The sequence below is a fragment of the Schistocerca nitens genome, chromosome 4, assembly GCF_023898315.1.
Source record: "Schistocerca nitens isolate TAMUIC-IGC-003100 chromosome 4, iqSchNite1.1, whole genome shotgun sequence".
Classification (NCBI taxonomy): domain Eukaryota; kingdom Metazoa; phylum Arthropoda; class Insecta; order Orthoptera; family Acrididae; genus Schistocerca; species Schistocerca nitens.
The window spans coordinates 512,239,521-512,311,609 of NC_064617.1; positions in this window are offsets into that span (position 1 = coordinate 512,239,521).

Consider the following 72,089-nt stretch of genomic DNA (forward strand, 5'->3'; position numbering starts at 1 on the left):
ATCTTTTCAGTAGAAGCAGTCCATCAGTGGCACCCAGCAATGTTGAGCAGGTGCCGACACCAACAAGTGACATCATTTCGGTAGAAGCAGTCCATCAGTGGCACCCAGCAATGTTGAGCAGGTGCAGACACCAACAGGTGACATCTTTTCAGTAGAAGCAGTCCATCAGTGGCACCCAGCAATGTTGAGCAGGTGCAGACACCAACAAGTAACACCATTTCAGTAGAAGCAGTCCATCAGTGGCACCCAGCAATGTTGAGCAGGTACAGACATCAACAAGTAACACCATTTCAGTATAAACAGTTCCATTAGTGGCACCAGCAATGTTGAGCAGGTGCAGACACCAACAAGTGACATCATTTCAGTAGAAGCAGACCATCAGTGGCACCCAGCAATGTTGAGCAGGTGCAGACAGCAGTCCATAAAATTCACTATCACTAATCACACTGTTCATCAGCAGAAATTAAACATGTCCTAGTGGCACCAATCATGTAGAAAAAGTGCAAATAACAGTTCATAATATTCCCTATCACTAATCACACAGTTCATCAGCAGAAATTAAACATGTCCAGGTGGCATCCACCATGTTGAAAAGTGCAGCACCATCACTAATCAGACAGTTCAGGCATGAACAATAGTTTGAATACACATACAATGCTTTTACACTAAACATACAAATCATAACAAACACACAAATGATATCAGATAATTGTCCTATTAACTATTACAATACACAAATACCAGTAAACCTATAATATTTATGGGTGTCAGTGCAAGCCACAACAACAAGTAAAATAATATTTAGGAGATAGGTTGGGATCACTTCTCTGGAATTATAAAAGGAAAACACACAAAACACACTCACTCATCTTTCATCCACATTTAGTGCTACTGTGTAGTTGAATAGTGTTAACTGTGTAAATGCAATTCTGTCAAAAATTTATGTTCATCATGTGTATCAAGTAGTAGTGGCAGCAATGTATAACAGTCAATAATAGTTAGTCAACGTCATAGTCATCATGTCAAGACCAATGTTTGCCAAGCCAGATCAAAATGTACGGTTGCTGAACAACTGTCAGTGACCCAAGATATGCAATTGCTTCCTCTCTCCAAAAAAAAAAGTATATACTGCTTAGTGATTTAACAAAGTGTGTGTGTAGACAATCTTCCTTCTACTTGAGTGTTCTAGTCTGCCATCTTCATCCTCCTTGTTCCATATAGACCAACAACAAAAATATGCTCCTCACTTACTTCACCTCTTATCCACCAAAACTCCAATAATCATCAGCATCACATAATCTCAATACTTCAATAATACCTCTTCAATACGTCGATCATCAATATCATTTACCTTACCTCTTGTCCACGAAAACTCCAATAATCAACAACTTCACATAATCTCAATACCTCAATCATACCTCTTCAATACGTCGATATATATAACCTCATTGCCAATATCATTTCACTTCCATAACAACTCTTTCCTCTAGTCAGTCTCCTCGAACAAGTGCAGACAAAATCCTAATGCAACTTCAATTCAGCATCCCATACAATACGAAGAGACAGTGTCCACACACAACCTCTGTGTAATCCATCTGACACAAATTTTCTACTCATTATAAATTATAAGATACATTTTGGTTCCTTGTCCATCATTAAATAAAAGAAATGCATACATGACCTCTAACAGACTTAGTTCGAATAACTCTCAGTAATTAATTACGATTACGGAGTGTGAATGATCATAATATTTCACAGTGTGTACACCACTTCAATAATTATGGCAAACAGAAGCAAACATGTGGAGTATTTCTCGTGTCAAGTGTCACTTCCTATTTCAATTGCTCACGAAGAATGCAGTGTAATAACTGTCAATGGTCTAAACCTAGTGTTGGTATGTCATGTCGTTAGCTTCCTTCCTATTAGCATAAATTTATACAGCTTCCATAAAACCTCCAGCTCATGTGACTTCTAAGCAGTTTCTTGTACCAATGTCGTTCGTAGAATTATAGCAGTTCATTTTCTTATCTTAAAAATATCAGGCACTGAGCGTAAGCAATACATGCAATATCGCGACAATATACCAGTAGCGAACAGAATGTCAACAAGTGGATGCAGCACAATCCCTATAACGAGGCTCTGCCAAGCGAACAATCTACAATTAATACAATAGTGTAACCTAATCTTCATGTTTGTACACTGTACATCAGCATTGCTATATTCTAAATTGAAGAGTAGTTATGACAGCAAAACAGAAATGTGTAAATATGCAATCCATACGCACAGCAGCAAACATATATCTTACGTAATAAACAAGTGATTAGCATCATACAGCATAAGCAAATAAATGTTCATACGTAATCTTTAAAAAGTAAACATGAAGGCGCAAGCAGATAAATCACAAAGTGTAACCTACATACATAACCACTGTCAGCACAATTAATCAGGTGACAATTATAACTTAAATAAATAAACACAACAGGCACATAATAAAAAAATATGACATCAGTGAAAAAGCATAGCAGCCAAGCGATGCATAATATACGCGAGTAATAACACTGTTCATTAATAAAACATTGTCAAAATCAGTAAATGTACACAAGCACGTCGCTTCACAAGTAAATTCATAGAACATGAAATTTAGCACAAAGTATGAGTCACGTAATCGCAAGCAGCAAATTACGTCTAAAGTACGTACCTAAGTGGAAATATGTTACCTGAAAAATAAACTCAATTAATCGTTACCTTTTTTGTTTATTACTTTCTTCTTCGAAATGACATTCTTCCTGAAATTTTCTCAATAGCAAGTCGTCTTAACGTCGGACACGCACAGAATTTACCTGAAGTTCTTAAATATTTTATAGAACCATATCCTGAAAAATACTGAACGTTAATAACATAATTTATAAAGTCACCATAGCTTATACAGAATTTAATCGGAGAAATTAGACTGTGGATTTGTTTACGGCTGTCAGTGCATTCACACTGAGTGCTCGATCAGCTGTTGGCGCGTGACGTAGGAAGTAATTGTTTGCGGTCAACGACTGCCTTGTGCGGCGCGCAGACTGACTGTTGCTTTGAGTATGTGCCGCCGCCGGAACACGGCGCGGTATCCTTGCATTCTCCGTGTGTTTACGTACAACTGTTGGTTTCTCAGAAGTATGTCATTCCACAAAAATTTTAACGTTAGATACGTGATGTATTCCCTTAGAGCGCCGAGATTTAAGAGTTTCTACTTCAATAGTGTTATCATGAATAATTTTGCGAACTCTATATGGACCGTTATAAAGCAGAAAAAATTTGCGACATAAGCCTTTTCCTTTATGAGACAACCGATGAGACTTAATTAACACCTTCTGACCAACTGACAGGATTTTTAAACGACCAGGACGTTTAGCTGATTTCTCTCTTCTAGCAGCCGCAGATGCAATATTTTGTAGAGCCAGGTTGACAACTTCAGAATGCCGCAGTTTCCGTGAAGGCGGAAATGGAACGATTTCAGAAATGCGATTTGTTGGTACTTTATTTTTTAATATCAATAGAGGCGGTAAAGAAGTTGAGTCATTAGGAAGTTCATTCAGAATGTTTTGAAAAATATGAAGATACTGATCCCAAGTTCTGTGATTCTGATGACAATAAAGACGGCACGATTTATTGATTTCCTTCATCCATCTTTCTGAAGCGTTAGATTGAGGGTGAAAAAGTGAAATGAAGATTGGTTTAATTTTACGACGCCGTAGAGTACGAAGCCAAATTTTAGAGCGAAACTGTGATCCATTATCTGATATAACCTTATCAACATGACTCACTTCTTTAAGAAAATGTTTGATGAAAGCATTAGATACTGAACGAGCTGTTGCTTTGCGTAACGGTGTAAAACACACATATTTTGCTGTCAATTCCACTGCTACAAAAATGTACGCAAAACCATTAGTAGATCGAACCACTGGACCGAACAAATCAACTGCAGCCATCTCCTTTAATTGCGCTGGAATGATAGGAAACAACGGTGCTCTGTGAGAAAATGTTGGCGGCTTAGCCTTTTGACATAATTTGCATTTGGCAAGAACAGATCGAATACGTTTTTCCATATTACTGAAGTAGCAATTTTCTCGTAATTTATGAAAGCATTTTCTGGGACCAAAGTGCGCATAACTAAAATGTGTGTACCAAATCAATTTATTGACCCACTCATCAGGAATACAAACTAACCAAACAGAGTTGTCGACCGATTTCCGTTTAAAAAGAATGTCATTGCGAACTAAATAATACTGTCTGATCGCTACGCTTTCCTTTCTCCTCCACTTCTCCTTAATGTCCTTCCAGATTGGATCCTTATTTTGCTCCTTAGCGATGTCCTGGAGCGAAGACGAAATAAAATTTTCAAACGCAACACCTTGAATGTACATCAAACAATAATGGTTTTCTTTGCAGTCCTCTTCAGCACTTTGTTTCAAACCCATAGGTGCACGTGATAAAGCATCAGCAACAATATTTGAAGATCCCTGTATGTAAACAATACTAAAATCAAATTCCTGTAGATACAGCGCCCATCGTGACAATCTGCCATGAGTTAATTTTGTCGACATAAGAAATTCCAAAGCTCGATGATCAGTGTAAACCTTAGTATGTCTACCAAACAAAAATGTGCGAAATTTTGTGAAAGCCCAAACAACAGCCAAAGCTTCAAGTTCCGTAATCGAATAATTCTTTTCTGATTTAGAGACAACACGACTTCCAAATGCAATAGTCTTCTGTACTACAACGCCGTTTTCTTCTATCTCTTGAAATAAGTGTGCACCTAGGCCCTTGTATGATGAATCCGTTGCAAACAAAAATCTTTAGATAAATCCGGGTGTGAAAGAAGTGGAGCAGCAACTAAAGCATCACGAAGTTGTTCAAATTCTGACTGAGCTTCCTCATCCCAACACCAGTTAGATTTCTTTCCAGATAGTTCACATAAACGAGGTGTGGCCAAATTGTCCAATCTAACAAAGCGTCGAAGAAAATTACAGACACCAAGTAAACTACGAACATCACGTTTTGTGGTAGGAACAGCATAATTACGAATAGCGTCTAATTTCTCTGGATCGGGAAGAATACCTTCTGTAGAAATAATGTGACCGACAAATTTCACCTGAGAACGACCAAATTCAGATTTTTCTAAGTTCACAGTAATGCCAACTCTTGCAAAAATACTTAATAATGAATCCAAAATTTTGTTGTGCTGACTCCAAGAATGTTTAGCAATAAGAATGTCGTCAACATATGAAGTAATATTGTCACGAAGATAAACAGGTAAAATTTCATTTAAGCTACGAATGAATGCTGCAGAAGATACAGTAAGTCCAAATGGTAATTTCCGAAATTGGTAACAGTTACCAAAGGCTAAAAAGGCAGTATATTTTCTACAATCAGGGTGGAGTTCTATTTGCCAAAAACTTGCGCGCATATCAATCGTGGATAAAACTTTAATTCCATGGAAATGTTGAAGAAGTTCATCTAAATTTTGTGGACGGTCAGTTTCAGGAATAATAATATTATTTATCTGTCTGGAGTCCAGAACCAAACGAATTGACCCATCCTTTTTAAGAACAACGTGTAATGGGCTGGTATAAGGGCTGACTGCTGGCTCAATAATGCCCTGATCTAACATGTATTGAAGTTCATTCTTAACCTTGTCTCTGTAAGCCAAAGGAATAGCGTACGTTTTCCCGCGAAATGGTGTGTGTTCTTTTACTTTAAATAAATATTGTAAGCCTTGTATAGTTCCTGTGTGATGACTAAACACTGTAGCATGTGAAGTCAAAATATGGTGCAGCTCTTCTCTTGCAACGTCATCTGGCACTTCAGCTTTTTTAACCTTTTCATTAATTAATTCTTCGCTACTAATTATATCCTCCATCGCGTCTCTGTATCTATTGTCATTGTCATGAATAAACACACTGTCGTCATAATGCTCAACGAAAACATCAGAAGTAAGAAACCTTAAACATTTTGTATCTGATTCAGATCTTGCTAAACACTCGAAAAATTTCAAACATTTCGGCATTCCGGCAACAGTCAAATTCACACTTCCTTCTTTAAAGTTCAAAATTGCCTTATGTGTGTTAAGAAACTCCATACCTAATATAATCTGTGTACTGAGTAATGGAACAATAATAAAATTAGCAGACAATTCGTATCCTTGACAAATGAAATTTAGGTTGGTCTGTTGTTTAACTTCCACACCTTTTCCAGAAATCGCTTCTCGAATTGTAGTTTTAGAAATAGGTAACACAGGACAGGCAATAGTTCTTTCACATATACGAAAAACTGATTCACTAATGACGTTCAATGGGCTCCCAGAATCTAGAACTGCAGTGAACTTATTCTTACCCACACATAGTTCAATAACAGGATGTAAAAATGCGTCTACATTATTTTCCTTTTCGCCTAGCAAAATGTCTCTCATATCTTCCAGGCGTACGCAGTGTAAAGTTGTAGTGTCATTACTTTCTGAACCGTCTATATTGCTGCCAGAAGCCGAAGCTGCAAGTCATGGTCGATTGTTTGCGTCACGTCTTTGATTATTCCCGTCATTTCGCGGATCAATTTCTACTATTTCCACTTGTCTCTCCGAATTTCTGTCACGCGGAGGGTGCCAATTAGGTCCTTCCTGTCTGTTAGATACAAATTCTTGGTTGTGTCTGTTATTAAAATTTCTGTTTTCCTGCCTGTCTGCATAACTACTTCTTGTATAATTTCGACTGTCACTTCTGAAATTACTGTTAGACCTACTACCCTGGTTATTTCTGTAGTAAGAATTTCTATTATTGTATGGATAATTTCTGTCTTGATGATACCGATTACTGTTTCCGTATGATTGATCATTCCGGTAAGAATTACCGTTATTATAATTGTCTGTGTAATTTCTGTTAGAACGTCTGTTATTGTCATAAGGCTGGTATCTATTGTCCTGTCTGTTACGTCTGTCATTCTCAAAATTACCCATATAACGCCCGTTCCAATCACTATCCCTTTTCTCTGAAAATCTATCGTAATTACTGTTACTGAAAAAGTTACAAGAAGTCCCGTCGTCGTTGTCATACTCAAGTTCTTGTAACAAAGTCTTAAAAGTCTCAATGTCGTCTTTACATCTTCCGGCTAAACCAATTTGTCTTATGGATTGTGGCAGCTTAGTTAAACAAATGCGAATTAATTCAGTCGGGCTATAAGGGTTGGAAAGGAACTGATTCTTTCGAATCATGTCTTCAAAATATTCCGCTGGCGTGCGGAACTCAGACTGTTTGAAATTACGCTGCATAATAAGACTGTGTTTGACTCTGTCTTGCTGTTTTCGGACCAATATGCCGATAGAAATGCATGATAAAAATCATTCAGATTATTACAATCTCTAATGAGTGCGCGCATCCGCGTCGCCGGTTCATTTTCTAAATATCCACACATAAATTCCAGTTTGTGACTTAGTGGTCAATTTGGTGGGAGTGCATACATAAATTGATCTAACCATGCACATGGATGTATGTCATTCTTAGAATTGCGGAAGATATTAAATTTCCGAACAGTCAAAAAGTGTTTATAGTCAAAGTTTTCGCCTCGTGGCGACAAAGACCTACCGCGTCTGTCCCAGTCCCAATGTTGATTATTCTCAAGTTCGCGCGCCTGGCGCTCCCTTGTTGCATCCCGTAAATGAAGCAAATTATTTTCTTCAAACCCCTCCGCTAACTGTGATTCCAAATTTCTTTTGCTGTCCTTTCCTACGATTTCGCCTTCAATTTGTTTGACTTGCTTTCGTAATGCCTCAACTTCCCTTTTAACGCGTTCATTAAATTTTCCCTGATTTTCAACATGCTTACTTATGTTCTGGTACTCTTCGGTTTCTGCAAATGGTAATGGAGCTGTATCATCTGAATCTCTATCCCCATTTAAACTAAGACTTGTCAATTTATCTGAAATCTCCTCAACTCTTTCCGATAAGTCACCTATTTTTTCTTTCTGTTTACTTACGTCTTCCGTAAGTGTCGCGACTCGGGTTTCAGTATTGACACATTTGGTAGTTAACTGTTCATATTGTTGTGTTAGACTATTTATTCTGTCATTTGGTACGGATTCCTCGATTCTCTCAAATATTTCTTCCTTATCATGTGCACGTTGTAAATTTAACTCTGAAAATTTTTGTACTATCACGCGATCTCTTTCCTCCTGTTCTCTATCCTGTTCCCTTTGTCTAATCTCTACTGCAATTAATCTATTATTGTGAGCATTCAAAATCGGTTGTACTTCTTCTCTGATTTCTTTCTTTAATTCATCTTTCATGTTTTTGAAACATGTCCCTATTCATGAGTCTAACCGTGTTTCCATTGTTCCCATCTGTGTTTTTAATTCAGATCCAAACCGTGTTTCCATTGTTCCCATATCAGTTTTTAATTCAGATCGTAAAGTTCCCATCTCTGTTTTAATTGTTCCTATTTGTGATCCCAGTGATTCCATTGTTCCCCTCTGTGTTTTTAATTCAGATCCAAACCGTGTTTCCATTTTTAATATAGCACTCATCAACTGCTCCATAGTAACTGATTCGAAACTCCTTTCGCCCCTAACATTTCCCGCAAAACCAGTTTCCTTCGTCATAGCTGTAAAGCTATCTGTGTTCGATACTATTTCAGACTCTTCTATCGTTAATCTCGTATTCTGTGAATTTCCTGATTGAGAAAAATTTTGAAATGGTTCCGGACTATTTTCCCGACTTATTAAATTGTTTTCCACTCCATTATTCATCATACTGTTGTCCTGTGTTGGCGAGTTCGCCATGTCAACAATTTCGTCATTCTCACTGTCCATCATTTTTGCCTTTTTCATCGACCGCGTAATCATTTACAAAACATACAAAACTCGTCACTATATGAAATTACACACAATGACACTTTATCTCCAACAATACCATTCACACGAAATGTTTCCCTCAAACACGATTAATCGAACAATTGAAATAATTGCACTAATTGTCAAACCCGTAGACAAGACAACAGAAATGAAATTTTGCAAAAAAAAAAAATACCATTAGAAGAATGACAATTACCAAATCTACACATGCAAAATAGACTACAATTGCTAAACTACAAATTACTACAACAATACTACTGTCTACTATTTTTACAATCAGAAGATTCCAAGGGACGATCCGAAGCAGCGGTCGCCACGTGCATGGGGGCTTAGTTAAAATAAAATGCAAATAATTTTAATTTTTTGATTCAGTAGCTGTCTGTTCGGTTACGAAGTCTCGTAACGGTTGGCCCTGACTAGTATTATTACGCTATCTGACTGCAAAGAACAACAACAAAGAATGAAATGGAAATTTTCATTAACACAATTAATTAATTAAGTCCCCAGCAACTATAAAACCTACGAAACCAAAGCACAAGTGTAACTGTTCTGTGTGTGGAAGTATGACTCAACGTACGCATCTGGCACGGTTCTTCTTCAACAACACAAGAAATTTTAAATATTATTTATACTGAATTAATTAAAGAAAATAGAAATACCATAATTACTCAAGAAAACCAGAATTACACTCTAATACAAGAACACAAGCCAAGTGCTTTGTTGACTGAACCTGTAATGACGCATTATTCAGGACATTGAAATAATGCGAAAGAAAAGAAAAGTAGTTTGTTACCTTAATTTATATTGATGAAAAGCACTCTAGACATTACAATCTCTCCACACCGACTCGCTACTATCACATCTCAACAAGAACTTTTCAGTATCACATCTCAGCAAGCACTGCCTACTAGCTCATCTCAACAAACACTCCTCACTACGACATCTCAGCACTGACTACTATGAGTTCTCCCCAAGCACTGCCCACTACGAGTTCTCAATAATCACTGCCAGTGGAGGCGGCGGAACAATGCTCTCTAGCGCGATCTCTGGCGCTGTGGCTCAGTGTAGCCACCTTTCAACATTAGAATCCAAGACGGTGCGTGTAGAGATATGGTCACAACCTACAATGTTCCCAGTCCAAAACAATCGTTCCAATTGCTTTGGAAGTACAGCCATCCACTCTCCACCACTCTTCCTGAGTGTACAGGCCTTACTAGCCATCAAGCGGACCAGTGACTTATGCTCTGTACATAAAAGTGAAAGGTTAATCATCATCATGAAGCATCATCAGAAATCTACGTCTTCCAGACAGAAAAACGCGACTGACGCTGTTATGTGTAACCACTAACCTATTCCTCTGTCTCACTATGCGCATTATTATTGTAATTCTGTTTTTCATGGTCCGTAATAGGCTGCAATATTCTTCATTAATTGTATGATCAGTTAATTTAAACGTTTGTATCATTTTCAAACAAGTGCGATTACCACCACATAATGTATCATACTAGGTGTGGAAGATAAATCAAATTACTATTCCACACATGAAGCCAAATTTTACATAGTCCATGTCAAATATCACATACAGATGAAACCATATCATTACGTATACATGAGAACATGAGAATTCGTGTAAGCTGTAATCACTCACTATGCAAACTAAGAGCTACATTATTATTCCTTACGTGTATGTTTGTTTTCATGGTTCTCTTTCATTTCTCCCTCAGTTCAACACATTTCTGATAGAGATGATGCAGTGCCTCATTCTTTTGAGCAACAGCAGTAGCATAAATCATATCAGCAAACAGGCACACTATCTGATGCAGTTCCCAACTTATTGGAGTGGAAATAACGTCAGCATGCAGAATTGTTTCCGGATTTTGAATTTCCTTTATACCCATCACTGACATCTCTCATCGAGCATCAGTTAATTTGTTTCAGAATGCTGTTGTTTAACACTAGATATCAACTGACCACTAATGGATCGAAGTGTGTTAATGACAGTTTCGTAGCATCTGACATACACTTCGAGGTTATTATAGCAACACAGTGTGTTCAGTGGCATACAGAGGCGCAGTTCAGTGTCATGGTTTGGAATCAACTGTGCAGCAAGCTCAAATACATCGAGAGTTGCATGACAATCAAGTACAATCTCCTCCCTAGAGACATTAATAAGTTTGGCAGCAATAGCGTTCCTTCGTCGACATGGAGTTAACACATCAAGATCCGACCCTGTATGTAAATTTAAAGCGTCCAAACGTTGCGCCATGAGTGGCTTGAATGGTGCAATAAAGATCATCATGGAGAGACCTGGTCTATGTTAAAGGTATGTTAACCCACTCTTTGATGACTCTGTGAGACTTGCTTGGGTAGCTCAGGTGGTAGAACACTTGCCCATAAAAGGAAATGGTCCCAGGTTCGAATGGCAATGTGGCACACGGTTTTAATCTGTCACGAAATGTCTTATCAGCACACACTCTGTTGCAGAGTGAAAATTCATTCAGAAAGCGTTTAGTTAAAGTTTTTGGTATAACATGATGATATTTAAGTCATTTGTGAATTTTTAGGTTGAGCTAACGCAATATAGGTGTGAAAAGGCCGTTGGCAAAATGATGGTGACGTCTTATGCTGGAAGTTTTCTGCCGCCATTGCTGATGAGCTTTAATCAAAATTTAAGCAGTGGTGACGTGCGATCCTGGGTCTGAGAATGTTTTGATTACTAAACTAAGACGCTATCCCTTTTGTTATTCTTTTTCTTTCCTTTCTCGGGACCTTTGGAAATTACTTGATTTAGCGACATCAAGTTCGTTAGAGACGAAGCACAAGCTCAGATTGTGTCAAAGACGGGTAAGGTAATCGACCATGCCATTTCGAAGGAACCATCCCGGCATTTGCCTCGAACTATTTACAGAAATCGTGGAAAACTTAAGTCCGGATGACCGGACGCGGTTTTCAACCAGCCTTTCCTACTCCGAGTCCGGCAGTGAAGAACGGATACAGTCAGCTTCAGACTGGGTAGAGACAAGACGGGCAGAGGTCGAATCCCGAGGCCTGGCCACGATGCTTCCCCCTCCGCCCTCCTCCCGCCTATCACTGTACTGGTCCCACACGTGGTACTGGCCTTCATTATTAATTTTTTATATATTTGTTTTTTGTTGTATCCTTATATCTTGCCACTCGAAAAAGAAACAAAATCAGCCTTATTACTACATGCTTTTTGCTAATTAAAAAAGAAAAAAGTTTGTTTCCAGTCGTAGCCTGCCATAATTTTTGTTTATCTTTTTATTAATCAACCAAAACCCCGAGACAGAGGCATAAAACTGAAATAAACTGAAAAGAGACAATCAGGAAAATAGCAAGAGGACCGGTTTACTCACACCACATTTTTTTTTTTAGTTTACCGCAAGCAAGCAAGGTAATAGGAATGAAACATTCGAACAGTAAAGGGATTCTACACTTCAACCAACTCCTTGACGATTAAACACCAGATACCGTATATTCGTAAAAAGCTCGCGATAGCATGGCATTCTTCGCAATGTCCAAGAGGCCTCAACCACATACTGGTAAAAGGCACAAGGATACGGGTCATGTAATGAACATAATACTCGAGAAGCCACATGACTGTATTGTTCTTCGTTCTGGAGAAAGAGGCTGAATCGGGAAGCAGGAGAATCTCACGGTAGATTGCAACTTCTGTCGTCCTGGCAAGAGAGGCCAATTGTCGCCGGAGTTCAATTTCTATGTCCACAGATGTCCAACCGATGACATAATACATCCGTTTCATGGCAACGACTGCATCGGCCCGTCTCACTAAGGTCAATGCGAAAAAGTCGAAAGTTGATGGGGAGCAGGTTATCAACGATTTGGCATAATGAGGTCGCCACTTCCATCGGAAAAATAGGTAGGCTGACAATGGAAAAAACATCTTTCCAATCTGTCTCTGGCGGTAGGGACTCTTCAGAGGAAGCGCGATTTGGAAACGTCCAGCGATATCATAACAGTTTTATACAGAGATGCGACTGGGAAAGAATATCAACCCCCAAATAACTGACATCAGTAAAAAATTCCCGAGTATATCTTAAATTATTATTTATCCTACCAATGTCTATTGGAGGGGCTAAACTCGCACGTCGGAAACAGGCAAAAAGGCAAGCTGTAAGCGACTGGGCGACGCGAAGACACGTTAAAAAGAGTGCGCCGCAGAAATAAAGCAGAAGCCTTGGCCCGAACGTCAACGAGGACCAAACTTCCCATCAGCCCGGATGTCGTCGTAACCTCGTTGCACACTCGAAAAACGAATTGCGCCAAATAAAGTTGTCAGATAATCGATATAACTTACGGGACATCTTCGCAAGAAGGGGAAAAATTTTGGAAACAAAGTAGGCTTTACTCAAGAGTAGAAATAAACTAACGTGATCACGACTGTTTAGCTTTTATAGCCCTAGGATGGCAGAAGGCGGTCCTCTGACTAATATACTCTAATACTGTCTTCTCCTCTCTGTGTTTTACAGACGATAAACGCGAACTCCCAGCCACAAGGACAGAGTTCAGATAACGTTTCAACGTAAGTATAGGCAGAGGAAGCGCTCTCAATTACTAACCGCTGCGTACTCAACGACGACTTCCAACCCGGAGGTGAAGTCCAGAATCGTATAGGTTCGCAACAGTACAGTGCCTAACTGTTCTAACTACGAGGGTGAGTCAAATGAAAACCTTCAATTTGTAATAACACATCAAAATTTCGCGCTGTTATCCGTTAAGTTGGTAAGCGTGCTACAAACAGCGTGCAGAATAGCCTGTAGGTGGCAGCATAGTGCAGATGCACACATACCGTCGCAGTATCAGTATAAAGATGGCCGCCCCACTTGTGACTTGCACCAGGGAAGAACAGCGTTCTGTTATTCGGTTTTCGAATAGTGAAAGTATGAAATCTATTGAAATTCATTGATAAATGAAGGTTCAGTACGGTGATGTATGTTTGTTACAGCAGCAAGTCTACGAATGGAGTAGGAAGTTCGCAAATGGTGTGACTTCAGGAGAAGATGCTCCTCGTCCAGGTCAGGCACAACGAGTTGTGACTCCACAGAACATTACAGCAGTTGAAGCCATAGTGAAGGAAAACAGCCGAGTGACACTGAATGACATTGCACATTTTTACGGATTAATCATGGGTCAGCACACCACATTGTGCATGATGTGCTCCAGTTTCACAAAGTATCTGCAAGATGGGTGCCACGGCAACTGACTCCTGAAATGAGATAACGACATGTTGATGCTAGTGAAGAACTTCTTCCGCGCTTTGAACGAGAAGGTGATGGCTTCCTTGTGTAAGTAGGCTGTTTAGGTTTTTATTCGTAACGCCACCTCTGTATGAAAATCACTGGCTGTGCTGTGCGCAGTCTGTGGATGGTTTGCATTGTTGTCTGCCATTGTAGTGTTGGGCAGATGGATGTTAGCAGCGCGTAGCGTTGCGCAGTTGGAGGTGAGCCGCCAGCAGTGGTGGATGTTGGGAGAGAAATGGCGGAGTTTGGAAATTTGTAAGACTGGATGTCATGAACTGCTATGTATATTATGATTTGGTGGATGTGGGGAGAGAAATGGCGAAGTTTTGAAATTTGTAAGACTGGATGTCATGAACTGCTATATATATTATGATTTGGTGGATGTGGGGAGAGAAATGGCGGAGTTTTGAAATTTGTAAGACTGGATGTCATGAACTGCTATATATATTATGACTTTTGAACACTATTAAGGTAAATACATTGTTTGTTCTCTATTAAAATCTTTCATTAGCTAACTATGCCTATCAGTAGTTAGTGCCTTCCGTAGTTTGAATCTTTTATTTAGCTGGCAGTAGTGGCGCTCGCTGTATTGCAGTAGTTCGAGTAACGAAGATTTTTGTGAGGTAAGTGATTTGTGAAAGGTATAGGTTAATGTTAGTCAGGGCCATTCTTTTGTAGGGATGTTTGAAAGTCAGACTGCGTTGCGCTAAAAATATTGTGTGGCAGTTTAAGCACAGTCATGTATAATTGTTCTAAGGGGACGTTTCACTTGGAAGAATCGTTACTGGGGACGAAACCTGGGTTCACTTCCACCAACCGGAAACGAAGAGAGTGAGCAACTCAGACCTTGCCCCAAGTGATTTCCATATGTTTGGACCACTCAAAGACGCAATGGGAGGAAAGAAGTTCCGTTCTGATGAAGAGGTACGCCAAGCGGTTCATGAGTGGTTGCACAGACTACCAAAAGAATTTTTTTCTAAAGGAATTTATGCACTTCGTAAGCGCTGGAGGACTTGCATTGAGCGTGGGGGAGATTATGTTGGAAAGTGATACAGCTTTGTACCACTTCTGCACAAAAATATTTAAGGTTTTCATTTGACTCACGCTCGTATACTCTCTCATGAGAGCAAAGACAGCAAGTCCGTCTGTACCAACAAAGCTGATATCGAGCGACCATGACACACGGGCGCTCACAATGGAAGACCTCGTCTCTCCACTGCTGGCTTCCTAGCAAGGCTCAGCTAACCCCCCGGGTAATTCCGAAAACTAATCATATTCCTGAAACCACGGAATATTCTTGCTCTCTACAGATTCATCCGAACGCCGAGCAACCATATTTCAGTCTTCTGTCGTCCAGCGCGGAAAGTTTGCGAGGAAAAACGTATACTCGTACAGTGGTATACTTCTGAGTAAAAATCCTTGGAAATAACCCAGCCTGAGTGGATTCCGAGGTGCCGCTTCTTCGTTCCTCTCACCTGCGTCCAAGGTTTTCATGGTTTCCGAAGTATAATCCTTCCTGTCCGGTTACAGAACCAGCCGGTCGCGACTCTATTGTGCCCCAGCGCTCAGGCGTCCCGTCCGTCTCGCTACTTCCTGTGTTGAAGCAGGACCAACACACCTACACACCTGTGTGGGCCTTCCAACCAGGGCTTGAGTTCCGCCTGCCGTTTCATTTCCACTGTCGTTCCAACCTCTACTAGTGTGATAATAAAGACGCTCTGTCACCTTTCATGCAATAAGCGGTAACAATTATTTACAAGGCGTACGTGACAATGTCAGTCTCCTTAAAATATTCATATATACGATGTACTAGCTATCAAATAATACCTAATGTGGTTGTTGATGATAGCAAAGTATGTTGATGAGTGCTTGTAAGGTGGAAATTATAGACACCTTACAAATACAGATCTCATCTCATATAGGCATATTTGACAATGTTGTTGTCTGTTCGAAGAGAACCAGCGCCAAAGTGAGTGTGTCGATTAACTTATGTAAGAAGTAAAAGAAGGCCTGTATGTGGCACTACCATTGACTGTAAAAATTAAGTCAAAGGGTAAATTTACATTGCGATCAACTACACGTCACAACATCGTGACCAACCTGAAAAAACATACATTTATGTTCCTCGTATAGAGGAGAAACTCCTGTACTGGCATTCGGTAAATTTTACATAGCATGAAATGTGCGTCGTTAGGTAACATCGTTAACGACATAGCAGAGATAGTCGTTTATCAGTAATCAAAACAGAACATATGTTTGCAAAAAATAACTGGAGTAGTTCAATGTAAATATGAAACCGATACAGATCTCAAATAAAATATAAGTCGTGAAAGAATAAATTTACAATCATCACAAACTAAAACATTGCATAAGTATCACCAAATGTAGTCACATTACAATAGTCAAACATACAATAAATGCAAAACAGAATAATTTAAGTAAGCCTGTATGAGTGGCAACACCTTGAAATAAAAGGGTAGCTAATGTTACAACTAAAAGGATTTTGATTTTTTTTTAATTTAATGGTAGTGTATTAGACTGTAATAACAGTCCAACTATTATCAGTATATAACTATCACAAATTAAAATGTTGCAAGAGTACGACCAACTATAGTCATATTACAGTAATCGAATGTACAATAGATGGCATACAATAGAGCCAGTTAGAGAAACCTAGATGAGGGACAACAATCTGAATTAAAATATAAGCTAAGATTAGAATTAAAAAGATTTAATTTTTTTTCATATTGAAAAGCATAATGGCACAGTATTGGACTATATAAAAGCCCATCTTGGAGTAGATGCGTGATGATACCAAAAAAAAAAAATTTTGCATATTGTGCTTGAGGCTGTAGAGTTAGGATCATTAATTGTCAAACACTGAAGGCTAGGCATGCGTAATGCTGAAACAGCGGTCATTCTGTAGCTGGATTAATGGATTCCGTTGAAAGGTCTCTGTTGGATTCCTTTCATGTTTAATTTCTCAAATTTGTTGTCTTTTATGGAATAAATTCCTCTTCTAAATTTACTGTGGCGTTTCTGACTATCTGGGAGGAGACTGAGTAGTGGAACGTGTTACTTTTACACGTAAACAAGAACGATCTGTCACACTACTACACTTTAAAGCACAGTTTATATGTAATTCTTATATGTAATTCATGTCACACAGTCTCATACGGAACCTACATCCGCTTTCTGTTATATACTGTATGATAAGATACTGTCATCCCCCTTCCCTTCTGTGTGAGAGGATGAATGATCAAATGTGTTTGTAGTTGCATGCTTGAGGGTAGCAAACAAGGCTGTCTGCTAGAGAACAGTAGGACCAACGTCGGAACAGGTAGCTACGGTTCCTAAAAGCAAAGAGGTTTCTATTCTTAGTATGGTCCGGTCCGTCCCTTGTCATGTTGGTATAGGAAGCTGCCCCTCTGGCCCCTTCCGCTGGTCTTTGTGAGCCACCCTCAGGGAAGCACGCTGAGTAGTGGCAGTGGCAGTCTAGCAGTAGGCAGTTGCAGTCTGGCGGTAGCGAGCGTCTGAAATGGTAAGATCTCCGGCTAAGCGCGTGTCTGCTAAGTCCGTAGGACAATGGATTTGTTAAGTTCAGCCTAACTGAGAATTTAATCACTTTTATTTCGGGTTAGCTTTAAAATATCTAATGCCATCTTAAATTGCAGCGGAGTGTAATTCTCGTGTCCAGTTCAGATTATTTTGCGGTAGTTGCTTTGTCATTACTTTATGAGTAAAGTGGAACCACGTGTTGGTCAGTAACTCTAACTAAGATCAATCTTAAATGCGAATGCTTGTGTGATTATAACGTCTCGTCTTGACAATATTTTGAATATAGCAACTTTTCTTTATGTTCAACCCACGTGGTGTGTACTTTGTGAGACCAGTACCACGTGCTTATATAACTGTTTGACCCGTCAGGTTAACAGTAAGACGTTAGTAACCAGTTCGAGGTTTTTCTTTTGTAATATACGCTTTGTGTAAACCAAGTTGACCACGTGAAGCATGTGGTGTAATCATCAAAGTAGCCCTCAGCTATTCTTCTTGGGAAGATTTCACAAAGAGTTAATATGAATTTAGTATACCAGTGCGTGGTAATTACATGACGGACAGGATTGTGCTACGAAAGTAATTTCTTTGACTGAAAATTTGAATCTGTTGGTTGTGGTTAACTTTCTCTTGCATGTGTTTCAATGTTCTTTGTGTGTTGTTTTATGAATGCAGTGTTGTATGCAGTCTCCCAATCTTGGCTCCATATTTTATGTGTTCAGTAAGATTCCAATCTCACATTTTCACAATCGTAAATAAGGCACCAGCTCAGTTATAACTCACGTATAATATGCTGAAATTTCAATGAACAATCTTAAAATAAATTTGCAAATATAAACTGATTTCTTTCTTTTTATTTAAATTCTCCTTTTTATATATAGATATATTACCGGTTGTTGTATGACTAAAAGATTATAATCAATGTTAGTCTGATTGGTAATGTGGTAAACCTAGACTAGTTACCCCCTGCTGAAACAGTTGCCCAGTAAACGCACGATTAACTTCCCCAGACAGTTCACGGCTTGTAACCCGGTTTCATTGGCTAGCAGTAACGCTTTCAGCATACCAAATTCATGTAGAAATATTACACCGTTTGTACATGTAGTTACACGTAATGTAATGCGAATTTGTATATAAGTGTGGAAGTACAGAATTATACGTAACAAAAATAAGCTCTTGGAATGGTACTGAACCCTAAACGTTCAACGTTCATAAGGTTAATCACAATCTAATGCACACTGATCAGCCACAACATTATGGCCACCTGCCTTATAGCCGGTACGTCCACCTTTGCAATGGATAACAGCGACGACGCGTCGTGACATGGAAGCAATGAATAGAAGCAATGAGGCCTTGTTAGATCGCTGGAGGGAGCTGGCTCCACATCTACACAAACAAGTCACGTAATTCCCGTAAATTCCGGGGAAGGGGGGGGGGGGGGGCGATGATGTCTGACACCACGTTCAATCACATCCCAGACGTGTTCGATCGGGTTCAGATCTAGCGAGTTGGGGGGGGGGGGGGGCAGCACATCAACTGGAACTCACCACTGTGTCCCTCAAACCACCACAACACAATGCTCGCCTTGTGACACTGCGCGTTGTCTTGCTGAAGACGGCCACCGCCGTCAGGAAACATGATCGTCATGAACAGGTGTACGTGGTCTGCAACCAGTGTACGATACTCCTTGGCCGTCATTATGTCTTGCACGAGCTCCACTGTACCCAAGGATGCCCACATAAATGTGTTCTACAGTGTACTATGCAACCGCCGCCAGCCATTCTTTGTCCTACAGCACAAGTGTCAAGTAGCTGTCCCCTGCAAGGCGACGGATTCCAGCACTGCCATCGGCATGATGAAGAAGGTATCGGGATTTATAACACTATGCAACGATCTGCCATTGCACCAACGTCCCGTGCCGATGGTCAAATGCCAATTTCGGTCGTGGTGGCCGATGTCGTGGTGCTAACATTGGCACATGCATGGGTAGTCGGCTGCGGAGGCCCATCGTTAGGAGTGTGCGGTGCACTGTGTGTTCAGACACACTTGTACTCTCCGCAGCGTTAAAATCTGATGTTAGTGGCGGCACAGTTCGCTGCCTGTTTTGTTTTACCAGTCTGCCCATTCTACGACGTCCGACACCTGTAATGAGAAATGGCCGCCCAATCCCACGGCGTCTGACGTAGTTTCACCTTGGTTTCGCCACGTGTTGAAGACACTCCCACAGTACTCATCGAACACCTGACAACTCGTGCAATTTCCGAAATTCTCGTGCCGAGCTTCCGGGCCATCAGAATCTGCTCTCGATCAAACTCAGACAGAACGCGCACCTTCCCCATTCTACACGCGGACAAAACTCGCTGATGCCATATGCACCGTGCGTGTGTATGACTAGCATTAACCCCTCGCCAGGTGACGCTGCTATCACTTTGACGAATTATATCAATAGTAGGTCGCTGGTCACAATGTTCTGAGTGATCAGTGTACGTGTAACTATATTCAAAAGAAGTCAAATTTATAGTGCCCATGAGACCTTTCCATATTTGAAAGTTGCGCCTAATCTGAATGGTCGCCTGCCTCAACCGTGGATATATATCTCCATCAGGTTATGGTATCTCTAAGTGGAACTTGCGAGGACACCGAAGATGCCAGATTTCATTCGTCATCGTCATACCGTCCCAGCATCTGGCCTGATGTAATGCATTGCCATTTGGTACTGTGCACAACACAATAACCTCTGATTCGCATAGGCTACTAATTAGGACAACCGTCACCTTATTGGCAGTGGCCGCGTCACATCCAACACAAAACCGCATGTTGCCCTAGGGCGGCTTTTTCTCCTAATGTCCGATCCACTGAAGACATTTGGTCACGGACAGCAAAGAGACTGGCACGCCACCACGCGTCAACCACCACGACTGACGGACGAACTTTTCCATACAGCTGAAAAAGTGTGGAGTAAGATAGGTGAAAGTATCATTACCTCGATTCAATAAGCAGCTGTATGAGAGCCTTTTTCGCAGCGAACTGTATTTAGCCTCAAACCACATACAAATTTCATCATGTACTTTCTTACTCTATCGAGTACTCACTATACGTAAAATTCCATTATTTGCCGTCCTTACAATTTTAATGCTCAGCAGTGGACACCATGCTCATAATTTTCTGCTAGCTGTTGATGACAAAAGTGACCTTTAACTACAATTCCAAGGTGGAAGAACCTCTTAGAACAGTCTGGGTTATGCATCGATACAAATAGACCATAAAAACAAATAACACTGATACCATCAAGACTGATGTTACAGATGTACCAAAGACAAAATATCTTAATGTGACTTGGTTCAAAAACTGCTGTCGACGGTTCCTTCCAGAAATTAGAGACCGCGGTAGCAATACACAGCTGAAACGACCTTTTGATAACTATATTCTGGCCAAACAAGTCGAAAATATACCATTCTGAAAATCTGCGCAGTTACGTTGAAAGTTGTTGAAGTTTGGACCGCTGCAAGAAAGCAGAGCAATTATTTGCTGTAATGGAAACCATAATTCTTCAGTCGTCATTCTAAGGCCCCCGCCCTCCCCCGTCACTAATTGGTCGCTGTGGAAATTTGATCGTGTTTCGCGTGTGCACTCAGAAATTTCGAATAAGGCTACCGTTTCCGAAGATGTATACAACAAGCTATTTGAAAAATAACTTATTCCTCTCCTCGTGGTTCTGAACAGGCAGCGCTTCTGTGGTCTCAAAAGTGATGACAGACTTGAGGCCCTGACAATCATTAGGCAACTGTGATATCATGTGCCCCAGCTTTCGTGTCATATTAGCGCCTTCAGAAGCATTGCCTGTGCCGTATTGTGTAACAACCCCTCCTTTTACAGGACCTGGGAGGAGTTTTCTGCGATGTCAGTTCAATGTACACATTTCCTTGCGCCAATACACCTAGTTACGAAGCGGTCTTGCGACCCTCGACGACGACCCCCCCCCCCCCCCCCCACCGCCACCGCCCACCACTTGTGATGTTGTTTTGCTCAGACGGTCACAGGAACCTTCCGCTTCGCCTGACAGAACCGTGGCGCAACAATACACCAAAACACTGTGGTGACAGAAGTAATGGCATAGCGATATGCTCGTATACAGATGGCGTACAGTAGGTATTAAAGGGCAGTGCATTGGCGGAGCTGCCATTTGTGCTCACGTTATTCATGTGATAAGGTTCGAGACCTGATTATTGCCTCGAAATGGGAAATAACGGATTTTGAACGTGGTATCGTAATTGGATCTAGATGCGTGGGACATTCCATTTCTGAAATAGTTAGATAATTCAATATTCCGAGATCCACAGCGTCAAGAGTGTGCCGAGAATACCAAATTTCAGGCATCACCTCCCAGTGCAGTGGCCGAAGGCATTCACTTAATGACAGAGCAGCGGCGTTTGCGTAGAGTTCTCAGTGCTAACAGACAGGCAACATACTGCGTGAAATAACCGCAGAAATCAATGTGGGACGTGCGACGAGCGTATCCATTAGGACAGCGCAGCGAAATATGGCGTTTATGCGCTATGGGAGCAGGCGACCGGCGCGAGTACCTATGCTAACAGCACGACATCGCCTGCAGCGCCTCTCCTAGGCTCGGGACCATATTGGTTCGACCCTAGACGACTGCAAAACCGTGGCCTCGTCAGATGAGTTCTGATTTCAGTTGGTAAGAGCCGATGATAGGGATGGAGAGAGGCGCAGACGCCATGAAGCCATGGGCTCAAGTTGTCAACAAAGCACTGTGAGAGCGGTGGTGACTCCATTATGTCGGCTGTGTTTACATAAGCTACTTGGCCACCATTTGCAGCCAAAAAACGATGGAACTTCTATGGATGACCATGTGTCACCGGGCCACATTTGTTCGCGATTGTTTTCAATAACATTATTGACAATTCGAGCCAATTCACCCGGCATGAATCCCATCGAATATTTACGAGACATAGTCGAGAGGTTAGATCCTACACCGGTAACACTTTAGCAATTATGGACGGCGACAGAGGAAATATTGCCCAGTATTTTTGTACCCACTTATTGAGTCCATTCCACGTCGAGTTGCTGAACTAAGCCGGCCAGATGGAGGTCCGACACGACGATGAAGGTTTCCATGACTTGTGTCAACTCAGTGTATAGAGAAAGTGTCTCCACCCTGGTCAAGCACAAGATTGGGCCAGATGTCAAAAGGGAGCCGTCCGTGCCTAACTGCGCTGTTCAGATGCGTGCAGTAGAAAGAGTTCGCGCAGCTGTGGTCCTCGGGCCCTGCCCCTTGGTCACGGCAGGTTGCGGGCGCCTGCAGACTGAGCCGGGCATTAGCTGGATGGATTGCGGGATCGCCGCCGGAGCCGCTCTGATTGCGGCAGACCGCAGCGCTGCCGCCCTCTGGCTAGCCCCACTGTGCAGCCCCCACTGCCCCATCCCTTTACCATCCCGTCTCACAGTGCTGGGCTGGGTGCGACGCGAATTTGTCGCCTGTTTTTACCGACGGCGTGTTACGCCGAGCCATAATTCTGCGCGCAAAAAGGCCCTCGTTAAGTGGACGGCCTTACGACATGTGCCACATAAACAGAAAAGCCTGGGCTAGAAAATTAATACTGCTTCTCTCGCTCTGGTTCGCCATACCGCGAAAGAGTATAATGCTCGCAATTTCACTAATAACGTGTCGTAAAGCAAGGCGAGATAATCTGTGAGCAAATAAATTCCTTGTCGTGTTACATGGCAACGTTACTCACTGCAGAAATACAGGGACTGATATTCGTGACGCAAAATTACAAGATAAACATTAGCACACATTCACTGAAATAAATGAGTGAGTTTCAAAGGGTTGCTACTGATGCGCATTAGCTTCATCAGCGCATTCTTGTACAACATTGTTATTAATATGTATACGTCAAAGACCATACGTACTTTTTACGTGAAAGGCGCACTATCAGCGTCAGAAAACTGCATTGCCAGCCATTAAAATTGAAACATCAGGAAGAAAAGCAGAGAGAGATATTTTACTTACTGCGCGTATACAGTAAATTGCACGATCTACATCTACATCCACACTCCGCAAGCCACATGACGGTGTGTGGCGGAGGGTACTTTTAGTACCTCTATCGGTTCTCCCTTCTATTCCAGTCTCGTATTGTTCGTGGAAAGAAAGATTGTCGGTATGCCCCTGTGTGGGCTCTAATCTCTCTTATTTTATCCTCATGGTCTCTTCCCGAGATATACGTAGGAGGGAGCAATATACTGCTTGACTCGTCGGTGAAGGTATGTTCTCGAAACTTCAACAAAAGCCCATACCGAGCTACTGAGCGTCTCTCCTGTAAAGTCTTCCACTAAAGTTTATCTATCATCTCCGTAACGCTTTCGCGATTACTAAATGATCCTGTAACGAACCGCGCTGCTCTCCGTTGGATCTTCTCTATCTCTTCTATCAACCCTATCTTGTACGGATCCCACACTGCTGAGTAACATTCAAGCAGTGGGCGAACAAGTGTTCTGTAACCTACTTCCTTTGTTTTCGGATTGCATAATTTCCTTAGGATTCTTCCAATGAATCTCAGTCTGGGATCTGCTTTACCAACGATCAACTTTATATGATCATTCCATTTTAAATCGCTCCTAATGCCTACTCCCAGATAATTTATGGAATTAACTGCTCCCAGTTGCTGACCTGCTATATTGTAGCTAAATGATAAGGGATCTTTCTTTCTGTGTATTCGCAGCACATTACACTCGTGTACATTGAGATTCAGTTGCCATTCCCTGCACCATGCGTCAATTCGTTGCAGATCCTCCTGCATTTCAGTACAATTTTCCATTGTTACAACCTCTCGATATACCACAGCATCATCCGCAAAAAGCTTCAGTGAACTTCCGATGTTGTCCACAAGGTCATTTGTGTACATTGTGAATAGCAACGGTCCTAGACACTCCCCTGCGGCACACCTGAAATCACTCTTACTTCGGAAGACTTATCTCCATTGAGAATGACATGCTGCGTTCTGTTATCTAGGAACTCTTCAATCCAATCACACAGTTGGTCTAATAGTCCATATTATCTTACTTTGTTCATTAAATGACTTGCGGAAGTCAAGAAACACGGCATCTACCTGGGAACCCGTGCCTATGGCCCTCTGAGTCTCGTGGACGAATAGCGCGAGCTGGGTTTCACACGATCGTCTTTTTCGAAACCCATGCTGATTCCTACAGAGTAGATTTCTAGTCTCCAGAAAAGTCATTATACTCGAACATAATACGTGTTCCAAAATTCTACAACTGATCGACGTTAGAGATATAGGTCTATAGTTCTGCACATCTGTTCGACGTCCCTTCTTAAAAACGGGGATGACCTGTGCCCTTTTCCAATCCTTTGGAATGCAACGCTCTTCTAGAGACCTACGGTACACCGCTGCAAGAAGGGGGGCAAGTTCCTTCGCGTACTCTGTGTAAAATCGAATTGGTATCCCATCAGGTCCAGCGGCCTTTCCTCTTTTGAGCGATTTTAATTGTTTCTCTATCCCTCTGTCGTCTATTTCGATATCTACCATTTTGTCATCTGTGCGACAATCTAGAGAGGGAACTACAGTGCAGTCTTCCTCTGTGAAACAGCTTTGGAAAAAGACATTTAGTATTTCGGCCTTTAGTCTGTCATCCTCTGTTTCAGTACCATTTTGGTCACAGAGTGTCTGGACATTTTGTTTTGATCCACCTATCGCTTTGACATAAGACCAAAATTTCTTAGGATTTTGTGCCAAGTCAGTACATTGAACTTTACTTTCGAATTCACTGAACGCCTCTCGCATAGCCCTCCTCACAGTACATTTCGCTTCGCGTAATTTTTGTTTATCTGCAAGACCTTGGCTATGTTTATGTTTGCTGTGAAGTTCCCTTTGCTTCCGCAGCAGTTTTCTAACTCGGTTGTTGTACCACGGTGGCTCTTTTCCATCTCTTACGATTTTGCTTGGCACATACTCATCTAATGCATATTGTACGATGGTTTTGAACTTTGTCCACTGATCCTCCACACTATCTGTACTTGAGACAAAACTTTTGTTTTGAGCCGTCAGGTACTCTGAAATCTCCTTTTTGTCACTCTTGCTAAACAGAAAAATCTTCCTACCTTTTTTTAATATTTCTATTTACGGCTAAAATCATCGATGCAGTAACCGCTTTATGATCGCTGATTTCCTGTTCTGCGTTAACTGTTTCAAATAGTTCGGGTCTGTTTGTCACCAGAAGGTCTAATATGTTATCGCCACGCGTCGGTTCTCTGTTTAACTGCTCAAGGTAGTTTTCAGATAACGCACTTAAAAAGATTTCACTGGATTCTTTGTCCCTGCCACCCGTTATAAACGTTTGAGTCTCCCAGTCTATATGTGGTAAATTAAAATCTCCTCCCAGAATTATAACATGGTCGGGAAATCTACTCAAAATATTTTCCAAATTTTCCTTAAGGTGCTCAGCCACAACAGCTGCTGAGCCAGGGGGCCTATAAAGACATCCAATTACCATGTTTGAGCCTGCTTTAACCGTGACCTTCACCCAAATTATTTCACATTTCGGATCTCCGTCAATTTCCTTCGATACTATTGTACTTTTTGTCGCTATAAACACGCCTCCCTCTTCACTGTCCAGCCTGTCTCTGTGGTATACATTCCAATCTGAGTTTAGGATTTCATTACTGTTTACATCTGGTTTCAGCCAACTTTCCGTCCCATTAATGTCACATTAATGTAACCACCGTCTACGTTTTACGCCATCGTGTAATAATCACTCATATACGACAGGTGGTAGCGCTAGCAGTGGACGTGTATATTCGTTAAGCGCATCGACAGTGTCGCGGTAAACAATGCAGTCGTTGTCGTAATGCGGAAACGGCGCAATTTATCTGACCTCTAAAAGCCCACGGTCATTGGACTTCGGGCCAAGGACGGAAGCATTTCCGAAACGATTAAGTCTTAACTGTTGCCGTGCCGCCGTATATACAGTGCATGGCACAATGGTGCTATCCAGAACCGACGCTGGGGCAGTTGTGGTGCACTAGGGATTATAAAGACGTGGGTGAACGATGGCTGCGGATATGTGTACGGGTGAATAGCTGTGCAAATATGGGGCAACCGACCGCCCAGATGATCTAAGGGGCTACCAACAATGTCTCCTCAGTGACAGTTCAGCGAACGTTCCTGCATATGGGTCTCCGCAGCCGGTGCCTGCTTCATGCATCCATACTGGCTGCTGCTCGTCGGCAACGAATTTGCACACTAGTGCCGCAACTGGACTTCCACTGAGTGGCGACAGGTGGCCTCTTGACCTGAATCACATTTTATGCTCCATCGGACATATGGCAAACACCCTGAAAAAATCAGCGGAAGGGTGCAGGCCCGAGGATGAAGCGTTATTGTCTGGGGAATGTTTTCGTGGTTTTTCCTGGATGATCTCGTCGTTCTGGAATGCACAGTGGATTAGCACTTAAATGGTTCCTCCACCCCCCCCCTCGCCCCACCCCCACCTCTTTGTCCTATCACGGAAACCAGGAATGGGGATACCCTTAGGAGCAGCGGTAGATAGGACACAAGGTTCAAATGGTGGCTCTGAGCACTATGGGACTTAACATCTGAGGTCATCAGTTGAAAGGTGGCTACACTGAGTCACAGCGCCAGAGATTGCGCCAAAGAGTTTTATTCCGCCGCCTCCACTGGCAGTGCTTGTTCAGAAGTTGCTGTGGGCAGTAGTAGTTCTGAGGTTGCCGTGGTCAGTGCTTGTTGAGAGGATGTCAATTGCAGTACTAGTTGTGTGCATGTCGTGTGCAGTTGTTCTGATGGGCTAGACAGCCGATGCTGTTCGAATGGGGATGTTGTAATGATCAGAGTGTATTTTTCGTCAATATATATGAAGGTAAAAAAAACATTTTTTTTATTTCAAATTTCCCAACTAACAATGTCTCTTGGTCACAGGTTCAGCCAACAAAGCATCTGGCTTGTGTTCATGCATTAGAGTGTAATTCTGGTTTCTATGTGCAATTATAGTATTTCTGTTTTTTTTTTAATTACTCCATTGTAAATGGCGTTTAAAGCATCTTGTCGTATTGAGGAAGAACCGTGCCAGATGTGTACATTGAATCACACTTCCACACACAAAACAGTTACACTTGTGCTTTGTTGTTTCGTAGCTATTATAGTTGCTGGGAATTAATCAATTGTGTTAACGCAAATTTCCTTTCATTCTTTATTGTTATTCTCTGCAGTCAGATTGCATACTAATACTACTCAGGGCCAACCGGTTACGAGACTTCGTAATCGGACAAACATCGACTAAAAATTAAAATTATTTGCATTTTATTTAATTAAGCCCCCATGCACAGTCTCCTAGAACGTAGCACTACTTAAACCTAACTAACCTAAGGACATCACACACATCCATGCCCGAGGCAGGATTCGAACCTGATACCGTAGCGGTCGCGCGGTTCAAGACTGAAGCGCCTAGAACCGCTCGGTCACACCGGCCGGCAGGACACAAGGGTCGTGGAGTGAAACGTAGTGTTGAGTGGTACTTAAGATAAGTAAATAAATTAGTGAAATCAAAGAGAAGTAGAAATTAGAAAATAAATGAATAACTTAGTTTAGTTTAGAAGAATTACACACTGGCAATCAGCGGGCAGAGCAGCAGAGCAGAAGAGACAATGACCGTGAAGTCAGCAAGTTCAGGAGAGCCATCGCCCTCCCCACATAAGCGGGCGCTGTCGATTCAGCCGTCAGGGCATCGCCCGACCGGCTCACGTGTTTCTCAGTCGTCACATGTGAGCAAAGGCCCTCGCCTACATTCCAAGAGCCAATGACCGACGTTAAGAAGATTCTTCTAGAAGCTTTTCAACGTGACAGAAGAGGCAATGACCGTGAAGTCGTTCACCTCCAGTAAACTGAAGTGAATAAATACACAAGACGCAGTGGGCCCGACAGACGAAGGAAGAAGAGAAGAGTAGAAGTTGTTTTCAGTCAGTTTCGGTGCTGAAGACCGTCATGCAAGAAGAGACTACATTATACACAGACGCACCAAGTCCGCCGCTGTAATGGAATAGCAAGCAGCAGCCTCGGCGCCAGAAGACAGAAGTTAAAAGGTATCTGAAGTCTGATTTTTACGTACCCGGGTGACTCGTGAGGACAGGAAGGAGACGGCCTCACATCAGCAGTCACCCTTGAGCTGGGATGAAGATCTGACAGCCGAAGACTGGCAAGCGGGAGTCCGTTGTTCGAGTCCGGGACACTGGCCTTCCCCCGCCGCGCCGCTCCGCTGGCCGACGCACAACACACGCGGCCGCTTAGAGAAGAGAAACACTGGGACGCCACATCCAAGGTATCACCATCCGATGCACGACTTCGCTCGCAATAATTAAACGGGCCACCGCACGAGACGCGTCTCCAGTCAACTGGGCGAGATGGCGACACGTGATACACACTGCCAGGCGTACTCAGACGCCGCCGCTGCCGCAGCAGAAGGCTTCGCAAACGATACAGCTGCCGCTCTCCGAGCCAGAACATCCAGTAGGAAACAGTTGTACAAAACTTTCAATAGAAGTTATCTTATGTAAAAATGCTGTTCCATTCTACCTCATACCCGAGCCAAGGAAGAACCCACCCTGCCCACATGTTGTTAAGAGAAAAAAATTAATTTATTTACGATTTTCACCCTGACAATGCTTTAGAAATAAATGCCCATTGCAGTAATGCTATTTCTGACAACTGACTAGCATCAAAAGAGAAAACTCAGTTACATTTAGTGACAGAGGTGTTACAGTAGTAGCACAGAAAATGAAATTTACTTTATTTACAAGATCGTACTTCGACACTTGAGCAATGCACACAGTTATTAAGAAAAACAACATACAATTGGAATTACCCACGTTATATAATAACACATTCTAGTTTTCAGTTTAATCGAATAAGATGCGACCGATCAGGTTCGTAAGTTTCAACCGGCCCGAGTCGCCTTTAAAACAACTGACACAAGGTAACAAGTATTCCAAATTCAAATGGCCTTTCGTTACTAAATAACTACAAGTTAATAATACCTCAATAATCGGCAAGGTTCTCAGCAGTCTCAACTAAGAGAATCGTTTATGATTTTCGGTTCCAACAGGCACATAAGCCATTGAAATCAGCCACGGCTGTAAGCATATACGTATGATTACATACAATTCAAAATAAAAATTTAAGCAGCGTCTTCCGTACTTGAATCAGCAGTAGCCACTAATATTGCAAAGTATATACAGTATAAAATAAGATAAATTTACTAGTGGTCTACAGATTGCACAAACAGAAAAGACGGTGTTTAACTAGGCGCTTAGCCTCCTTAGAATCCACAATTTGAATCGGCACTACCCGCTCAAATTTTCAAACTACACCAGCAGTTAAATATTGAGAAGACCAAGGTGCTAACCGTTTTAACAGCTTATTTAAATTCTCAACTCGCAATTTTCAGTTTATCAGTTTGAAACGGCATTGTTCGTTTTAACTTCAGGAGTACACCAAATTGTTTTTAAATCCCGCCCTTGGCGGCACATAACACCACATTTTTTAAAAACATATTCACGGCTTTAGCTGCTACTGAACTAAGCATGTTAACAATTTTCTTGAGCAATGACTGGTGCTTGGGAGTTTCAATTCAAAGGGCTAATGAAGATAATCGTCGAACAGAACATCCTCAAACAAAGACCTCGACTGACACAGCACATGAATGAACAATACTTGCATTAATCGGTCGCTTCAGCACTGACGACGTACCCCGTTACACGTAAGTCCAGCCAGTCACATGAAATGATATGGATACTGGCTGCTTGGTACGTAACCAGACATAAGGTTAGGACTTGTCAATGAATAAGCACTTAAATCCTGCAAAGTAACAGGTGGAAGGTTTTGAAAGTATTCAGTGACAACAGTTTAAACAAAGAGGTGCGTTTGGAAGCTTGACATACATCATTTACTGACACAAATTACTCTGACAACTCATATGGCAGCACTACCAGAACATGTCAAAGATGGCCGAAAGAATAATAACAGCAGAGAATATTCCAACTAGGCAGCTCTAACCACTCACATATCAATAGCCAACACAACCGCCGATTTCACATTTTCTTAAGCGTCATACAACATGACAGTAAACAATAGTTCGGTCCGATAGTCTTTACTTTAACCATGCGATAAATTACGAATAAACAGCCGCAAGCTCATAAGCAAAATTTTATTTACTAAAATAGTCAACAGCCTATGTAGATAAACTTGAAAAACATCAGAAATAACAACCACTGAGCTATCACTGCATCCAAACAACAGACAGTTGCCGGGCCTTCAGCCACTCCGCGTTTTAGACGTTTCTGCGGTCTCTCGGAGGTTCGAGTCCTTCTTCGGGCATGGGTGTGTGTGTGCTGTTAGTAGCATAAGTGAGTTTAAGTAGTGTGTAAGTCCATGGACTGGTGACTTCGACAGTTTAGTCCCATAGGAATTCATACTAATTTGAACATTAGACTTTTCTAAGCCCACGGTAACTTTAAGTACATAGAAAATGGCCACCCGGGACAAAACAGTACTAGCTGAGGTGTACAACGCCTGTTAATTTCATTCACAATGCCTTGCACCTGCTCGCTAAGTTACAGCTCAGGAGCACGCCCCAAGATTGCCACATTTATAGTCAAACCCGCGCAAGATTCCGCACAGCCTCAGCGTTCAAGCACACGACAACGCGAGTTTCATGAAAAGCAGCCAATAAATTCTCCAGGAACGATACTTGACAATGATGTTACCATGAATCTAGGAGCAGTAGTTCCCGCTCCGTACTCCCAGACCTCCGGGACGCCAGCCGCATGTTTTGTTTCGTCCTCGCTAAACAGCACCGCGCCAGGCGCCGCTGCCCCCGACGTTCAGACGTTGGTTCACTTGCGCCCTCCACGAGTCCACAACGCGCCTGCGCTGCGGCGTGTCACGTGTTGTGTACTGACTAGTCCTCCGACCGCTGTGCTTCCGTCCCACTCTATCGCGCGCCGCTCCACTCCTTAAACCCCGTCCTGGCGATCTCTCGCGCCCTCTAGTCGCGCAGAGCCAACGCTGCAACCCCCCCCCCCCCCCCCCCCAAGGCAAACCACTGGGAGGGCACAAACCCGAAGACCATGAGTCTTCCACTACCTTCCCACCTACCTTTAACTGGTTCTGGTGTGTACGTAGTCTCTTGTGTGTCTGCACATCTTTCCCTAGGAAGTTCACGGGGGATAAGATCTTTATCATCTGGCAAGAACCCACAAACCTGCTTCCTAGTGATACCTGCATCGCCGCTGACATGTTCACGGGCATTCTGGACAAACACCCTATCGCCTTTTTGCGGCGCCCTGCTCTTTCTCCTTTGATTGTAATACTGCACTTACCTTTGATGAGCGCGCGTAACGTTGCACCTCGCTGCTTCCCATATGGGTTCACATGCTCCGGCAGGAGATCGTTGCTATTCGCCCAAGTGAATCGCTAGCCAAAGAACTCAGCGGCACGCATCAAACGTATGTATGCAACTATTCTTGGGGACTGTGTCCACTCCTACATCTAGCGTGTTTTTCCTCGGCATGATGGCACCTACTAGCAGGACAATGTGTCACACAGTTCCAGTGTACGTGCAGGGTTGAAAGAGCACCAGCATGAGTTTAACATCCTCCTCTGGCCACGAAACACGCCGGATTTAAACGCAATCTAGAACATGTGGGACGACCTCGATCGGGCTGTACACGCCATGGTTCCTGAACCGGGAAACCTAGCGCAGCTGGCCACGCCACTGGAGTCGACATGGCCCCACATCCCTGTCGGTGTCTTCCAGAACCCTACTGACTCTCTCCCTGCACAGCTCGCAGCTGTCCACGCTAAAAACGTGTTTATTTAGATTTTTGACAGGTGGTCACATTAATGTGACTGGACAGTCTAGAAGTAGTACATACTTAAATTTGCAGGTGATTTAAGTGTGTACGGGTTGCGAAATTTATTGCGGAGACCTATCACCTTTGGTAACAACAACAGCTAGAACTCGACTAGCTTGGATGGCGGGTATGGGCACGCTACTGCAAGGTGCTCCAGTTCTAAGACAGAGTTCATCAACTGCAGCGCCTGGCGAGTGGTGGTGTTCCAATTTCTCGGCAACACACGACCAAATGTTTTTTGTGGTTGACAGATTTGGATAACGAGCAACAGTCAAACCGTCTCTCAGGGTAAACGTGGGCACTTGTGTTATATTGCTGAAACATAATATCCCAGACATCTTGAAGACAGGGCACAGCCACCGGCCTTAACATTTCAGAAATGTAGCAGCTGTTGTCCAAATGACAAGCTATGTTAACCGATGTGGCCGTGTTGTGTAGCCAGTGCTTGTCAACAGCACGGTAGATATTGAAAATGACGAAGTTCTTTCACCTCGCAGCTTCGATTAATGGATATGTGCACCGAAGTGGTGTACGCAGAGTACAGACTCATCTGAAAAATATGTCTGGTACCCCTCTTGCGTGCACCGCTATCGTTAGACGCACCACGGACGGTACGTTTCTCGCTGCTGACGCTTCAAGAGAAGCCACAACAACGGTCGCAGTGATGACAGCGAGGGATGCTCAGACGACGACGTACTATCAATGTGGCTACTTTCCTTCCTGGTTCAAGATGCATGACGTGGCTCCACGGCAGTGTGAACGGCTGCGCTCTCGGCTGGTAGGCTAATGGAGCCCCTGAGTTCCTGCATGGCGTTGATCTTCCTGAACCCATCGATTCGACACTTTCGTGGCAATCGTGGCATGCTGACCAGTACGAGCATTAACATCTGGGAACAGCAGTCTTCATAGGGAACTATGCTGCCACTGCCGAATATCAATGCAAGGTGGCAGGCGATTCTGCTGCTTACACCAAACAAACTACCACCTTCCCACAAACTTCTCAGCCAGGGGAACGTGCGTAAACGGTAAGTAAGAAACACTACATGAGCTACGGAGCACAGGAAAAGCATAATTGTGACCATCTCACATATGGAGCTCCCTTGTCAAAGCTGGTAGAATGTTAGTGGATCGTAGCAAGGATCCTGGTTTCGAGCCCTGGTCATGCTAGTTTTTGTACTGTACTAAGTGTGAAACTTTACGTGACACATGTTCGTGGCATGTAAAATGAGTTTTCGTCGTTTGTAGATGTACGATGGTGCTACCATCCAGAAGTCAATTCATATTCTATTCTTGTTATCGTTATTATTATTACTGTTAATACTTCCGCACGTGTGATGTAATTGTTTCTTTATTCAGCTGTTCCGGTTGTTCATCTTTATTCCGCAAAACTACAAATGTACTCTCTAGGTTTGTTTCTTTCAAATAAAGGAAGCGAAAGCGAACAGCTAACACAACTGATACGCCCGCTAAACCCGTTGGGCAGAACAGGTGATTATAATTGTGGAAAGGGCCAAATAAGGTTGGCGTCAGTTTCATCTTAAAACTATAATTTATTGTAATTTAATAACACATTTACAAACAAAGCGGCACATAGCCGAACTTTTACAACTACGAGTTTACAAAATGTAATTCTTTCACGGATGAAGACCCACAAACAAGAAATTTTAAAAATCAACAAGATAAAATGCAGTTAAAGTCGCAAATAAAATAATTAAAATATATTTTTATTACAGCTAGCCTGAAAGCCTCAAGGCAAAAGTGGATAGACAAATATAAACAAGATGCAATACAAACGGACGAAGGTCCACAATAAAATTTTGATGATTTTAAAATAAATTACCATAACCTTTCAAAGGTAGAAGGCCTCAATGTTTAAGCTTGAAAGGTAATTATAAGAATAAGAATCGAAGGCTGAAATACCACAGTTAATTTTCCAAAATTTAAAAAAAGAATATAACCATAAGCCTTAAGTTTTAAGTAACTGAAACCGGACTAAAAGAAAAGACAACACAACGGCAATAACCTTTCAACAAATATCCACTTGCCGGAATTCAAACTTACATAAAACACAGTAAACACCAAGAATATTATAAACAGACAATTAAACACCGGTGAGAAAGACAGTGAAGACAACAGCACTCAGAAGCCTCCAGGGGGTCGGTCTGCCCTCTTTCCACTGCACGGCGGCTAAATTTCAGAGGTACAAACACTCGGTGTTGCTCACAGGAAAACCTCCCCAACAGTGAACAACCGAAACGAACCAATCGACATGAATGGACGTGGCTTGGGTACTTGAAACCACTACTCAACTTCGACGTCCTGGGTTGGTGAACCACGAAGCTCGTAGCGATCGGACAGCTCCACACATGCTTCGACACTCTCCAGGGACCGCCAGCGGACCCAGCCGACTGCCCCGCGAGGATATAACTTCCCTGGTCGGCAGCAACCGACCGACTGCCTGCTGGTCCTTCCACGACAGCTGCTCCGTCGTGACAGCACTGCTGGAGCGTCTCGAACTCACTTCCAGACACACGACGGCGGAAAAAGTGGCTCGGACCCAATCATGCAGAGGAAACTCGCCCACTGGCTAAACGATATCCCTGCACCAGGAAAATACCGACCCAAGTTCTACACGATGGTAATTGAAGAGGCCCAAAAGCGCTCAGAGAACCAGTTACCCGTCGCCCAATGAGACGAACGACCTCTCAGAGGCAGTACGCCGACAACATTTAAAATAATTTATCAAAGGAAATAACGCCAACTGCACACACAACCTGACAAACACTTGCACAAAGACCTGAACGACACCTAACAGTAACGAAGACAAATCAGGAGTCGATGCGCACGGACACACACACACACACACACACACACACACACACACACACACACACACAGCCGAGTCATGAACGATTGGCGAGCCAAAACGTGTCGTCCGGTAGGACGACCGACCGACGATCCACCAACGCCGTGGCCCGGCTCAAGTGATGCGTGGCGATGGTCGGTCGAGCCATGTCGACGCAGACCTCACTGCTGGAACCCGACTGCACTAGTGCCGCATTGCAACTCCCCGACTAGCGGGTCCGGACTGAGCTCCAGACATGTTCCAACTGATTGGCAGCCCGAACTCGCGACCCGAACTCCCTTCCGACAGACAACGATTGGGAAGTAATAGCAGTCGAGCAAAGATACTACGAGAGGGAATATATCGATACGCGCTGCTAGCGCCGGTCACAGTCAAGCAAAGCAGCAACTCAGTGACAGTAGTAATTTAAATTAACGTAGTGAGGTGGAAGTACCTTAAAACCAGGGTATAAAATACATGATGGCGAGAACACGAGCCATGCACAGTTCAAGAACATTGCTATAAACTCCGAACAGTACTTTTACAAGTCAGAAACATGTTATTCCATATAACAGCTTCGCACATGCTACAGTACAAAAACTGCCAATACCAGGGCTCGAACCTGGGACACTCGGTACTACAAACTAACGCTCTACCAACTTCCCCGCAGGAGCTCTACACAACAGACGCCTACATTTATGCTTTTCCTGTGCATTGTAGGTCATGTGTTAACTATTACTTACAGTTTACGCATGTTCTGCTGGACGATAGCACGTAGCACAAATTATATCGGAGTTTTGGTCCATACTCTATCAATACACAACATTTGATACCGATTTGACTGACTTTGGGAGGTTTTGGTTTCAGTGGCAATCGAACGCGCACTATTCATCGGAAGCCGGCTGAGTAATAAATCCAACCTGAACTCTTTTCAAGTCTTTTAAAGCTGACCAGGTCGACTGTTGGTGAGGTGAGTGTGAAATGGAAACGCGTAGAAAAGAACACAGCTATACTAGAATCAGGCGGACTTCAAGTGCTGTTGGAAAGGGACCGTGAACCCAGGGGGAAGGCTCACTCGTGAGTTCCAGGGTGCTACCAGCAGTCCAGCCAACGGAATGACTCTGCCTAGGGAGTTAAAATGAATGGGATGCGATGGTCGAGCAGTTTTTCGTAAGCCACACATTTCTATAGTCAATACTAAGCGACGCTTTTTGTGCTTCAGAAATTCTGAAAGTGCAAAGGTACGAATACATTTTACAGCCTCGTGTATAGTGTAAAATACTGGAACAGTTCAGAGACGGGACTGTATCGACACGACAATGTACCCTGTCACAAAGCAGCTCCTGTGACGTAATGGTTTGTGACCAGTAGCACTCGTGAAAGCACCGGCCTGCCCTGAGTCCCGATCTGAACCCGATGGAACACTTTTGGGATGAGTCAGAGTTCCGACTTCACTCAAGACCCTAATATTTAACATAACTACTTTCTCTGTTTTCGGATCTTGAGTAAGAATGGATTGCCATTCCTCCACAGATATTGGCACCTCGTTGAAAGTGTGTCCAGTAAAGTACAAGACGTCAATTGGCCAAAGGTGAATACGCCCCGTATTAATAGATGTACGGACTCTTAATTAGTTGTATCGTATCTAATTTGTGTTGTTGCACCAAATTGTTAATCATTAGCATATCCAAGTGTGTATTACACTTCATATCAATTTGAAGTTTGTTGTATGGCGTCGTATGATATTGCAGTCTATTTGTGCTAAGAGTCATTAGTCAATCGCCGACTGTGTCTGTTCCTGCACCCTTTCTTAATTTTTTCATCCGTTGTTGCAGTTCAAAAACATTGCTCATGATGACAAAATTTAAGAAACGTACAGCCTGTTTAAATTATACCTCCCATTTCTTAACTGTTGAAAATTATGAAACCTACTTAAGATGACTTTACATCGGTGAAGAACAGGACTGTATACTCAACGGCATACTATTTCACCCATTTTCGCTAAACTTACGCCCCTCAAATACTTTAAGGAAGCATAATAAACAAAACCATTATTCATAAGAAGCTAACACTCAGTTTCATTATTGTTCAATACAATATATCAACGTATGCAAAAAAAATTATTGACATGAACGTATCTGCCATAGGCAAAGAACATTCACCCTAACCTCGTAGAGAGAAAAGCTTGCCACGTCACTTACGTCCTTGTTAGGTTCAAGTTCTTCCACCCAACGAACTCCTCAGCTGACAAGACACAATTGAAACTAGGCAGGGTTCACAATATTTGTTACCTACTATACAAAGGCATCTCTCCCGTCACAGTCAATCACACCCATATGATAAAATTTAATACTTCCTTTCATGTCAAAGTGTACAGATCAGTTACCCCAAAACAGACTTCCAAGGAGTTGCAAACCTTCAAGACGACCTGAAAATGCTCACGTACAAAGTGTGTTCAGTTTTGTTACAATGCTGATGTGTTGACTTGGTTACTGACCGGACATGTCACGTTTAGGATGGGGTAGGAGTTCAGCCGTGCCCTTTGTCAAATGAACCACCCTGGCATTTACCTGGAGCGACTTAGGAGAACCACGGGAAACCTAAATCCCTGTGGCCGGAGGCGCGTCTGAAACGTCGTCCTCCTGAATGTTAGTCCAATGTGCTAACTACAATGTTGCCTCGCTCGGTAATTCGGTTCAGAAGTCGAATGAGAGCAAGTTCAAATGGCTCTGAGCACTATGGGACTCAACTGCTGTGGTCATTAGTCCCCTAGAACTTAGAACTACTTAAATCTAACTAACCTACGGACATCACACACATCCATGCCCGAGGCAGGATTCGAACCTGCGACCGTAGCAGTCGCACGGTTCCGGACTGCGCGCCTAGAACCGCGAGACCACCGCGGCCGGCTGAGAGCAAGTGGACGCTCACTCTCTCTAATAGGAATATGCCTATGAGAGCACTGCGGACGACGTGAATTGACGTTTTCCGACTTTAGTTTTAATTATTATTTTTTCTGCTATTTGCCAAATTCGGCTGTTATGTCACTCACGTCCAAGAGGTCAAGTCACCAAAGTATTCAGTACTCCTGCCTTTTTCGTTTTCTGTATTGTTTGTTCACCCTCTCGCCCTTATGGGTTTGGACGGGGTGGAGGAGGCTGTGCTGTCAGCCGTACAAACATCCCGTTCTTCAGTCAAGTAGTTTAAAAACAGAGATAAAACAATATCATTAAAGGATGAAATATTTATGCATGGTTTTAAAATTAATTGAAAGATGAACTTCTTCTGTGATATTTGCATAACTTAAAATATTAACTTCCATCATTTTCAGTTTAAATACAAAAACTAAAAACTATAACAAAAATAATAAAAAGATATTTAGAAGACGGTGTAGGCGGGTGACTTTCTTAAAATAAAGTTGAAGTACCTGCACTATTTACAGAAATAATCCTTTTTTCCTTTATTGTTATTTCACCACTACTCGCCCCACGTGGGCGGGGAGGGGATGGGGGAAGGGGATGCTCCGGCAGCAGTACGATCAACCCGACCTTCAGTCAATAGGCATAATACTCTAATTTAGATAATTTAAATGCTAAACACAAAACAAGGAGACATATTCACTATGAATTTCAAATTATTTTTAAAGGTGATGTTAATGGGAGAATGTAGGAAATGACACAGTTTTCTTGAATAGTTTTAAAACAGTGATAATGATGTGTCGGCAGCGGGGCCAACACCTTGTAGATCGAAGTGGCTGAAAGTGCACGCTAAACTAACGCAGACGGGCGTGAAGTACTGGAACATGAGACTTATTAATGAATAAGAAGAACAGTACGTAGCTGGAATAATATACTTAACTTTATTCTCTTGTTGGAATACATCTCTTGAATAGTAGTAAGCTATAAGCACTGATACACATGGCGCCTTGCTAGGTAGTAGCTATGGAATAAGCTGAAGGCTATTCTATCAGTCTCTCGGCAAATGAGAGGAAGACTTGGTAGGTCTGGTCGCAAGCTATGTCGTCCGTACAACTGGGGCGAGGTCTAGTCCGTGTCGTCTGACCTGCCATGTGGTGGCGCTAGGTTTGCGATTACACAGTGGCGACACGCGGGTCCGACATGTACTACAGGACCGCGGCCGATTTAAGTTACCACCTAGCAAGTGTGGTGTCTAGCGGTGACACCACAGATAAAATGTGGACAGACAGCACAGTTAAAAACATTTGAAAATCTCTTGAAGGACACTAAACACTTCAAAAAAAAAACGCTGAACGCCACAGAAGAGTCACTGACCAATAAAAACGTAGCACTGTACATTTTCACCATTTAAGGTGGCTATGATTTCGCACCTTACAAGCACTCATCCACATACTTTGCCATGATCTACAAACACAATTAGGCATCATGTGATAGGTTATACATCGTATATATGAATATATAAAGGAGACTGACATTATCATGTACGCCTTGCCAATAACTGTTAACGCTTATTGCATGAAAGGTGATGAAGTGTCTTTATTATCAGAACGGCGTAATGAATAATTGCCTATACTAGTAGAGGTTGGAACGCCAGTTGAGATAAAACGGCAGGCAGATCTCAAGCTCTGGGTGGAAGGCCCACACAGGTGTTGGTCCTGCTTAGAAACAGGAAGTAGCTAGACGCACGTCGTGGCTATTGTAGTAGGGCAGGAAGGATGAGCGGATAATACTTCCTAACTCTGCAAATCTTGGTGAGAGGAATGAAGAAGCGGTACCTTGTAAACCACGCAGGCTGCATTATTTCCAAGGATTTTTACTCAGAAGAGTACCATTGTGCGAGAATAGGTTTTTCCCTGCAAACTTTCTGCGCTAGACGACAAAAGACAAAAATATGGTTGGTCGGCGTTCGGAAGAATCTGTAGAGAGGGAGAATATTCGGTGGTTTCGGGAATATGATTCGTTTTTGGAATTGCGAGGGTGGGGAGCCGAGCCTTGCTGGGAATCCAGCGGTCGAGAAATGAGGTCTTTCATTGTGAGCGCCCGTGTGTGACGGTCGCTCGGTATCAGCTTTGTTGGTACAGACAGACTTGCTGTCTTTGCTCTCAGGAGAGTTTATAGTTAGAACAGTTAGGCACTGTAGTGTTGCGAGCCTATACGATTATGGACTTCACCTCCGGGTTGGAAGTCGTCGTTGAATACGCAGCGTTCAATAATTGATAGCACTTTTTCTGCCTATATATACGTTGAGACGTTATCTGAACTCCGTCCTTGTGGCTGGGAGTTCGCGTTTCTCGTCTGTAGAACACAGAGAGGAGAAGCCAGTATTAGAGTATATTAGTCAGAGGACTGCCTTCTGCCGTCCTAATGTTTGAAAGAGTTTATATGTGGCTTGAGTTCTTCCATCGTCACAGAGGTGTACGAGAACCATCACTTCGACGCACCAGACGCAGTACATACGGTGATATCGCAACTTGCTTCGGCTTATTAGGGCTATAAAGCTAAACAGCTGTGATCACGTTAGTTTATTTCCACTGAGGTTCTACACCACCGTAGATCATCTTTGAAAGTAGTGTCTTCTAGTGTTGGTACGTAGATGATGTCAGTCATTTCGCGTTATTGATATTAGATGGCGCAGTCATAATAAGGGGCAGAGTTGAGCAATTGATTAATAATTTTAGTTAGGAAATATAGACAATTGGACTTAAAGGGTTGATTTTAATCTATAATAAATAAATATATTCAACAACAACGTTTATCATTTAGTATTATTAGTCGCCTTCATCATTCATTTATGTTTAGATTGTAATTCATAGAATTAAGAGATCCTAAGATCTGCTTCAGGGAGTAGTCAGACATGGCCAAATCATCATTTTAGCGTTTATTATTTTCCGTTGCGCGCATTCATTTTACACTTGCCTGGAGTAGCATCTTGCAACCAAGACTGCAAAGGACCTGCCCTAGGGTGGTAGATTGTTGAATAGGGGTGTTGATGAAGACTGAGGACCGGTAGCGAAAGTGATGACGAGACAGGTAAGGGGGTGGGGGTAACACGGAAGGGGAAAAGGAGTTGTGGTATGGGGAGAAGGCGAGGCGGGATACATTCGGGGATAGAGAGGATGGGAGAAATTGGTAGGATGGTTATGTGTCGAGGCGGAGTTTGTGGTCTGGGAGAGGAAGACGGTTGAAATTTCTTTGGAGAGGACTGGAGGATGTACAGTTTGTACGGTTGGTGGAATGTATAGAGAGAAACGCGGCAGCAGACCAGGATTGAGAGGGGACGCATTAGAATTGTTGGAATCGAGTTTGCTGGTGGTGTAGGCTATCCGCAGGTGTTCAGTGTGAGTGAGGAGAAGTGGGAATTTGATGAGTTGGTAAAGGCTCGCTGTGGGGGAAAGTAGGCGGATGAGGAAAGCGAGGCGGAAAGTATGGCTTTCAAGAATCTGCAGGGATTTAACAGAAGTTGGAAGGGGTACAGTTAATAGGTACAATAGGTACAATAGGTACAAAAACACTTCAAAAATAGTAGCAGCAACGAGAAGACGGCATAGTTGGAGTCAAAGGTCATAGATTAAGCTGTCATAGTGCCGATAGTCTTATAACAGATAATAACACCAGCAACTGAGTGAACGTTTTGGCATTGTTCTCGTTCATGTCGATACAAAGACGGCCGTTACAACGTAGGAAGTGCTAGCTTAAGCTTAAAGGTCATAATATATCTAATATGTAACGACCAAAGATGTTCATAGTAGTCTGTTGTGGAAAAATACACCTTACTGTCCATGTATACAAAGAGGAACAGTGACTGTCTTTCGTCCTCAGTTTCCTCAAGTCTTAATTGAAAAATTTTGACCAAGAATTCGTCTGATGATTTGATTCCATAATTTTACTTCTACCAAGGTTCACATTTAGCAACAAATGGTCTTCCAGTGACAGACTCCAGGTACACGACAGAGAATGTTCTATATTTACTCCAGTGACATCTGTTCATTAAAATACAGTTTTGTCACACAGTGTGTTAGCGTGAAATGTAATCGCTATTTCCGCTCCAATTTTTTTGGGTACTGCATAATAACGAAGCGGTTCGTCCACGTTTGAATTACGTAAAAATGTGACATCGCAGTGTCAAAAGGATAATTCAGCGTACATGCACGGTATTACGAATTTAAATAAAAGCATTCCAGACAGAATGTATGCGGCAGCGCGACACAACAGGCGAGTAGTTCTGTAATGCTGAACAGGTGCACTGTAAACACTGCCCGATCTGTGCGTTTAGAAGCAGCAGCGGCGCTGCCGCTTCGATTTGTTTTCTGCGCTACACGTATGCTATCAAGAATAGCACATGGGGATTTCATAGTTGCCTGTAGTTTTATTTTTGAAGGTTATATTACAAGATCCGCCTTATTCCTCACCATGGTTTAAAGGCTATGCAATTTTGCAGATACTTCAGAATCGATGAAAAAAGGTTGTTTCATTACACTTTTACGGTGGCTTAGTTAAATGACTAGATGAAATAAACAGAGGCGCAACTACTCTTAATATTCTAGAGGAACTGGGCTGATATCCCCGTCTCGTCATTCATATTTCAGTTCTTCATGGTTTCCCTACAGAAATTCAAACAAATAACCTTCTTCCTTTCAACAGACCGATGCTGATCTCATTCTTCTTCCTTCTGCAACCGAGCAACTGATCTAAAGACCCCACCTATGCGACAGGATAAACTCCAGCCTCATTTCTTCGCCTTGGTTTATGAGAGCATACTCTCTGTATGCAGATTACCAAATGACAGAGACAGTAGTGCGGTACAAAAAACATTAACTCTCGCAAGCTCTTGTACAGGAAACTAACTTATTCATTTTTATTTTCAAGTATATGTTACCATGCTGTGGAATTATGAATCAACTAGTCATAGCAGGCGTACTACACTGCTTCGACTCATTACTAAACACGCATCGGCTTCACTCAAGTGCTGTTGTCAGAAAGACTAAAAGAAAGTGCGTTGCTGCCAGAAAAAGCGCCAATTACACTTTTGAGCGAATGTAGTGTGAGTCCTTCTCTGCCGGATGAGTGGGTTTATTACACCACCGGCTTAAGGCATACACCTACGATTTCCAAAATTGACGTTTGTGTGAATTTTACCTCACTATGTTTTAATTTCATCAGCATGACATTAACAACTAATTCGTCGTGCTTGTGTGACCTCCTGACTACGAAACTACTGTGCTTGTAGAGTTTACATTTGGATAGAATTGTCGACGTAATTAGTTCTTGCGTGATGTTTAAAAAAGTCATTTTCCTGTAAATACCCTCACGGGCACGTTTAAATTAATAATGTTAACAAAATAGCCGAATATGCCGGTGGCGCAATAGCCCCATCAACAGAGACCAAAAAAGCTCAATATCGAGAATAGTTTGTGTAGTTGGAAATTTTTGCTCAGTGTTAGGAGGGAATGACACGAACAACATAATATAAATCCTGGCTGGTGGGGGATGAGTGTGGGGGTGGAGGTGCGTTTGAAGATCAATTTTGTACGTTTTGCTTGAATAACTCGAAAATCATGGCCGTCAGCGAAAACGTGTCCCAGTACAATTCTAACAAAAAGGATCCACTTCAATTTTTCTCTGGGATTAACGGATTGCGTGTAGACAGCGAGCGAATATGAAAATCTCGCGCCATGCGCATGCTTTGTAGCTTGTGTGGTTTTTGTCTGCCAGTTTGAGGTACTTTTCCGACATGATAGACTACATGTGTCCTGTATAAAATTGTTCGTCTCAACGTACTTCCTATATATGCACAGTGACTCAGTTGCACCTACCCATGGGTTTTATGCAGCCCACAATTCCTTCAAAAACCAGGGCGCGATTTTCATATTCTCTCGCTCGCTAAGCGTGAACTATTGGTCCTACAGAAAAAACGAACAGGAGCTTGTAACACCGGAAATGCATATCCTCCTATTTCCATCTATTGTACTCTAAATTTTTTCCTTATTATGTTACCTGAAGATATGACATTTCTGTGTCTTTATATATTGTAATTGTTTTGCTATATACAAATAATATTTACAAAACAAACAAATTATACATCGACATAAATGCATATATATGTTTTGTAAATATTATTTGTATTTTTACGCTGAGTCTTGCCTAGGGAAAACTATGCTATCGAACGATTACATCGATAGGTCGTCTGGAGAACCAAAGTGTTTAGGATCTCTGCCGCGTGGAGCGCGGGCAGAGCAGAGTCTGGCTGGAGTAGGGCGGTGAAGCAGGTGTGTTGAGTGACGCTCCCGCGAGTTGCCGCGCTTCTGGGGATTGGCTGCATGTAATTGCGCTCGACTTGCTATGATAGTTTCTGGCACGGTGTCGCGGGCGCGAAACATTAGCTGGCACACACCAAGAGCCCGTTTCGCCTGCTTCTACTACAGCTACGGCCAACATAAGTGATTGTCGCCACCTCCTCGATCGACGACTTCAAACCTTCAATCAACCATCAAGGAAGACTGAAAGCACGTAAAGTTTTAGAACTGTATGGCGGACCTCAGCTTTTCAAACTATTCCATTAGCATCACGAAAGTACAGTAACTTAGCATGAACCTTTGTTGCTCATTGTCCCAATTGCATTGCCAAGCAGGGTCCCTTCCTTTTCCGAAATGAACCAGAGTGTCGTTGAAATTCAAACGCCAGCATTAAAGTAATATCATTCCACTTCACTGCTTTAATTTCAAAGTTCAGTTAAAGTATTCATAGCTGGCTACGATAAACAAACAGAACTATATTTAGATTACACAAGCACAAATGAAGAGTGCGAGTTTTGTTACCATATTTTAGCTTACCTGTGACTGTAGCTCAGCTTGGTACGCACTAAATTTTACTATTGTTAATTGTTCAAAATCATTTAATTCAAGTTCAAAGTTAAATCTCTTATTTCTAAATTTCGTAGATTCTAGTTGCTTTTGAGATGATTGTTGAGGTAGCCCAAGACTAACCTTATTTTATTTAATTTCGTAGTGCTTCAGAAACAAAGTTCACTATTAATTTCGATCACTAAATTAACTTTCAATTTTCCTGTTTTATTAATTCATTTGCTAAATTAAGTCAGAGTGTAGCGAAATTTATTACTTCTGACAAACATTCAGTTTTCACACAACACGTGTCAACCTTCAGTTGCCACGCTTTTAGTGCTAATTATATGCGCAATAACCTTTGTTTTTCAGTTATTACTGTAGTTGTCCATAGGACTGGTGACCGTAATTTTCCCCAAATCTCAAATATCTAATTAACGTCAGTTAATTGTTAACATAACGACCGCACATTTACTTTCTTTATTATCTTTACCCTTTTTCAAAATTAATTTCCAACAATTTCATTTGCATTTTTCCTTTCATTTAGATGTAACCCTTTCCTCCCTCTTTACCGACAGATTAACTTCGGTGACGATTGCTTTTCCCAAGTTTCCATTAGGTACACGAGGTTTAATGTTTCACTGTCATTAAGGTCGATAAGTGAGGGGGAGGTTACAAGCTTTTTGTAGGAAATTTAATTAGTTAAATTTTGTACTCAGACACGTTTTCGCCGGAGGCTATGGTGTCAGAGTTATTCAAGAGAAACGAATTTCAAGGTTTTTGTTTTTTTTTAATATTCTGAAAACTTCGGCCTCTAGCGAAAATGTATCCCCGTACAAAATTTAACTACATTAAATTTCCTACAAAAAAGTTCTGTTCGTTTTTGCTGTAGAACTAATAGTTTGGGTGAGAGAACGAGAGAATATGAAAATCTCGTGTGTCGTTTTTGAAGGCGTTTTGGGCTGTATGAAACCCATAGGTAGGTACAGCTTAATCACCCTGTGTAGCTTTTCACTCACTTCAGGCGAAGCGATGGCGCAACGATTACCATCTATACCTTCGAACCCATACGCCCATTTTTTTCCATTTTTCTTCTAGCCACATATAGTATTTAATAAATATTAAGTTAACTTTACTTTTTACAGTAATCAGACCAAGAAAATGATGATAATAAACTAAACAATTCCCATGAGGCACAGTTTCCCTTTTTATGATCGGAAACTTGCATTTCAATATTATTTTGACCAGAGAAAATCTCTAAGTGCACCCATTTGTGTAACAGAAGAAAAAATAACGAATGGAATAGGGCGAATTGTGTTTACCATTCAGTCTGTCGGCAAACCTCGGAAGGTCACAACAACTTTCACCAGTGCACACGCTGTCACTTTACGCCAAGAAGGGTTGTCAGCACACATGGGTGTCCACGTCAGACCTCCAGTGAGAGCGGGATCTAAGAAACATCCTTCACTCATTCGAAGCTACAGTGTACAAAGTGCTGAAATTTACGAAAATAATCGATACTGCTTCATAGCACCAAGTGTTAACTTAACGAGTTACATCGAAACTCAGATTCTTGAAAGAACAAATGATGTAGCTGAGAATAAAAACTGTCATTCAAATTTAGTGTTATATACATAGAAATTACCTGTGGTATTAACATTTTAAAGTACATATTTCTTATGTAGGGAAACAGCGATCTGTTATTATAAATAAACTGGAAACATTCTTGATCGCATAACTTATTTAATATGGTGACCGGTTTCGATCTTTTTATCAAATCATCTTCAGACCATGAATGTCTGGCGGAGGCGGTAGCGCATGGCAACCCTCTTGCTTTTGGCTGGTGGTGTACTGCCAAATGAAGATGATTTGATAAAAAGATCGAAACCGGTCACCATATTAAATAAGTTATGCGATCAAGACTGTTTCCAGTTTATTTACATGTGGTATTGATCAAAATTTTGTGCCAAATTGTTTTGGTGATGTGGAAGCTACATCTGACTATAAAATTAAAGTGATAATCAGACTTTTCAGAAAGTTGTGGTTGGAAATGGTAATTACTCCAACATATCGTACCCGTGACCACAAACAAACTGAATGTTTCTCTCGTTTTTACTAAATTTTTCTATTAGTAAGACTTCTAAATTCAGCTCTGAGGTATCCTTTATATTCGCAGATGCTAAATACGTATCAGTAGAATGTCGCTAACAATTGAATACGAGGATAACAAAGACGCAAAACAGCAGGAACTTATTCAGCGGTAGTGGCGACCTCGTATCGTTCACGGGACCAGCCTAAGTGGCTGTCTTCTATGAGCATGTGCAGACGTTTGGCACAGTATGTAAGGGGAACATTGGCATGCTCTCATGTTGTGTATCAGTCCATAGCGACGTCTGCACGAAAGCAGTAAACACATGACCATAAATTCCGAATATCATCTGAATCACTATCAGCAGCTAGCATCAGTAGCAGACTTGGAGATGAATTTAGCCATTGCACTGTCAATTACGCAAATTATTCTACACTTTCTGTCTTGTTTATCAGGGTGATCACGTAAAAATCGTTTTTTAAACATAAGTAGATATATTCTTCCGAAATTCGATAGTATTTCTCCAATCTCATTGGTTCTGTGTGCCAAATTGTACAACAGATCGATTTTCACAATCTCCAATTATATTAGAAATTCTGTACGAAATTTGTCTGTGTCTTCTTCTTTGTTACACGACAGCTAATACTGTGTACTCCTTGCCTTCAAAATTGACTTCCATTTCTGTTTCTATTATGTCAGCAGACAGTTCCTCTCTCTCGTAGATACGCATAATTTAATTCTTCCATCTACCCGCTCCCGCCTCATTGTTTAACATTGAAATTCCTTTTGTGTTCTTAATACTGTGTCCCTTGATAACCCTGTGGTGCACATATCCACTGCAGTGGACAGCTGTTAATGGCCGCTTCTTTGGCGTTTTGAATCATTCTCTGAAAGGGATAAATATACGTCTTAAAGAGCCTACACTAGGTCCAGGACAGGAATTTACAGCATACGCCTTCCTCCCGCATCTAAAAAACCTTGCGTAATTAGAGCCAATGAGATGGAGAGAGCCCTTCAACATTACGCCAAGTCAGGGACTGGTGGGGACGAAGGGGAAATTGATTAAAACTCGGATGCAGACGTTCCGAAGGGAGAGTCAAGGCAGGCAGAGCAGACAGGAGTAGAGGATAGGCGGGACAGGCAGGTCCAAGTGGAGTGGAGAGATAGCGGTATCGGCAGAAACAGCTGAAGTTATTAGCCGAGCAGGGCTGAACAGAGGAGTTACCTGCAGTAGTTCGGAACAATAGACGGAGTCCTAGCTGGGTAACTGCTGACTCCTGCGTGTCGTTTCGTGGGTGCAGACGGAGTTAGTACTGAAAGGTTCTTTTAATATGCGGAACGTTGCTAGTCAATCACCGTCTCTATGTAAAGACATGGTCTTACGCGGATACAACTCATTTAGAGCAAATGTATACTAGGCTGAGGGTATCATTTGAATAAAGTCAGAAGTTATAAACCAATCATAGTGTTGGTAATTCAGTACTAATTCGAATCCTTATCTTTTGTAATAAGGGAATTTTAACAACATAGTGAGGTCAAGACTCCCTCTCACTTGGGCCAACCAACCCGAATCCTGTCGGTCAGTCCCAAGCAACACTCACATTTGGGTCGCGACAGTAGTAGTATTATATTTGACACACCTATACCGTCTCTGGTCTTTGTTTGTTGTACGAATACACTGCAGTAGTCCATACTCGGGTAAACCCAGCCATTCAGAATTCAAATACGCCTATCGGTATTGGATTCTGAATATGTGCTGAAGAACAGGACCATCCTCAGTGAACCACGCCTCAGCTACGTGACAGATGGTATAGTTTTAGTCTTTCTCGAATATTTCATAGACCGACCGATTATTATCATGTGAGTCTGACTCCATACATCCTGCAGTCTAGCGACGTCATTTGTATAAGTTTATTCCAAATAATAATACACTCTGAATCAAAGTATGCCGCACACGTATAGCAAGAACAAGCCACAGCTTACGTGCTGGCAAATGTGCCCCCGTCTACCTGTAGTGTTGGGCGGCTGCCTTTCGGAATGATTACGCCAGTGAAGCCGAATGAAATTTCGCCGCTACCCGGCTCTGCAGGCTATCAGCGCTCCGCAGCGCGGCACTGGCCCTAATCGGGTTTCGTCTTCATTTTCACGACAGCTTGTCGCAGTTTCAGGCTACTCCAGCGCAGGCGTCTCCCGGCCGAGCTTCTGTGTCGGCTTGCAAAATCGCCACAGTTCCAACCAAAAGCCTCGTAGAAATGTGCAGAGATGTTACTTCGACGAAACATCAAATTGTTCACAATCTCAGATTCCTTTTTATACTTTGGAAACTGAAGCAGTTTTGTCACTGAAGCAGCTACATCTAAATTCTTTGATCAGAATTTTTAATCTTATTTAACGTATGTCACTTACCGTAAATCATTTCAGTTCGCAGTAGGGTCCACTTTTACTCTTCCTATACGCTTTCAATGAATTAAAAATTAACCCTCCTTTCCACCTGGGGTTTCAATCACGTCTCAGCTGCTGCCGAAAATGTCTGCATTCGCGTGAAAGATGTTCTGCAGCTAGGTCAAAATCGCTCGCGACTGTCCAAAATCTGGACGTTGGTCTTTTTCAGCAACGGCGAAATTATCTTCAGGGACTCAGTCAGCTCACTTTATCCAAACATTAATGCGCAAAGCCGTAGTGGCCGTACACGGTATTAGGAAACAGAAGCAAAATTTCCCCCATTTTTTTAGCTGTTCTATTGTCGCATTATGGGCTTTTTCTGAGCCAAACAGACGAAAGTTGTAACTCAGTACATTCGAGTACAACATATGGGTTTCGTAATCACAATATCCTCATAAACAACTTATTTGGATTTCAAAGATCATCTTTATTTCGATAGTGTGCAGCGTCCTATTCCAAAATTTTCCAATCTGTATGTGAATACTATAAATTTAAATCGAGGCGACATAAAAAATTAGGATTCGTTAACGCAAGAAGAATAATTACTGTCTGTACAAAACGTCGGGAAGTGAGATGTTCAGTGTTAAAATATAACAGCACGATTCGCTTACTAATTGCAGAATATTGCTCCGACATGAGCGTGACTTAGCAAATTGGTCAACTAGGCTGATCAGCACATGGCTCTTAGATTTTGCCGTATGAATAAAATAAAACGCTAAAACATGTTGTTTCGAAATCTCGTTCAGTGAAGTAGATGCAAACAAATATACAAATTGTTTTCTAGTCCATATAAACAGTTATTTCGGTCGTGTTAAGTAGTGGAGCAGAACTTCTATACTGTACTCCTAAGACAGAAAGGTAGTTGGAAAGGATTCTTTTAATCATAAAGACAAATAGACCCTAAGTTCGAGTCTATAGGCCAATTGTAAAGAGTGTGATTCATACTACATACACAAAACAGGAAGATTAATATGCACTAAAATTTTTTTCTCTGTTTGTCGTTTCGTTTTACACATTATAAGGTGCATTCCATAAAAAATTCACAACACTTTTTTGAAAAATTCAGCTTTGAAGGAAACCATATGAACATTGATAAGATCTACCTGGCTGATCAGCTGATTGGTTGTGTCGCCTTGTTGTAACGTTTAAACGAGTTTGGTATTCATCATCTTGTGGCCAAGTGCCGCGCGGAGCGGTCGCGCAGTTAGAGGCGCCATGTCACTGATTACGTGGCCCCTCCCGTCGGAGGTTCGAGTCCTCCCTCGGGCATGGGTGTGTGTGTGTGTGTGTGTGTTTCCTTAGCATATGTTAGTTTAAGTAGTACGTCTAGGGACCGATGACCTCAGCAGTTTGGTCCCTCAGAAATTCACACACACACATTGAGGACAAGTGTGAGGACACTGTGTTTTGCTTACCCATATGGCCGCTGCACTGCTGGCCTGTTCCGCGAACCGAGCGAGTTGACGCAGTGGTTAGCACACTGAACTCGCATTCGGGAGGACGACGGTTCAATCCCCGCGTCCGGGCATGCTGATTTACGTTTTCCGTGATTTCCCTAAATCGCTTCAGGGAAATGTCGGGATGGTTCCTTTGACAGGGCACGGCCGACTTCCTTCCCCGCCGCGCGAGATTAACCGAGCAGTCTTGGGCACTACAATCATAGACTGTGGGGCTGGTCCCGGCGGAGGTTAGAGTCCTCCCTCGGGCATGGGTGTGTGTGTTTGTCCTTAGGATAATTTAGGTTAAGTAGTGTGTAAGCGTAGGGACTGATGACCTTAGCAGTTAAGTCTCATAAGATTTCACACACATTTCAACATTTTTGAACTTCCTTCCCCATTCTTCCCTGATCCGATGAGACCGATGACCTCGCTGTTTGGTCTCTTCCCCCAAATCAAATCAAACCACCCCGTTCTGCGTCCGGGCCAATTACACGCTTCCGAGAGAGGGTGCCGCGCCGGTGGTAGGGAAATGTAATGCGGCCAGTGGTGGGGGAACACGGCGCGGCTCTTGTACCGTCCATCCTATCCACGGACGCCACCGCAGAACTTTCTTGACGTATTTTTGTAACTGCGGAATTCCACGCTCAGCCTAGTTGATTAGAGTGTTGTGCAAACATTTCTCTACCCCCTCTTTGACAAACGAGTCCCAGAACCCACCTGGAACCGCGCGACCGCTACGGTCGCAGGTTCGAATCCTGCCTCGGCCATGGATGTGTGTGATGTCCTTAGGTTAATTGGGTTTAAGTAGTTCTAAGTTCTAGGGGACTGATGACCTCAGATGTTAAGTCCCATAGTGCTCAGAGCCATTTTTTTTAACACAGGCCCCACCGGCGCTGCATATATTCTTCGTTTGTTCAAAGTCGGTGTTCCTCTATTCACGGTGGATTCTCCAGAAATGTGCATGACCCTGTTATTAGCTGCTGTGATGGCGTGCAGGCGGTAGAAAAAATTTTTTGGAAATTTGTGGTAAGATTCTATGGGACCGAACTACTGAGGCCATCGGTCTCTAGGCTTACACACTAATTAAACTAACTTAAACTAACTTACGCTAAGGGCAACACACACGTCTTTGCCTGAGGGAGTGAGGCGTGGCGCCTTCGCATCGCTCCTGTCACTTGTTAGGACGATATCGTTATAGGCATGAGTCGACAGATGTCACAAGCTGACATGGACCTGAGTTTCAGAGCTGCACGTAGTTGTACTAGTAGGCGGCAAAGGTCAGCAGTTGACGGACAGTGCTAGCAGTCGTAGTCAAAACAAGGTTGTAAAGGAATGCTTGATTAATATTTAATGTATTTGCATAATTATAATTGTTTCATATGTGTAGTAATTAGCAGTGTGAGTGTTGTATGAGTGAAGAAGAACAGAAGTAAATGAAAATTGTTTTGTTTATTCACGAAGTACCAGTTGAATTATACAGGGGATTTACTATAATTAAATGTGCAGTCAGTTTATGGTACTAATAAATTGTGAGTAGAACACAAATTAATCGGTAATTTCGGAAGGAGTAATTTTATATTTGATACTTTTCTAAATTTATTTATTTAGCAATTGCCATAGAAAGAAATGTTTTACTATGATAAGTCATTGAAGTAAATCGCGGGTTAGCGCAGGATAATACTGCAGCCTGATTTGCTGTTTGTGATATCAGCCAATCAGAAAAATGCAAGCTCGCTCCAATCTGTGCTGGGAACAAAGCCTCTGGTGTGATCTAGGAGTCAGTCGGGGCTGAGGGTTCGAACTAGTAACATGTCATTGAAAGCAGTTCCGACGAAAGTACTGTAAAATCGCGGAAAAATGCTAATTACGAGTTCGCGAAGTAGTACAAAGTGTATTTAAGTGAACGGTATAGTGGAAGTCATGTGGAATTTCGAACGGAATATCAAAATTATTGCTTTTGACTTTAAAACCGCGTGGCGTGTTGTGCGATCTAAGACTGGACTGGTGTTACATGTAGAGCAGAGTGCACAACATTTGAGCGAGCATTTTCATAACTAAACGATCTAGTGGACTCTATTAACTTCGGTACCGGGTGTAAATACCATAAACTGGCTACATGTGTGACTGTGGATTGCGTGTGAACTTTACATTGTGTAGACACTTAGTATGGACTTGGCAGTACTTTATCGTAAAAATACACCTGAAAATTTACATTGCCAAGTTAAAACTTTTATTTCAGTACCAGCCACATCCCGTTTACCGGACAATTCTATGTATGTTGCGACCTGCATTAGACAGTAGTGGTCTAGTATTTTCTACTACAGCTTTTAGCTAGACAAATGAACATTGCTGGATATTGTCAGGGCGGTAAAAAGAAACGTGCCACGCCGCAGGGGGACTCGAACCTCCGACGGGGGCAGCCGCGCTAACCGTGACAAGACGCCCTAGACAGCGCGGCTAGGCGGAAGACCCAACAGTGATACGGACAGCCCGATTGGCAGTCCCAGCATATAGCCATAAGGCAGTACTTGTGCTGCCCAGGAGTGGCTGCACGGACACCCTGCTCCCAAGGTGAACAGCTTGCAGAAGGGCAGTTCTGTTCTTTATTCATGGAAGATCAGCCCAGCCCTCATCTTTGGGTAGTCATGGGAGTGACTGGCAGGAACCCAGCTCGCAGAACTGTGGTTCCCTCAACAGCCATATAACTGCGGACTCGTAGCAGATTCCAAGCTGGTGGCGGCTGCCAACACTTCATCGTTTTCACTGGGCCATTCTGCAATTATTAGAGCTGGACTTCAGTCGGCATAAGTGGTGCAGATGGAGTGACCAGCCTATGAGAGTAAGTGGAAGGAAGGTGAGGGTTTTATAACTGTCTGCGTCGTGAGACTCTGTACTGGTGACCAAATGTGCTCCCATTGTTGGTGTGGCCGATCGGTTCTAGGCGCTTCAGTTCGGAACCGCTCCACCGCTACGGTCGCAGGTTCGAATCCTGCCTCGGGCATTGATGTGAGTGATGTCCTTAGGTTAGTTAGGTTTACGTAGTTCTAAGTTCTAGGGGACTGATGACCTCAGATGTTAAGTCCCATAGCGCTCAGAGCCATTTGAACCATTTTCTCCCATTTTCTGAGCGTGTCAGCTCTATTGACTAGCCTAAGAATCAGAGCTTCTAAGTGTTCCTTTATAGAAATTTTACAGCCTCAAAGTCGTTCTTGCGCCGTCTCTGGGCGTAGTTACTTCACATAGCCCTGTTACAGAAAAGCATTGTGTCTGCTCTGCACTGTTTCCCAGGCGCTGAATCAGGTGTTCCTGACGTTTTCTCTTGACTAGACCGAGGCAATGAGCTCGCCACTTGTTTGTAAACTGGTTTTTATGAGCGTTGATATTGGTTATGCCCTCACTGCGTACCCGATGGGCGTACTCAGCGTCGTCCCAATCGGTTTTGACAAAATTTCATTCTTCGCTTAGTTACTGTTGTGGTGTGCAGTATCCCCACCCCCGTCCATCCTTTATAAAATTCGTCCTGAAGTTCTGCACTTTACTAATATGTATACGTGTTGTATTAATTCATCTTTTATGTGATAGCTGTTTTTAAACTGAAGGTAATTTCACAACCATAATTCCTTTAAATTATTACACTAATTCCTAATCAAATCATTGCTGTTATTTCCTAGTGGTTAGCCTTACAATTCGACCTGATTACCCCATAGTACTTCCTGTCATGTTGCTAAACCAGGCAACAGATAACTGATGCACAGGTAACGCATTGTGTTGTAATAAATGTAAATTACACAAATGGAGACCCAGAATCGTTACAGTACAGGTGGCTGAAATGTTTACATTTATAACCAGGTCACTCTGCTTCTCGCAGTATTCTTGGATGTGTTGCAACATTTGTTCTTTGGAAATCTGTTCATTCTTTGACGCTGTTTGTCAGCTTAATGCAGGGTCAGCCACAGTGTGCCAAACGTTCATGATGTGTGGGCCACAGTCAGGCCACTATCTAAATGAAATTTTCACTCTGCAGTACAGTGTGCGCTGATATGAAACTTCCTGGCAGATTAAAACTGTGTGCCGTACCGAGACTCGAACTCGGGACCTTTGCCTTTCGCGGGCAAGTGGTTTACCAACTGAGCTACCCAAGGACGACTCAAGAGCCGTCCTCACAGCTTTAATTCCGTCAGTACCTCGTCTCCTACATTCCAAACTTCACAGAAGCTCACTTGGCCTGTCTGGGCTTTGTTCAGGAGCTGGAACAGCGGAAAGACTCCATAGACTTCGTTATGAGTGGAAAACGGCGGTGTCAAATAGAGAATGGGAATAGAAGGAACTGGACACCCAAAGATCAGATGGATATAAGAGGAATCAGGAGATAGACAGGGAGAGAGAGAGGATGAGAGGGGTAGGAGGAGATGGATAGAGAGGGGGAGAGGAGAAGATGGACAGAGAGAGGAGAGGAGGAGGAGATGGACAAAGAGAGACAGTGGAGGAGGTGGAGAGACAGGAGAGAGAAGAGATTAGGATGTACTAACAATATCCCATACATATTATAAACGCATGCTCTCTCTTTTCTTCTTTCCCATTTAACCACAAGGAACCATATGCGTGGCTGGGAACAACTAGTACTGGATAAATCTAGTCCACACCCATTCTCTAAAAGTTCAGATAGAGGTTAATACTTCTCTCCTACACTCTGTTGCTTCAGAGTTCCTGATCAACAATTGTACCTCACAAGCCTGTATGTCAGACCAGACCTCCGTAGTTGGACAGACTGTGATACTCTCCTGTTGTCAACCCCATAATTCTTCTATGGCCATCAGAGCACAAGACTTCCCGTTTTTTGAAATTATTAGTACTTCGATAGTGCGTACATGTACCCATTTGCCCTTTGTGCGCCCAAACAGTCTCGCACAACACCTGAAATAAAAGAATTTCTCATCACTTCCCATCCCTCCTTCCAAAAGCGTTGGTACCTAATAAAACACTACCGAATGCTACGACAATATGAACCCCTTAATCTACCTACTGCGAACGAGAAATTAGCTCCAGAAACAAAACAAAACAAACCGCAACGGTTCAGGAATAACGAGTCAGAATTTTTCCGACAAACAAATGGAAATTAAACCCTTGGTCTTAATGTTTGTGGTATGTTACAAGAACTCTTATCATGTTTAAGCACTGGCTTCTTTGCCTTCTTGGATGTTTTATTCCGTACCACTTGTGTTGGAATCTGTTGCAAAGCATCTACCACCCTACTGAAGGGTTTAGCTCGTCCTATACGTTGTCTTCACTGGAAGCTGCGCCTTCACATTTACTGGTGATGTCATCTCTATCGCTTGGTATGCATCCTAGTACTTAGTTTGAAAACTTATTTTCTTCCCAATGGTTTGTTATCCAAACCCACTGAGTCACTCGATTTTGCAGCACATTACCTGAATGTTGCCCCACCTGTTCCTGACGTTCGTCTGACCTGCTAAACTTCTCTTAACTATTTTGCGATCATTTTCACTGGCTCCTCATTAGCTCCTGATGTAGGTATCAGAATCTCGAAAGGAGATGGCATCTTTGTACCATATACTATTGTGTACCTTAGACGCTGAGACGACATACTGAAGATATGTGTTCCAATTGTAATACTAAATATTTACATACTGACTCAACATAATCGAAATTGTGCAATAAACCCTCCAGTACATCCTTTCGCTTGGGGGTGGAAAGAACTAGTGTGAAGTGTTCACATAGGATGCAGGTGATGCAAGTGATTCAAGAGGTCCAACATAAAATTTGTACCCTTATCAGTAATTATAGTATTAGAAACGCTAAATATTAGTGAAGAATTGACCGCCCCCGGTAGCTGAATGGACAGCGTGACGGATTGTCAATCCTCTGGGCCCGGGTTCGATTCCCGGCTGGGTCGGGGAATTTTCTCCGCCCACGGATTGGGTGTTATGCTGTCTTAACCATCATCCTATCATTCTCATCGACTGCAGGTCGCCGAAGTGGCGTCAAATTGAAAAACCGGCACCCGGCGAACAGTCTACCGACGGGGGGGCCCTAGCCATACGGTTAAATAAATAAATAAATCTAACGTGAAGAATTACTACCCATCATATTTGCAACTGTGCTCCCTCACTGGTCTGGAATCACTGTCATTGCTATTCTCATATTGTTGTTGTGATCTTCAGTCCAGAGACTGGTTTGATGCAGCTCTCCACGCTACTCTATCCTGTGCAAGCTTCTTCATCTCCCAGTATCTATTGCAACCTACATCTTTCTGAATCTGCTTAGTGTACTCATCTCTTGGTCTCCTTTAATATTTTTTGTGGTATTCAAAAGATTTAAAAACCTCTCACACCGGCCTGATATAGCTTCACTGATCAGGATAGTAACAACATGCGCATGTTAAGGGAATTTTCATTCGCAAAGCAGGCTTATCACATTCACACAGTTCAATACTGTTCTATCCTGATTAAATTGAGCTTAACTTAAATTCCATAAGGCAGTGAAGCAATTTCGAAGTCTCGGTGCGACGAAAATTGTCAGTCGACCTCCTGAAAACATTTGTAATAATTATTAACTTTCGGTGATCACATGGGGAAGACCGGAGATCTGCTGGTCAGACCGTGTTAGCCTATTTATTTGAAGTAACTGGATATCTTGAGCATACAAAACGGCAGGTTCGTCCAGTGTAAATCAGACATTCCCCACTGATCCCGTGCAACACAGAGTAGTAAGCAGACACTGTCAATAATAATCAGTTAAATAATACGCGAACACACTTACTTTAGTTTAGTTCATGTATTAAATTCCTTCTCATACAGAATCTCATCAAGATGGCGACTAGCTCAACAATACATACATATACATCCTCCTTCTTTCACGGCTAATCGGCAAGATCCTTCATTCTTTTCATAAGAGAAAACATAGATAGCAGAGAAGCTATTCCATGGAGTAAATGGACACTCCAAGGAATAATAGGGCTTGAAACTACTTTGCATTGATAATCATCGTATATTATAGTTTAGGAATCGGTAAGATAAGAAGAGATATTTCAAGATATGTACTGAGTTATATAATTTATAAAATTTCTGAAAATATCGCGGAGAGACCGCTGCAAGAGACATTACATCGCCCCTCGCAGGGAGCAAAGTTGATATGTATCCACTTTGCGAGCTAACTATTGGCTTAGCTAACTCGTTAGAATTTGTGGAACATACGTTCCTATAAATTTTAAGAAGTTAGTAAGATTTTTTGATTACAAGAATTGAAAAAGATTTGGTGTCTTCGTTACCTAGATACCTAGTTGTTGCTTTCACGTGTACACAACCAGGGAAGATGGACTTACATAGTTGTTAATCAGGTCTACCTATTCAGGAACTGGCCTTCACAGGGAAGCCCCGGAAAACCTGGAGGCTTAGACCCCAATTAGGTACCCCCTGCGGGTCCGGGGTAAGAATAGGCCCGAGGTATTCCTGCCTGTTGTAAGAGGCGACTAAAAGGAGTTTCAACCGTTTCGGCCTTCCATGTGATGGTCCCCCTTGGGGTTTGACCTCCATTTTTCAAAATTCTACAGAAGTACGAGCCTTTTGGGGAAGGACGCCTTACGTGGTGTACCACTGGTCCTCAGTGCACTAAGACCTTGGCACTCAGCATTGTACCGGCGTTGTAACCATACCCACTATTCCTCAAATTGGGCCTAAACGCCTGATAGATTGTACAAGTTACGCCCATAGTGCGTCCCCATCTGCACCTACGATCATGATGGACTTTCCATGGCACCAGAACTCCAGCATGGTAGCCAGCCCACTGTGGTGGGGTCGTCATGTACCCTCTAGGTTGTAGCCCCCTGACAACACAGGGATCGTACTGCCGATACCTGAGCTGCACCCTCCCCACGTCGGCCAAGGAGTAGATGCCCGTCTCCTTGGGGCATCAGGACTCCCGGCAACAGTCATCCTGCCAGGTGGCCCTTGCTGAGGCTGGGTGACGCCCGTGGGGAGAGACCCTGGTCGGAGTGGGTGGTATCAGGGCGGACGTTTCGCAGATGAAACGTCAACGCGTATCAGGTCGCTCTGCCGCCGAGTCTTTCAAACGGAAAGGTACTGTCTCTAGTTCTGGTTCTCCTGCCCTTTCCCCCTTGGCCACTCCCTGGGAGGAGGAACAGGCCCGCCGGCTTGGGGCGAAGCACTTCCCCCGCTATTTGGTCTGTTCTCGAACCGATGGGGGGACGTTCGCCACCTCCAAGCCCATGTTCTTTGTTCAGCACATTGAGGACATCTTCGGGGAAATCGAGGCTCTCAGTAAGATGCGTACGGGGTCCGTTTTTATAAAGACCACCTCCGCCACACAGTCGGCGGCGCTCCAGGCGTGCGACCGACTAGGGGACATCCCAGTGTCCATTGTCCCGCATCTGGCACTGAATAGGACGCAGGGGGTTATTTTTCATCGGGACCTCCTGCTGCAATCTGATGAGGAGCTCAGGGCCAACCTGGAGTGCCGAGGCGTGCATTTCGTCCGGCGAGTCCAGCGCGGCCCCAAAGACCGTCGCATCGACACCGGGGCCTTTATCCTCGCCTTCGAGGAGGACGTTCTCCCAGAGAAGGTAAAGGTGATGTGCTACCGGTGCGACGTGCGACCTTACGTCCCGCCTCCTATGCGCTGTTTTCGGTGTTTGCGCTTTGGGCACATGTCGTCATGGTGTGAGGCTGAGCCCCTTTGTGGCGATTGTGGACGTCCTCTTCGTGAGGAACATACACGCACCCCACCACCTCGGTGCGTTAATTGTCCTGGCATCCACTCGCCTAGATCCTCAGACTGCCCCGCATATCAGAAGGAGAAGAAGATAAAAGAACTCAAAACTTTGGATCGTCTCTCTTATTCTGAGGCCAGGAAGAAGTATGACCGCCTCCATCCCGTGCCGTTGACCACTTCGTTTGCCTCGGTTGTGTCCCCTCCTTCCGCGGTATCCTCACCCTATCCTGTCCCTCCTCCGCCTCCTCCCCACATCCGGGGTCTCTGCCTCCGCCTCCGAAATCCCTCCCTTCCAAATCCTCCTCCCCCGTGGCCCCCACCCCCTCTGCCCCAGGGACCACCCTTCCTCCTCCTCCTCCTCCCCCCCCGCCGCCTGAGAAGCGATCCTCTTCTCAGGCGTCCATCGGGGAAACGTTCCGGACCCCAGCTTCCGAGGTCCGGCGTTCCAAAACGGACCCCGCGCGTGAGGACCTTCTTCGGGTCCAGCCCACCACCCCTGTGCCTCCTCGGACTTCCAAGAAGGCCCCCAAGAAGTAGTCTCTATCCCCCTCTCCACCCCGGCGCGTTTCGTCTGACGCTCCATCTGTGATTCGCTGCTCCCGGCCGTCCTCAGTTTCGCCGGGACACTCTGCTGCCAGGCACTCAGCTGGCCTCTTGTCGGCAAATGATGCTGCCCCTCCTACACCACCAGGGACAGCGGCCGCAGCTGGCGACGACTCGATGGAACAGGATCCGCCTCCCTCCGGTTGTAGCGTTGTTCCCTCGAAACCTGGCCCTCCGCGGCCATCGAGGTGACCAGCTCTTCCCCCGTCTCGTTCCCCCTCTTTTTTGACTAGCGATGGCCTTGTTACATTGGAACATAAGAGGTATTCGATCTAATCGGGAGGAATTACAACTGCTCCTCCGCCTGCACTGTCCACTCGTCCTTGGTCTCCAGGAAACAAAGTTGCGCCCGACTGACCGTATTGCCTTTACCCACTATACCTCGGAGCAGTATGACCTCACCCCTGTGGACGGTATCCCAGCTCATGGTGGGGTCATGTTGCTCGTTCGGGACGATGTCTATTACCATCCCATCCCATTGACCACCCCACTCCAAGCAATAGCTGCCCGTATTACTCTTTCTGCTTTTACTTTTTCAGTTTGTACCATCTACACTCCATCGTCATCCGCTGTTAGTCGGACTGACATGATGCACCTTATTGTTCAGCTTCCTCCGCCGTTTTTATTGTTTGGCGACTTCAATGCCCATCATCCCCTTTGGGGCTCTCCTGCATCCTGTCAAAGAGGCTCACTCTTGGCGGATGTCTTCAACCATCTCAATCTTGTCTGCCTCAATACTGGCGCCCCGACTTTCCTCTCGGACTCTACTCATACCTACTCCCACTTGGACCTCTCGATCTGTTCTACCACTCTTGCCCGTCGGTTCGAGTGGTATGTCCTTTCTGACACCTATTAGAGCGACCACTTCCCCTGTGTCGTTCGTCTCCTGCACCACACCCCATCCCCTCATCCTTCGAGCTGGAACATACCGAAAGCTGACTGGGGACTTTACTCCTCCCTGGTGACCTTTCCAGACCACGATTTTCTCAGTTGTGACAGTCAGGTCGAATATCTCACGGCTGTTATCATCAATGCTGCCGAACGTTCCATTCCTCGTACTACCTCTTCTTCACGTCGCGTTTCCGTCCCCTGGTGGAACGAGGCTTGTAGAGACGCTATCCGTGCTCGACGACGTGCTTTACGCACCTTTCGCCGCCATCCTACGTTGGCGAATTGTATTGGATACAAACGACTCCGAGCGCAATGCCGTAGAGTCATCAAAGACAGCAAAAAGCTTGTTGGGCCTCTTTCACCAGCTCCTTTAACAGTTTTACTCCCTCTTCTGTCGTATGGGGTGGCCTGCGCCGGCTGTCGGGCATTAAGGCCCACTCCTCGGTACCTGGCCTGACCTCAGGTAATGAGGTCCTCGTTGATCCTGTGGCTGTCTCCAACGCCTTCGGCCGGTTTTTCGCGGAGGTTTCAAGCTCCGCTCATTACCACCCTGCCTTCCTTCCCAGGAAAGAGGCAGAAGAGGCTCGGCGACCTTCCTTTCACTCGCTGAATCTGGAAACTTATAATGCCCCCTTTACTATGCGGGAACTCGAACATGCGCTTGCACTGTCCCAGTCCTCTGCTCCGGGGCCAGATGCCATTCACGTTCAGATGCTGGCACACCTTTCTCCGGCGGGCAAAAGCTTCCTTCTTCGTACCTACAATCGCGTCTGGACCGAAGGTCAGGTCCCCATGCGTTGGCGTGACGCCATCGTTGTTCCTATACCCAAACCCGGGAAGGATAGACACCTTCCTTCTGGTTACCGACCCATTTCTCTTACAAGCTGTGTCTGTAAGCTGATGGAGTGCATGGTTCATGCTCGGTTAGTTTGGATTCTTCAATCTCGACGGCTACTTACCAATGTCCAATGCGGCTTTCGTCGCCGCCGCTCCGCTGTTGACCACCTTGTGACCTTGTCGACATTCATCATGAACAACTTTTTACGAAGGCGCCAAACAGTAGCCGTGTTCTTCGATTTGGAGAAGGCTTATGATACCTGTTGGAGAGGAGGTATCCTCCGCATTATGCACAGGTGGGGCCTACGCGGTCGCCTGCCCCTTTTTATTGATTCCTTTTTAAGGGATCGAAAGTTTAGGGTACGTGTGGGTTCCGTATTGTCCAACGTCTTCCTCCAGGAGAACGGAATGCCTCAGGGCTCCGTCTTGAGCGTAGCCCTTTTTGCCATTGCGATCAATCCAATTGTGGATTGCATTCCACCTAATGTCTCAGGCTCTCTCTTTGTCGATGACTTCGCGATCTACTGCAGTGCCCAGAGAACATGCCTCCTGGAGCGCTGCCTTCAGCGTTGTCTAGACAGCCTATACTCATGGAGCGTGGCAAATGGCTTCCGGTTCTCTGAAGAGAAGACGGTTCGTATCAACTTTTGGCGATATAAAGCGTTCCTTCCGCCATCCTTACATCTCGGTCCCGTTGTTCTCCCATTCGTGGAAACAACTAAGTTTCTAGGGCTCACGTTGGACAGGAAACTGTGTTGGTCTCCGCATGTCTCTTATTTGGCGGCCCGTTGTACACGTTCTCTTAATGTCCTCAGAGTTCTTAGTGGTTCATCTTGGGGAGCAGATCGCACTGTCCTGCTTCGCTTGTATCGGTCCATAGTCTGATCGAAGCTGGATTATGGGAGCTTCGTCTACTCGTCTCCTCGGCCATCCCTCTTACGCCGTCTCAACTCCATCCACCATCGGGGGTTACGTCTTGCGACCGGAGCCTTCTACACTAGTCCTGTCGAGAGTCTTTATGCTGAAGTTGCCGAATTACCATTGACCTACCGGCGCGACGTACTGCTGTGTCGGTATGCCTGCCGGCTGTTGTCTATGCCCGACCACCCCTCTTACGAGTCCTTCTTCGCCGATTCTCTCGACCGTCAGTACGGGTTGTATGTGTCTGCCCTGCTGCCCCCCTGAGTCCGCTACCGTCGCCTGCTTCGACAATTGGATTTTGCCCTCCCTACCACCTTCAGAGAGGGTGAGAGCCCGACACCACCTTGGCTCCAGGCTCCGGTTCATATTTATCTCGACCTCAGCTCACTCCCGAAGGAGGGTACTCCGGCTGCAGTGTATTGCTCACGGTTTGTCGAACTTCGTGCTCGACTTGCCGGTCACACCTTTATTTATACCGATGGCTCCAAAACTGTCGATGGTGTCGGCTGTGCCTTTGTCGTCGGGGCCGCCACCTTTAAATACCGGCTCCTCGACCAATGTTCCAGCTTTACGGCCGAGCTTTTTGCTCTCCATCAGGCCGTTCAGTATGCCCGCCGCCACCGCCATTCATCGTATGTACTCTGCTCTGACTCACTCAGTGCTCTTCAGAGCCTTGGAGCTCCCTATCCGGTCCATCCCTTGGCTCAACGGATACAGCAGTCCCTCCATTCTTTCGCTGATAATGGTTCTCCTGTCAGCTTTCTGTGGGTTCCCGGACATGTAGGAGTGCCTGGGAATGAGGCTGCGGATGCTGCAGCCAAGGCTGCAGTCCTCCTGCCTCGGCCAGCCTCCCATTGTGTCCCGTCATCTGACGTTCGTGGGGATGTTTGTAAGAGGCTTGTGTCGTTGTGGTGGGATACTTGCTCATCCCTCCAAGGAAACAAGCTCCGGGCAGTAAAACCGCTCCCAACTGCTTGGACAACCTCCTCCCGACCATCTCGGCGAGAGGAGGTCCTTCTGACCAGGTTGCGGATTGGGCATTGCCGGTTTAGCCACCGCTACCTGCTCTCCGGTGACCCAGCCCCGCAGTGCCCTTGTGGTCAGGCATTAACAGTGCGCCATGTTTTATTGTCGTATCCCTGCTTTAGTCAATCTCGTGTTGTCCTGTCCCTGCCATCTACTTTACCGGATATTTTAGCTGATGACGCTCGAGCAGCTGCTCGTGTTCTGCGTTTTATAACTTTGACTGGCTTGTCCAAAGACATCTAACCTTTTTACTTATTTTATCTACATCTTTGTTAGGTCTTTCTGGTGTCCCCCCCTCCCCTTGAGTTTTACTAGATTCGCTGTGCTCTAACAACAGTGACTGGGCGCTAATGACCTCAGTAGTTGAGCGCCCTTAAACCCCACCAAAAAAAAAAAAAAAAAAAAAACTTAATCTTTGTTGTGGGTTATGATTAATGTTGCCGCTAGGCACTACTTCAGTTAAGCTAGCGTCTGATGTTTCACCAACCTCAGAAACAGCTGAGGGCTGTTGTGATTCGTTCTGCTGTTGCATTGCCATTTTATAAGCCGCCCTAGTAAGAACCATTAATACACAGAACAATAAATATATAAAGTCACTCGCATCTGAGTTAATAATGTCACTGACCTAAACTTTGCATAATACTCACTTATAATAAACACTTCCTATCTAAAGTTCAGCCCAACAGTCACTCAATCTGATTCAAACCGATAGACATTTAAATAGTTATTCTAAATTTCTATCTACAAAAATTTAATTGTATGTTGTCTGGCCTGAACGACGTTCTCGTAGGTTGAGGCGAAATTGTGACTTCTGGAACAGGCCTCGTCTTCCTTTCTCTCGTGCAAATGCAACATAAAATTCACACAATGTTTAAGTAATGCTCAAAAATGTGTCCTGTCACAGTGAAGCCAAATTTAATATTTTTTTTTGTGGTATTCAAAAAATTTAAAAACCTCTCTCACACCGGCCTGATTTTAGCTTCACTGATCAGGATAGTAACAACATGCGCATGTTAAGGGAATTTTCATTCACAAAGCAGGCTTATCACATTTACACAGTTCAATACTGTTCTATCCTGATTAAATTGAGTTTAACTTAAATTCCATAAGGCAGTGAAGCAATTTCGACGTCTAGGTGTGACGAAAATTGTGAGTCAATCTCCCGAAAACATATGTAATAATTATTAACTTTCGGTGATCACATGGGGAAGACCGGAGATCTGCTGGTAAGACCGTGTTAGCCTATTTATTTGAAGTAACTGGATATCTTGAGCATACAAAACGGCGGGTTCGTCCAGTGTAAATCAGACGTTCCCCACTGATCCCGTGCAACACAGTGTAGTAAGCAGACACTGTCAATAATAATCAGTTAAATAATACGCGAACACACTTACTTTAGTTTAGTTCATGTATTAAATTCCTTCTCATACAGAATCTCATCAAGATGGCGACTAGCTCAACAATACATACATATACATCCTCCTTCTTTCACGGCTAATCGGCAAGATCCTTCATTCTTTTCATAAGAGAAAACATAGATAGCAGAGAAGCTATTCCATGGAGTAAATGGACGCTCCAAGGAATAATAGGGCTTGAAACTACTTTGCATTGATAATCATCGTATATTAAAGTTTAGGAATCGGTAAGGTAAAAAGAGATATTTCAAGATGTGTACTGAGTAATATAATTTATAAAATTTCTGAAAATATCGCGGAGAGACCGCTACAAGAGACATTACATCGCCCCTCCAGGTATTTTGCTGTCTCCGACAGAACTACAATGTCATCGGCGAACCTCAAAGTTTTTATATCTTCTCCATGGATTGTAATTCCTACTCCGAATTTTTATTTTGTTTCCTTTATTGGTTGCTCAATATACAGATTGAATAACATCAGGGATAGGCTACGGAGGGTCAGTATTGCCTCATGTGTTCCAACATTTCTATGGAATCCAAACTGATATTCCCGGAGGTCGGCTCCTACCAGTTTTTCCATTCGTCTGTAAAGAATTCATGTTAGTGTTTTGCAGCCATGCCCTATTAAACTGATATTTCGGTAATTTTCACACCTATCAACACCAGCTTTCTTTGGGATTGGAATTATTATATTCTTCTTGAAGTCTGAGCGTATTTCGCCTGTCTCATACATCTTGCTCACCAGATGGTAGAGTTTTGTCAAGGATATCAGTAGTTCCAATGGAATGTTATCCACTCTTGGGACCTTGGTTCGCCTTAGGTCTTTCAGTGCTCTGTCAAACTCTTCACGCAATACAATATCTCCCATTTCATCTTCATCTACATCCTCTTCCATTTCCATAATATTGTCCTCAAGTACATCACCCTTATATAGACCCTCTATATATTTCTCCTACCTTTCTGCTTTCCCTTCTTTGCTTAGAGTTGGGTTTCCATCTGAGCTCGTGATATTCATACAAGTGGTTCTCTTTTCTGCAAAAGTCTCTTTCATTTTTCTGTAAGCAGGATCTATCTTACCCCTAGTGAGATATGCCTCTACATCCTTACATTTGTCCTCTAATCATCCCTGCTTAGCCATTTTGAACTTCCTGTCGATCTCATTTTTGAGACGTTTGCATTACTTTTTGCCTACTTCATTTACTGCATTTTTATATTTTCCCCTTTCATCAGTTAAATTCAGTATATCTTCTGTTACCCAAAGATTTTTCTAGCCCTTGTCTTTTTACCTACTTGATGTTCTGCTGCCTTCATTATTTCATCCCTCAAAGCTAGCTATTCTTCTTCTACTGTATTTCTTTCCCCCATACCTGTCAATCGATCCCTAATGTTCTCCCTGAAACTTTCTACAACCTCTGGTTCTATCAGTTTATCCAGATCCCATCCCCTGAAATTCCCAACTTTTTGCAGTTTCTTCAGTATTAATATACAGTTTATAACCAATAGATTGTGGTCAGGGTCCACATCTGCCCCTGGAAATGTTTTACAATTTAAAACCTGGTTCCTAAATCTCTGTCTTACCATTATTTAATCCATCTGAAACCTTCGAGTATCTCCAGGATTCTTCCATGTGTACAACCTTCTTTTATGATTCTTGAACCAAGTGTCAGCTATGATTAATTTATGCTCTGTGCAAAATTCTACCAGGCGGCTTCCTCTTTCATTTCCTACACCCATTCCATATTCACCTACTACGTTTCCTTCTCTTCCTTTTCCTACTATCGAATTCCAGTCACCCATGACTATCAAATTTTCGTCTCCGTTCACTATCTGAATAATTTCTTTTATCTCATCATACATTTCATCAATCTCTTCGTCATCTGCGGAGCTAGTTGGCATATAAACTTGTACTACTGTGGTAGGCGTGGTCTTCGTGTCTATCTTGGCCACAATAATGCGTTCACTATGCTGTTTGTAGTAGCTTACCCGCACTCCTATCTTTTTTATTCATTATTATACCTACTCCTGCATTACCCCTATTTGATTTTGTATTTATAACCCTGTATTCAACTGACCAAAAGTCTTCTTCGTCCTGCCACCGAACTTCACTAATTCCCACTGTATCTAACTGTAATCTATCCATTTCCCTTCTTAAATTTTCTAACCTACCTGCCCGATTAAGGGATCTGACTTTCCACACTCCGATCCGTAGAACGCCAGGTTTCTTTCTCCTGATACCGATGTCCTCCTGAGTAGTCCCCTCCCGGAGATCCGATTGGAGGACTATTTTACCTCCGGAATATTTTACCCAAGAGGACGCCATCATCATTTAACCATACAGAAAAGCTGCATGCCCTCGGGAAAAATTACGGCTTTGTTTCCCCTTGCTTTCAGCCGTTCACAGTACCGGCACAGCAAGGTCTTTTGGTTACTGTTACAAGGCCAGATCAGTCATTCATCCAGACTGCCTGCAACTACTGAAAAGGCTGCTGCCCCTCTTCAGCAACCACACGTTTGTCTGGCCTCTCAACATATACCCCTCCATTGTGGTTGCACCTACAGTACGGCTATCTGTATCGTTGAGGCACGCAAGCCTCCCCACCAACGGCGAGGTGCGTGGTTCATTGTCATAATATACCTATTTCCTGCTGCTGTCCTATTAAACGGTCTAATAATATCCAAATCAAGCATTTCAAAGTGTTTTGTCGCTTCTGGCTGCCTTTGTAATGATACATACAAGTGACTAAGATCTGCTCTTTGTGCATGTGGCACTTAGTCTTTGACATACTGTTCAACATCTAGTTCTCCACTAAAACTTTTCAGTTACATGTCTATCTGTTGTTGTAGGTCCCCATGACCCTCCAGAAGGTGGTCATGTGCTTATGGCAATACTTTTTGTCTGAACGATGCAGGAACCACCGCACATGGTCTACACTTTGTACTTCTGCAGAGCAATCTGTCATATGTCACAAACTGTGGTTATGACTTAAAAGCCCAACAGTCTCTCAGCTGCTTCTGCCTTTTACAACTCTGACAAACTTCTGTCTAGTGCTTTCAGATCTCCAGTTGCCCCACTTAATGTGTCTGCATTAGTGTGTGTCTTCCCTGGTTTCTGCACCACCTCATAATTAGAATTGCTTAGCTTCAATGCACATGGTGTTAATCTACTGGAAGGCTCTTTTCTGCCCCAATAGCCACTTAAATGAAACATGATCAGTATCTACCTTACATGTTTGTCTGTATAAATAACAGTGAACACAGGTATTACCATAAGCTATCCTTTCTTTTTCCGTCACTGATTAGTTACATTCTTTCTTGAAACTTCGTGGCAGATTAAAACTGTGTGCCGGACTGAGACTCGAACTTGGGACCTTTGCCTTTCGCGGGCAAGTGCTCTACCAACTGAGCTACCCAAGCACGATTCACGCCCCGTCCTCACAGCTTTACTTCTCCCAGTACCTCGTCTTGTGGGGCGGCGGGTGGCAATAATTGTTATTTAAATGTTTTGTTTTTCCTGGCCGATACAACATATGTGGTGCGGCGGCTGGAATAATTGTAGAATAAAATGTAGAAAAGATGCATTTCCCGGCCGATTCACCATATTTGGGGCAGCGGGTGGTATTAATTGTTATATAAATATTCCTACTATTTATTTAATGCTGTTTTCTGCCGTTCTCAACACTGGCACTCTAACTACAATATTGGCAACCAGAAAGTGATTAGCAAAACGTGAAGCCAGTAATTAGAATTCCTAGTGCCCACTTCATCTGAGAAATACATTTATAGCAACAGCTTATAGCTCTCAGGAATTAGGAGATTGTCTGGGATTCATAATCAAAAACGATTCTCTCTAAAATGTTCACTATATTCTGAAAGTCATAGACCAAAAAGGATCCACACAATCCAACTACCAGAGCAGTTCAGAGTTTAATGCGCTGATGCAACTATGCTGTTGTTGTTGTGGTCTTCAGTCCTGAGACTGGTTTGATGCAGCTCTCCATGCTACTCTATCCTGTGCAAGCTTCATCTCCCAGTACCTACTGCAACCTACATCCTTCTGAATCTGCTTGGTGTATTCATCTCTTGGTCTCCCTCTATGATTTTTACCCTCCATGCTGCCCTCCAGTACTAATTTGGTGATCCCTTGATGCCTCAGAACATGTCCTACCAATCGATCCCTTCTTCTAGTCTAGTTGTGCCACAAACTCCTCTTCTCCTCAATCCTATTCAATACCTCCTCATTAGTTATGTGATCTACCCATATAATCTTCAGCATTCTTCTGTAGCACCATATTTCAAAAGCTTCTATTCTCTTCTTGTCTAAAGTATTTATCGTCCATGTTTCACTTCCATACATGGCTACACTCCATACAAATACTTTCAGAAACGACTTCCTGACACTTAAATCTATACTCGATGTTAACAAATTTCTCTTCTTGAGAAACGCTTTCCTTGCCATTACCAGTCTACATTTTATATCCTCTCTACTTCGACCATCATCAGTTATTTTGCTCCCCATATAGCAAAACTCCTTTACTACTTTGTCTCATTTCCTAGTCTAATTCCCTCAGCGTCACCCGACTTAATTCGACTACATTCCATTATACTCGTTTTGCTTTTGTTGATGTTCATCTTATATCCTCCTTTCAAGACACTGTCCATTCCGTTCAACTGCTCTTCCAATTCCTTTGCAATCTCAAAGTTTTTATTTCTTCTCCATGAATCTTAACTAACTTAATTAACATGCAACTATAACTGTTCAAATTAAATGTTTAAGTGAATGCTCGCCATAATTTGATGATAATGTTCATCAAATGCCACGCTAAATAATGGTAGAATATCTGTCCTGCGGCGGCACGTGAAAATACGACATACGCAAACTGAAGATAGATCATTAAAGTCATCCCAGAATTAACACTTCACTCGAAAACGATTTCATGGTTACCCATAACCCGAGTAACTTATTACGGCATCCGAGGCTGTTTATAGCAATGATACCGACGCGACCCGACTCCCGGCACAGGTGGTGCGCTAATCAGCGTCTGGAGAGAACTGGGGCCTTCCTCTCTCACGCAGCGTTCTTATATATAAAGCCGCGGTGCGGACGGCTAAGGGAACACCTGATCAAATCCGCTCTCCCGACTAGTCGCTGGGCTAGTAGTGCACCACTTTAAGTTATCGAATAAATTATTGCTTCCTTTGCTGATGGCCGATGAAGCTCTCAATTTAAATGTGCTATCAGCACACAAGTAAGTAATCATAATAAAAGTCTGACGTGGCTAAGTCAAATATTTTGGGCGAGAGAATTAATTTAACTACACTACACGCAGTAGACGAGCTCTGAACTTGCCCTTTGGAGGTACGCTATCGCTATAGTTTTATAGTTATTCAGTTGAAACTTCTCACATCTTTATGGTTATAGCGGATCTCCCTTCTACTTAAATTTAAACATCCTAGCCTTATTTATTCGCCTACTTAATCTATCTTGCTTCCTTAATTTCTAAGACAAAAACTAGAAAATCATGAATTTCAAGTAAAATTTTAATTGGTGAGATCCAGATACTGTTTCTACTAAATTATTATGCAAAAGGAATCTAAATATAAATTTTTAAGTTTCTAGCTCTTTTCTGTTGCGCCAATGATTTTTACAGAAAAACGTCCAATTTTCGAACATGGTTAAAGTTATTGAACTGATACTCAACACATATTGATTTAGTATTACTCCTGACATGATAGAAACGTTTCAGGTTATTTACTTGATTTTTAAAGTATTGCGCAACATTTATGACATCAGAGCTAGTTACAGCGGACTAGGCTGACACACAATGGAAAGGCTGATGTGAATTTTATATGGCGTGAGTAGGCTGCTTCCCTACATAACCCTCTACTTAATTAATTTATTTATTTATTTTAATGTAAATGGAAAAAAATTAATTACAAAAAGGGAAGCAAGAGTACAGCTTAACTCCCTATGAAAATTAAAATTGAAATGTAAACATATAGAAATATTAAAAGAAAACTTATTACCTACTTCAATTATTTAAATTGCTGGCATGTTCACTGCCTCTTAAGCAACATTATCACTCAAAATTTAAGCAAAATCAATGAAACACTTTGGTATACATATTGCATTAAACAAACAAACACATAAAAATATGTAAAATTATGAAAATCTTAAATCCATTGAATACATTTTTACATACACAAATTCAAAGAAAATAACACAGTTATTCATGATACATAAACAGGTAATTATATTTTAGCAGTCTTTTCTAAACCTGAAAGTAAATTTCACAAATCATGACAATTTCATTTTTACACACGTGGTTGTAGCCACTTTT